Source organism: Quercus suber, unplaced genomic scaffold, assembly GCF_002906115.3.
Source record: "Quercus suber isolate HL8 unplaced genomic scaffold, Cork oak 2.0 scaffold_641, whole genome shotgun sequence".
NCBI classification, from domain to species: domain Eukaryota; kingdom Viridiplantae; phylum Streptophyta; class Magnoliopsida; order Fagales; family Fagaceae; genus Quercus; species Quercus suber.
In genome coordinates this window covers 285200-356545 of record NW_027070082.1, presented here as the reverse complement: position 1 = coordinate 356545, position 71346 = coordinate 285200, and the positions used below count along the sequence as shown (strand labels likewise).

Genomic DNA, 71346 nt, shown 5'->3' with positions numbered 1-71346 from the left:
TACCATTCCACGATTGTAAAAGCAAATAGCTACATCAATAACAATGACATTTTGAATGAATATCATTATCCTTTACCTTCGGATAATTGGCAAAGTTGGTCTTAAGGACATGTTCTACATTTGCAGGATCTGCAATGTAAGTATATGTTGTGAATGGCATTGGGACCACGGCAGTTTTTGATTCAGACAGGTACTCGACAAGCCAATCGTGCATTCTGTCAAAGTTAATTAGTTGTTCTATTGCTGCCCCCACTAGTGGCCATGTTTTGGGGCCTTTCTTGTACCTTTGGCTCAATCTATGGATAAATATCCATGTCAAAATCACGCAAGCTATCATCCACAAATCCATGCTTTATCTACCTGTGGAAGCAACAAATTAATGATAGATTCTTTTTCTTCTCCAATTTCAAATGAAAATTGAAGGCTAATAAAGAGCATCTACCTATGTTTGACAAAGAGAGCTTAGATGGGGTTGTTCTTTATAATGACTATGGTATAAGGAGTGGTTAAAATGTCGGTAAGCAGTGTGACTTATGATTAGCAATGAGATAGCTATACTTTGTCAACAATCTTTTTACACTTTAGGGTGATTGAAGATAAAAAAATATTTCACCCTCTTTGTGTTCTTGACCTAACTTGCCCCATTTGTAGTTTGTAAATATTGAAGTATGCAGTTGGAGCAAGTGAACAACACAGAAATTTCACATGAATTCAAGTAACAAAAGGGGTCCATGAGACCCATCACGTAGTCAATAAGTTAGCAATGGTTTTAAAAAAATGAAAATAAAGATTAGAGAAAGAGTGTTTCATTAAATTGAGCAGAGACTAAAACTAATTCATATAGAATTCGTTCTTGCTGATGGAAGTGCATTGATTTATTATTATGATAATCTATTAGGGTCTGAATTGTCTTCATCAATCCCAACGGCATTCCAAACCCATGCACGCGTGCGCCGAAGTACTAGGCTCATCATCCAACTTGCTTCCCATGTACTCAAGCAATCAAAAACAATATACAGATCCAATCATAAACAAAAACACAAACATATTCAATAAACAAAAACAATATATACATTCTATATATATATATATGTAATATGGAATTTAAAAAATAATTAAATAACTCATAAACTAGATATGTGAAGAATGAACGATGCACTTACACACTGTTCAAAAATAAAAATAAATATGTAACAGACATATGCCTAGCTAAGCCTAACTTAATATCCAATCCATTAGTATATAAACTCATATATTATCTCTTTCATTTTCTATATGGGACTTAAAAAAATTTACCACTTTAATACCATATTCAAGTAGACACATTAGAAGTCAATTTTTTAATCACTCCATAATATTTCTCTAACAGCCGGGCTAAACTTTTGTCTATGTGTGAATCAAATTAAAATAATTCCAAGCTATAGTCAAAGCAATAAATCATGCAAGTACACACCAATTTCGTGGAGGGAAAGCAAAAATACAAGGTAAATTTGATCAATATATTAGAATAAAATAAATATTACAACACTCAAATATATGTCCAAAACTTTAGTTCACAATAAATTGCAAAAATGCAAAAATATTATATTTATGAAATAATACAATCTTACTATAAAAAAACCAGTGGAACCAACAAGGCACCAAGGTCCAAGATCTCTCCTATAGCTATTTCAACTTTTTTTTTAGTCATAGCAATCAAAATCCTTCTTTAAAGAAAACCCTTAATTTATCTCTCTTCGAGTATGTATATAGGACAAAAGGAAAAAAGAAAAAAGAAAAAAGAAAAAAGTCTCCTTTCTCTTTCATTTTTTTCTCACACGCCACAATGTATTTGTGGAATTCCATCTAACTTTTGCACAGCTTGCATTGAAAAGTATGAAATTCAACCCATACACACTTTCATATATGTGTATAACAAATCATCTTTTAAAGGTTTTCTTAATGGGTAAGGCTTTTGTCCAATGTTTCTGTGCATTTGATGGGATACTAAGTCAAAATGACCATTTTAATTAGAACTTGTGTCAATGTCACTTCCAATACATAAAGCATTATAGGTAAGCCAAACTCTTCATACTTCATGTAGGAGGAATAAAAAATATGTCACCAATTCAATGCAGATTTAGTTCATTTATAGAGTATATGGCGTATATAAAATATATGTAAGCACACTCTCACATAGGGATCGGTGCAATTATATAGGGATGGGTAACCCTACGCCAGGGGCGGCCTAACAAACTTTGAGGCCTAAGGCGATATATTTAAATAGGGCCTTTTTGTTATTAATTAAATAATATTTAACTAGTTTTCAATATCATAATTTTTATATAACAAAAATGCATTCTTTTTATCTTGTAATATGTTTTTTTTTTTTTTGGGTTAAAGAAATGCTAAAACTATAACAAATTTTACTAAAAAAAAGTACAAATGTTGTAGCAATGAATGTAATTAATGACACTTCAAGAAGATAATAAACAAGTATTTGAATGAATGATGTTAGAGATGTTATAAATTTTACAACATGATGCTTATAAAGATTTATCACGAAGTTATTTAAAAATGCATTAATAGGTTGTTGACGTCTACAAATCATATTAATTGTCACATCAATTTGTATAAAGGTTTTAAAGTAAAATTTATAGTATTTATAGTATTTTCCTATCTAAATTATTTCTTGTAATTAATGACACATATTTGTAAGCCCTATGTATTTAAAATTGTAATATTTCTAGCATTGCTCAATTCTTTAGTACTTCTTAAAAGTAGAAGAAAAATGTAAAATTAATTTTTTTTTCCTATATCCCAAAATATATATATATATATATATCTCAATTTTTGCCCCAAAATTTAGGGGTCTTTCTCTAATAGGAGCCATAGGTGATTGCCTAAGTGGCCTAAGCCTAGGGCCGGCCCTGCTCTACGCAAGAGTAGCATGATAATGGATTCACATTAGGTGCAATACTTAGGGTATTGCCCTAGGTATTGCACTGGGTGCAATACCTCCATTTTCTTCACAATTTTTTAAACTTTTTTAACTTTTTAACTTTAACATTTTAACTCTTTTTTATAATATTTTATTTAATGGCTGAGATTGAAAGTTGCTTTTTCAACTTTCAATCTCAGCCATTGATTAAGTATTGCGCCAGGTGCAATACCCTAGGAATTGCACCTAATGTGATTCCCATGATAATATGTACCGAAAACACGATAACCTAAATTAAATTGTGGGCTGCATCTCTAGGTGTGGTACACCTCATCACTTCCACACGGTTTTTTTGACCATCCTTGTCATGGCTGCGGTTATCTTTATGGATAAGTAACAACTTTATAGCTCAAGGACCAAAATAATTGAGGAAGTTGTTTGAAAAGATCCCATAAATTTGTCAAAGTATTCGGTGGCAATCCATGTCTTAAAAAACAATAAAATGGATGATTGTTCATATGCACAAGGAAACTGTTGGCTTTGTGAGTTGTGATTGATTCTATAGCATTGTTTCCACGAAATGCTTGCATTACATGACGATAGTATACAGGAGATGTTTGGTAAATTACAATGACAAATACTCAATCAGTATAAATAAATAAAATTATTTCTTAATTAGTCCCTTTCTATTTCCAAATTAGTGTATGCATCTTTCCATAACACAGTTATAAATGGAATAGATTAGTTTAATTTTGAAATAATTTTAAAATTGGTTTAGAAGTTAGAACCATATTCAATCAATGTTATGAAATGACATTATCTTGGATTGATAAAATCTAATAAACAATGTGCAATAAGGACCGCAATTTGAGGAGTTCATACTATTTATAAACAAAGTTTGATATTATTATGAGCCATTTGATCTTGAGAATCACTTAAATCAATTTAAAATTTAATGTAAAACAAAATTCTCTCAATAAACAATCTTAGATAGTTGATGCCAATTATTATATGAAACCAGGCCAGTTTTCATTTCTTTTAGCGTTCAAAGCCACGCACATCATACACTGGATTCAGAAACATGGGTTGGCTAAAGATGCCACCCTGATTCAATTGGAACTTCCCTGAATCCAAATATTGTTGGTACTGTATTTCTCCTTGCTGGGGTCTCTCAGCATTGTCAGTCCCAGCATTGCCAATGAAGTTTTGGAAATCAAAGTTTGAATTGTATGAATTGTCACATAAAAGTTGGGAAATTGGGCCCAAGTATTCCAAATCCAATAGATGACTGAGTGAGCAGGGTCTTGGGAATTTTGACATATTTTGATCAATAGCATCATTTGGCAATGTCACATCAATTGGAGCAGGCAGTGATTCTTCCACTTTTGGGTCCAAAACTTTGGCCATATGCCTCTTCTTATAGATCCTACATAGGACCCAATCATCCAGCTGAAATGAAAAAAACAACACAAACACAAACAAAATGATCATCAATTAGCCAAAGAAACATGACCAAATTTTTTGAAAATGTAACATTAGCAACAAGAGGCTTACTCTCATGGATCCCAAAAGCTTCTTGGGTTGTTTTCGCGAATCGGTTAAGCGATATTCATGCATAATCCAATCAGTCTTTATACCCTTTGGTGGTCTACCCTTGTAGAACACAAGAGCTTTCTTCACCCCAACATACTTAGCACCACTATAGATAGCCTTATCGGTGCCTGTGGCTTTCCAATATCCAGACACAGTTGCTCTATTTGGCCTCACCCCATTTGGGTATTTCCTATCACGAGGAGTGAAGAAGTACCATTCATTCTCTCCAAATTCTGCTTTTTCTGCACAACACAGAGTACACAAAATCAATTTCAAACCTTTAAAACACTAATACATAGCTTAAAATAAGCAACTGATCAATCATATATATGTGTGAAAATCTAAAAGTTTTTTTTGTCACACAAAGTTGTGACATGTTATAAAATACTAACCGGGCAATTGCCATGGATCAAATTTGTAAATATCAACCTCAGGGATTATTGATACAGGGCATGGCTTTGATGTTGCTTGGTTCCTAAGGTAATATATGATCAATTCCTCATCGGTTGGGTGGAACCTAAAACCAGGAGGAAGGTCAGATCTAGCTCTGCCCTCCATTAATCTATTCAAAGTTTTCCCAAACTTTGGAATAGTTAGGGGGGGGGGGGTGGATTTCTTGGACTACAAGGATAAGAAGGAAGTAAGAAAAAAAAAAGATATAGAAAGAAATGTAGGAGTGTTTGAAATGTTTAACGAGAGAGGGCTAGGCCTTTTATTGTTGAGGTTTTTTTGTCGTTTTACGCTAGTCCATGACTTTGATTGGTTGTTTCTTTGACTCTCATACCTCGTATTTTTTATAAAAAAAAATTACAAGCAATACTCGCACGAGTACGCAAAGTGCTTTATTATAATCTTAGTTTTTGTCCTTGGTGTTTTGAGGCATCCCTATCCGGATAGGGGTTTATTCAATGGAATCTTATTGTGATGCTTTATTAGCTAGCATTTTATTTGAGTCTTATCTTTGATCTCTCGCACATCATGATTCATGAGACATCATGATTCATGTCATGAATCATGATGTGTGAAATATCAAAGGTATCGTAAAACTCCAAATATGAAAAAGGTAGCTTTAATAAGATGGTGCCATAGTGTGAAAACCTTTTGGAATCTGAAAAAAATATTTCTAATATTTTTTGGGTTTTTTAACCTAACTATATACTATTAATCTAACCCGTTATTTACAATGTGAAAAAAGATACAAAAATACATTGAAACCTGTGGGTTTGTTTAAGTTTTCTTGTCTTTTTTTATTTATTAATTTTTTATAGGATTAGAATTGACAAAGTATATGAAAGTTGGTGGGAAATTCAATTATTTTCCACATAAAAAAATTATGAGAAGGGTTTGGGGCATGGCTAGTTCTAATGTTTTTGCCGACGGTGGCACATATCATATGTTGTAAAATGATTAATTAAATATTGTTAACATTTTTTCTAAAAAAAAAAAATATTAACATTAATATAATCACTACAAATTGCCATGTGCGGTTTTTAAATCTTATAAAGTCCTAATTGCAAATATGGAGCTAAATATATCAAGTTATACTGAGTTATACCATGTGTTGTGCTTAGATAATTTTACATATGCAATTTGCCATAGTATAATGTAATAAGTAATAATACAATACCATTATTGGGTATCTAAAAAATGATTATGCATAATACATTTTTAAGTATCTTTCTCATTGAATGTATTTGTTTTATTCAAACAAAAGGTGATACATTTATCCAGTAGCTTATATAATAAATCTTATATTTAATACGTTGCATAGAATTGACAGACGGCATACGTATACATGACAAGTAAAAAAAGATTGCAGGTTGTTTTGTTATGCTCTAGGCTATGTTTTAACCATCAAAAATATATAAAATACAAAAAGAAGAAGACTGCATAATAGAATATAAATTTGAACAAAAGAAAGATGGGTGCAAGTAAGCCTAAATGGATTATAGGAGGATAAGTAAGATTATGGATTCCATTCTTTTTAATTTAATAATAATAAAGTTCCTTAGACCTACTTTGTAATTATCCACTAAACCAACAAATTTATTTGTAAATATATAATTACTCTTAGACTTTGGAGTTTGGAGTTTGGAGTATATAATACTCAATAGGATTAGGATGACATAATGCTAAAAGAAACTTCATCAATGAGAATAACTCAACTCATATATTGGTCCAAACAAAGTAAAGTTATTACAACATATAAATTCTCACAATTTTTACCACAATTATCTTGCATGTAAAACTGTGCTTGACTGTTTGTCACTTTTTCGTAAACTTACTACATTTTTTTACTATTCACAGTTTACCATTTAAACAACTGTGTTACAAGTTGTACCATTTTATGTGGCCTTATCATTTTTCCCAAACAAAATAAAAAAGTGACCAAAATTGATTGGGCAAAGAGAGAGTGTTGTATTAGGTACTCTAAGGTTTGAGAAAAAAGCTATGATATTTGAGTATGCAAAAGTGTCTCAATCATGGCCACTTAAAAAGATGACGCGTGTACGACCAAAAAGAGTAGGGTAGGATAAGGTTAAGGGGAAAATAAATTTATGTAGGTGTGAAATGTTCGTGCTTCTTATCTTGCCACGTCGCTAGTGTGCTCTTATTGGAGCAGATCAGCCCCATTGATTTTGACAACATTAAATAAATAAATATAAAACTAAAAATGTTTCTGGTGAGCTTGTGTTTTGGTCGTGTCCTTTGGATCAAGATCAAAGTTCCCACGTGGCTTCGTTGAATTTGACTTTAACTATGTTTAGGTTTTCAATGGTGAAGAATGACCTCAAAATAAAAATTTGGTGAAGAATAAAGAATATTCTGTGAATCTCAGCCGTTAATTCAAACTTCTCGATTCTATTTTCATTAGCATGCGTAGACAAAAAAGTTTAGCACCCAGTGTTGCTTGCACTCTTGCACAGTTTGACACAACTTGAATATATGATAAATTGATGATTGGGTTACTTTTTATCAAGTATCGGTGGGTTAGTGGTGGATCCACGCGTAAGTAATATAATCCTATCACGTGTGAGTACAAAGAATCAAGTCATAGTGCCTGTTTGGATTAACTTTTTCATTTCATCTATGATATTTCTAACAAAAAGTTTATAGCAACAAGCTAAATAAATTATTCACAAACAAAAAGTTTATAGCAACAAGCTAAATAAATTATTCACAAACAGACACTTAGACGTGTGACAAATGGCGATTGGATTAAGTATTGGTGATGGATTAATGTGTAAGTAATAAAATGCGTACAAAAGTGTGTCCATAATAGAATCATGTGTGGTAGGGTAGTGGTTAAGCTCTTGGTTTGTCTATTTGAATCTACAACTCAGCTTGTGTGTAGGTAGATCTGGTTGCCAAGATGGATGCCTTTAAGGGTGTGTTTGTTTTGATGTGAAATAGGGTAGATAGAAAATTTTAGAGAGAAAATAGAAAGGAAAACTTTTTTAGAGTGTGAGTTTGGTTGGGTGGAGAATAAAGAAAATAAATTATAAGGCCCAGGTGTTTTCTCCACAGGCCCATCAAAAAATTTTATCCCCAAAATGGAAAGAAAACTAGGAGAAGAAAACTCATAAAATAAGCTTCCAAAAATACTCTTGAAACTCACCTCCAAGTCCCCAATGCATTAGTTTTTTTTTTTTTTTCCTTTGATTTTTTTTTCTCTGTCATTACCATATTGGTTTTTTTTTCCTCTACTTTTGTTTGGAAGTGTTGGCTTCTTTTCTTTTATTTTTTTTCCTAGACGTGTAGCTTTCTTCTTCTTCTTCTTCTTCTTCTTTCTTTGTTTGTTTGTTTGTTTTTTTTTTTTTTTTTTTTTTTTTTTTTTGTGTGCTCATATGTTTATTTTCTCATTAATTTTGGTTGTTTTTTTTTTTTTTAGAAAAAAATTTTAGGTTAATTTCTTATGCTTTTTTTTTTTTTACTTTATTAAGTGTCCATCTATACACAAANTATTTAATAGAGATATGATGGTAAATTTATACAAACTTTATTTTCAACCAAACAAAACAGTTTTTCATCCCTCCACTTTTTCATCCTTTCAAGCAAACACAAATGAGGGAAACTAAAATAATTTATATCTTCTCACTTTTCTATTTTCTCTCAATTTTCTATCCTCTCACTTTCTATCCTTCTAACCAAATGGACCCTAAATTTTGGCTCAAAAATTCTAGAGAAAAGTATTTTGTCATACGACTTTACTATAATTTAACACGTGTTAAGTGGTGATTTTATTGTTTTAATATTTTCACCAAATAACAATAATGGGCTCGTGTGAAAGTCATATAACACAATCACAAGTTAGCATATATACAAATTGTGGTAAAGCGTGCAGTCTTATAAGAATTGTGGCTGGTTGGACCGAGTTTATTTTGTTTTAAGACAAATTATTTTAAATTATAATTATGTTGTAATAAATTATACCCAATCAAATAGTGAATAAAAAGCTTTAATTAATGATTAAAGTCACTAAGCACATTCAAGTGCTGCCATTAGTTTACGTAGACACAGTAAACAATTCATTGAACTTTGGAACAAGTCTTTCTCGGTTACATCCTTTATAGATTTTCTTTTTCTTTTTATAATATATATATATATATAATTGGTTGTTCTTGTTCCACGTGAGAATGATTTGGAATTTTGGTTTACAATGTAAACTATTTTCTACATTTATTTATTTTTATATTTGATAAAATAAAAATTATTAATTAAACACAAAATATTTATTGATCAAATGGGAGAGTACACAAAAATGGTGAATTTTTAAATCAAAATATGTGTTGTATCCTCAGTTATGGAATGATTATTCAGTATTCTCATCATATGGTGATATGATATTCTCCACTCCCACATGAATAGTAAGTTTCGCTAGCTTAAAAAATAATAGGATATTGCCATTAATATAAAAGTAGGGAATACTGCATTGTTATACTCCAAAAATATTATATAATTGAATTACTTTTCATTAAATACTAGTGGTGGACTCATGTGTAGCTTTTTCCTGGATACTTGAACTCCGACCCTTGCCTCTCACACCCCACAAACACTTATACAATTCAATCACATTAACAAATGTATAAATTGTTAAAATGTATACAAAAATATGTGTTCATAAAAGAAACGTGCATAGTAGCAAAGTGGTCAAGTTCCTGTTTTTTTCTTTTTAATTTAATTTAATGGGAAAGTGGTCAAGCTCTTGGTTTGTCTTTCTCCAGCTTGGCTTGTGCGTAAATCTGGATGCCAAGATGGACGCCTTAACTTTTGGCTGGACCAAGTTAATTTTGTTTTAAGAAAAATTATTTCAAAATATAATTATGTTTTAAAAAACTATACCCATAAACTTAATAAAATAAGTCAATAAAAAAGCTTAACTAATGTTGACTAAAAATTTAGCTATTTGACACAATAAAAAGTTACTTTATCTATTTTACTTACATACATGCTGCAGTAGTGGATCTATTTTAGCTTTCAACATAATAAAATAATATAAATATCGTAACAAAATAAGATATCTACTATAATAAAATAATATATCCACTACACACAACTATTACAACCACACACACAACCGGGCAGGGAATAAAATTTTTTTTTTATAGCTCTAAGCTACCGTGCACATTCATAGATAGACGTACATTGTAGCAATGAAGCTAAAAAAAAATAACTTTACCTCTATTGCTGTATAGTTATTTTTTTATTTTAGTAGAGCTAAAATAGTAATATAGCTTTTTAGTTCTACTGTTACAAGTGCTCTTAAATGTGTTTACTGTTTAGTCATTAGTGTGTATGTGTTTTTTTTTTTTTGAGAAGTAGGCTGCTAACTTTTATATGTTTAGTCAACATTAGTTAAGCTTGTTGATTGACTTATTTTATTAAGTTTATGGGTACAGTTTTTTAAAACATAATTATATTTTGAAATAAATTTTTCAAAAACAAAATTAACTTGTTCCAGCCAAAATTTAAGGCGTCCATCTTGGCATCCAGATTTACGCACAAGTCAGGCTGAAGAAAGACAAACCAAGAGCTTGACCACTTTTCCATTAAAAAAAAAAAAAAGGGAGTGGAGTTTGACCACTACCCTACTACACGTGTTTCTTTTATGAACATACTTCCCAACACATTTTGACAATTTATATATTTGAAGAGTATTCTCATCAGCTATTCTATAAAAAATGCAATTTTAACACACTAAACACTTACTTTATCATTTTAACATATCATTTTATAACATACCATTTATCAGAAGTTTTATTCTTCAATTCTATACATTAAAATAATATTTTCAACACATTAAAATAATATATCATCATCTTCAACAACATCAACAACAACAAACAACGGCACAACTAGCACTGCCACCAACAACCACTACCGCAACAACACCGATAGCCACCACCAGCAAACCTACGTCCACCAACACCACCTTATAAAAAATAAAAATAAAACACTACCAGAAAAATTGTTGCAGCCACAACCACCAGAAAAAACAAAAAAAGAAAACCACCAAAATCAACCCACAACCGCCGCACCCACCAAAGCCCATCACAACCCATGAAAATCAACCCACAACCACTTGAATCACAACCACCAAAACAGAAAAACAAAAACAAAAAACACAATCCACCACCGACCCATCGCATCCTACACACCCACCCACCACTGACCCACCTGCTGCCGCCGCCAAACCTCACACCCACAACTCAATCAACCCACCACCTTCAACCATAATCAGCCAACCACTAACAATACCCACAACCAACCACCATTAGAAATACTGCCACAACCACCAAGAGAGAGAGAGAGAGAGAGAGAGAGAGAGAGATCTACAGATTAGTGAGAGCAAACCAACGTTTTCGCCCGATCTCGGCCTCATCAGTATGAATCGAGTCGGATCTCGGTCTCTGTATGAAAGTTGTAGAGTGTGGTGGTGATGGCTGTTGCAAACGTAGAGAGGAAGAGAGTGAGAAAAAAAATGAAAGTGAGAAGGGAATAGGAGCAACAGAGAGATGGAGACCAGAGAGGAGAGAGAAAAGTGAATAAAATAAGCAAAAAAATTATAGCATTGATGTATTTGAGACGATACTGTAGCGGTGTGCCAATTTTTTTGGCATTTGACACATCTCATGAGGGTCAGTTTTTGGTGTTTGGTGTGCCAAATGCCAAATATTTGGCATTTGACACATCTGATGAGAATGCTCTAATATAATTGAATTACATCATTTATACGAGTGGTAAAATACCATTTAAGACAAGACAATACTATATTGCTATATTCCGATGGTTTTAAATGATTTTCATAATTCTCATATATAAAATTAATTTTGTAAGAGTACATGATTTGAATACCATTGACATTTATTTTAAGGTGTTGCTATACAGATGGAATATAATCACATGCAACGCAATTGGAGGAAGGATCAAGTATCACGTGTCTAACTTGTCTTGAAGAAAAAAAAGGGTCATATGTCTAAATGGTATTCTTCGCACACCATTTTGTAGCGTGTGTCCCAACTTTGAACTAAGCATGCGTTTGTCCAAGGATGTTTGCGCGTTTTGTAATTTTTTTTTGGCTGATTCCACGGTATTGTTCATGGATCAGCGAACTTGTGAAAAATGCGTGAACAGTATTTTGTATTTTAAAAAATATTTTGTTACAGTATTTTTAACAATAAATTTTCAATTTTCAGCAAAATAAGCGGTATCTAAACATACCTTAAATGTTCTTTTTTTACCCATGAGATAATTTGAAAACCTTCTACAATGATAGTGTGATTGATTGTACTTGGAATTTCCAAATTTGCATCACATCTTAGATTAATAAACTTACCGTCCAAAAATATGTGAACTTAAACTAAAGTAAAATTTCTATCTTATATTAAAAAAAAAAAAATTATTAAGATTTTTCAAAAAAGAATCGTTTTTCTTTATTATATACTTTTTCAAAAAGAGAATAGTTTTTCTTTATTATATACTTACATGAGCAATGATAAACATTGATAGTAAAAGATTTAAATACTGACTTCATAGTAAAGTAAACAATTTTGTTTCCTGTTGTCTCCAAACTTTTTAAATATATTTTTGCTTCTTAATCAATATTGATATCTAAACATTTTGAATCTCTTTTCTTGTTCTATTCTGCTATCCATTTCATGATTTGTATTAAATATTACAAATCTAAAAGAGATTTAAATCTTTTACTTTAGAGTTCATAAGGTCATTCTACCGTAGATTGTAGAGTTCCTGAAATTATGTACATCTATTTTAAAATAATTTTATTGAATTTTACCACATCATAAATGTTTTAATATATATCAAAATAGTGGTAGTTAACATTTTTTTTCTTTAAAATGGTTCAAATCTAATTTTCTCGTTTCAAACTAAATGGATAGGATTTTAGGAATTATAGTGTAGTTAGCTTGAGAATTTTAGAGGACCTCGATCTAATTTAAAGGTATTTCACATTATTTAAAATTTTAAATGACACTACATTTTATACACCATCAATTCTAGAAAATAAATCTCAACAGTAAAATAGAGAAAAATATGTTCCTTTTGTCTCTCCCTCAAACTTTTTTTGAGGGAGAGACAAAAGGAATGAATCACTTTATTTATTTATTTAATAATGTAGCAATGAATCACTTTACTTCGCATGAGAGCCTTTTTAATGATAACCATATCATATTGATTTTGTGCATTTATAATCTTTATTCTAAGATTTGTTCATGGAATCAACCTTTTTAATAATAAACTCGTTAATTGTATATATATATATATATATTTTGAGAAACCTGCTTCTATATTAAAAAACTGAAATTAGCCAAAATCGGCTAAAAGTACATCAATGACTTGTGGTGGAACATCCTCCATCCACACAGAAAAACCATCAATAAGTCTCGCATTTTTTGCTAAAAAATGAGCAACTGAGTTACCTGACCTACGAGTGTGAGAAAAGGAAACACAACTACAAAAGGGTAAATAATGCTTAATAGAAGAGATTAAATGGCCAAAAGATTAGAAAGACTCCTCTTCCTTACTTAAGGTAGAGATCACCACCTCTGAATCTCCCTCGACAATAAAAGAAGGTAGATTGAGGTCCATGGCCAATGTGATAGCTCGAACTGCTGCTAAAGCTTTGACTTCATCTAATGAGGATGGGAGCTTGATTTTCTCTGCCAAGGAAGCAATCACCTTCCCTTGAGAGTCACGGACTACAACTCCCACCCCTGCCTCCTCTGTATTAGCAAACACGGCCCCATGGAAATTAACCTTCAGAAGTTGCGGAGGAGGGGGCTCCCACTTGGGTCTTAATCTTTGGGTCGGAGACACCTTTAACTAAGCTACTGATATGTGTATTTACAATCTTTATTTTTATGTTTAGTTTTGTTTCTGGAGTGAACCTTTTAAAAAATAACTTTATCATATTGATTTTATGTATAACTTTTATTCTTGTGCTTTAGATTTCTTAGATTTCTTTCTTGAGTAACTTTACCTTAGAGTTCTCAAAATTATATTCATTCATTGTGAAAATTAGTGAATGGATTTTGTCACACAATCAAATTTAATCAATTACCAAAACAGTACTAACCAACATATTGTTTAAATACTAATGACGTACAGGCTGGTTGGACCGAGTTTATTTTGTTTTAAGACAAATTATTTTAAATTATAATTATGTTGTAATAAATTATACCCAATCAAATAGTGAATAAAAAGCTTTAATTAATGATTAAAGTCACTAAGCACATTCAAGTGCTGCCATTAGTTTACGTAGACACAGTAAACAATTCATTGAACTTTGGAACATCCTTTATAGATTTTCTTTTTCTTTTTATAATATATATATATATATATATATAATTGGTTGTTCTTGTTCCACGTGAGAATGATTTGGAATTTTGGTTTACAATGTAAACTATTTTCTACATTTATTTATTTTTATATTTGATAAAATAAAAATTATTAATTAAACACAAAATATTTATTGATCAAATGGGAGAGTACACAAAAATGGTGAATTTTTAAATCAAAATATGTGTTGTATCCTCAGTTATGGAATGATTATTCAGTATTCTCATCATATGGTGATATGATATTCTCTACTCCCACATGAATAGTAAGTTTCGCTAGTTTAAAAAATAATAGGATATTGCCATTAATATAAAGTAGGGAATACTGCATTGTTATACTCCAAAAATATTATATAATTGAATTACTTTTCATTAAATACCAGTGGTGAACTCATGTGAAGCTCTTTCCTAGATACTTGAACTCCGACCGTTACCTCTTACATCATACAAACACTTATACAATTCAATCACATTAACAAATGTATAAATTGCTAAAATGTATACAAAAATGTGTGTTCATAAAAGAAACGAAACGTGCATAATAGCAAAGTGGTCAAGTTCCTGTTTTTTTCTTTTTAATTTAATTTAATGGGAAAGTGGTCAAGCTCTTGGTTTGTCTTTCTCCAGCTTGGCTTGTGCGTAAATCTGGATGCCAAGATGGACGCCTTAACTTTTGGCTGGACCAAGTTAATTTTGTTTTAAGAAAAATTATTTCAAAATATAATTATGTTTTAAAAAACTATACCCATAAACTTAATAAAATAAGTCAATAAAAAAGCTTAACTAATGTTGACTAAAAATTTAGCTATTTGACACAATAAAAAGTTACTTTATCTATTTTACTTACATACATGCTGCAGTAGTGGATCTATTTTAGCTTTCAACATAATAAAATAATATAAATATCGTAACAAAATAAGATATCTACTATAATAAAATAATATATCCACTACACACAACTATTACAACCACACACACAACCGGGCAGGGAATAAAATTTTTTTTTTATAGCTCTAAGCTACCGTGCACATTCATAGATAGACGTACATTGTAGCAATGAAGCTAAAAAAAAATAACTTTACCTCTATTGCTGTATAGTTATTTTTTTATTTTAGTAGAGCTAAAATAGTAATATAGCTTTTTAGTTCTACTGTTACAAGTGCTCTTAAATGTGTTTACTGTTTAGTCATTAGTGTGTATGTGTTTTTTTTTTTTTGAGAAGTAGGCTGCTAACTTTTATATGTTTAGTCAACATTAGTTAAGCTTGTTGATTGACTTATTTTATTAAGTTTATGGGTACAGTTTTTTAAAACATAATTATATTTTGAAATAAATTTTTCAAAAACAAAATTAACTTGTTCCAGCCAAAATTTAAGGCGTCCATCTTGGCATCCAGATTTACGCACAAGTCAGGCTGAAGAAAGACAAACCAAGAGCTTGACCACTTTTCCATTAAAAAAAAAAAAAAGGGAGTGGAGTTTGACCACTACCCTACTACACGTGTTTCTTTTATGAACATACTTCCCAACACATTTTGACAATTTATATATTTGAAGAGTATTCTCATCAGCTATTCTATAAAAAATGCAATTTTAACACACTAAACACTTACTTTATCATTTTAACATATCATTTTATAACATACCATTTATCAGAAGTTTTATTCTTCAATTCTATACATTAAAATAATATTTTCAACACATTAAAATAATATATCATCATCTTCAACAACATCAACAACAACAAACAACGGCACAACTAGCACTGCCACCAACAACCACTACCGCAACAACACCGATAGCCACCACCAGCAAACCTACGTCCACCAACACCACCTTATAAAAAATAAAAATAAAACACTACCAGAAAAATTGTTGCAGCCACAACCACCAGAAAAAACAAAAAAAGAAAACCACCAAAATCAACCCACAACCGCCGCACCCACCAAAGCCCATCACAACCCATGAAAATCAACCCACAACCACTTGAATCACAACCACCAAAACAGAAAAACAAAAACAAAAAACACAATCCACCACCGACCCATCGCATCCTACACACCCACCCACCACTGACCCACCTGCTGCCGCCGCCAAACCTCACACCCACAACTCAATCAACCCACCACCTTCAACCATAATCAGCCAACCACTAACAATACCCACAACCAACCACCATTAGAAATACTGCCACAACCACCAAGAGAGAGAGAGAGAGAGAGAGAGAGAGAGAGATCTACAGATTAGTGAGAGCAAACCAACGTTTTCGCCCGATCTCGGCCTCGTCAGTATGAATCAAGTCGGATCTCGGTCTCTGTATGAAAGTTGCAGAGTGTGGTGGTGATGGCTATTGCAAACGGAGAGAGGAAGAGAGTGAGAAAAAAAAAAATGAAACTGAGAAGGGAATAGGAGCAACGGAGAGATGGAGACCAGAGAGGAGAGAGAAAAGTTAATAAAATAAGCAAAAAAATTATAGCATTGATGTCCGTATCGTCTCATATTTGAGACGGTACTGTAGCGGTGTGCCAAATTTTTTGACATTTGGCACATCTCATGAGGGTCAGTTTTTGGTGTTTGGTGTGCCAAATGCCAAATATTTGGCATTTGACACACCTGATGAGAATGCTCTAATATAATTGAATTACATCATTTATTCGAGTGGTAAAATACCATTTAAGACAAGACAATACTATATTGCTATATTCCGATGGTTTTAAATGATTTTCATAATTCTCATATATAAAATTAATTTTGTAAGAGTACATGATTTGAATACCATTGATATTTATTTTAAGGTGTTGCTATACAGATGGAATATAATCACATGCAACGCAATTGGAAGAAGGATCAAGTATCACGTGTCTAACTTGTCTTGAAGAAAAAAAAGGGTCATATGTCTAAATGGTATTCTTCGCACACCATTTTGTAGCGTGTGTCCCAACTTTGAACTAAGCATGCGTTTGTCCAGGGATGTTTGCACGTTTTGTAATTTTTTTGGGCTGATTCCACGGTATTGTTTATGGATCAACCAACTTGTGAAAAATGCGTGAACAGTATTTTGTCTTTTAAAAAATATTTTGTTATAGTGTTTTCAGTAATAAATTTTCAGTTTTCAGCAAAATAAATGGTATCTAAACAGACCTTAAATGTTCTTTTTTTTACCCATGAGATAATTTGAAAACCTTCTACAATGATAATGTGATTGATTGTACTTGGAATTTCCAAATTTGCATCACATCTTAGATTAATAAACTTACCGTACAAAAATATGTGAACTTAAACTAGAGTAAAATTTCTATCTTATATTAAAAAAAAAATTATTAAGATTTTTAAAAAAAGAATCGTTTTTCTTTATTATATACTTTTTCAAAAAGAGAATAGTTTTTCTTTATTATATACTTACATGAGCAATGATAAACATTGATAGTAAAAGATTTAAATACTGACTTCATAATAAAGTAAACAATTTTGTTTCCTTTTGTCTCCAAACTTTTTAAATATATTTTTGCTTCTTAATCAATATTGATATCTAAACATTTTGAATCTCTTTTCTTGTTCTACTCTGCTATCCATTTCATGATTTGTATTAAATATCACAAATCTAAAAGAGATTTAAATCTTTTACTTTAGAGTTCTTAAGGTCATTCTACCGTAGATTGTAGAGTTCCTGAAATTATGTACATCTATTTTAAAATAATTTTATTGAATTTTACCACATCATAAATGTTTTAATATATATCAAAATAGTGGTAGTTAACATTTTTTTTCTTTAAAATGGTTCAAATCTAATTTTCTCGTTTCAAACTAAATGGATAGGATTTTAGGAATTCTAGTGTAGTTAGCTTGAGAATTTTAGAGGACCTCGATCTAATTTAAAGGTATTTCACATTATTTAAAATTTTAAATGACACTACATTTTATACACCGTCAATTCTAGAAAATAAATCTCAACAGTAAAATAGAGAAAAATATGTTCCTTTTGTCTCTCCCTCAAACTTTTTTTGAGAGAGAGACAAAAGGAATGAATCACTTTATTTATTTATTTAATAATGTAGCAATGAATCACTTTACTTCGCACGAGAGCCTTTTTAATAATAACCATATCATATTGATTTTGTGCATTTATAATCTTTATTCTAAGATTTGTTCATGGAATCAACCTTTTTAATAATAAACTCGTTAATTGTGTGTATATATATATATATATATATTTTTTTTTTTTTGAGAAACCTGCTTCTATATTAAAAAACTGAAATTAGCCAAAATCGGCTAAAAGTACATCAATGACTTGTGGTGGAATATCCTCCATCCACACAGAAAAACCATCAATAAGTCTCGCATGTTTTGCTAAAAAATGAGCAACTGAGTTACCTGACCTATGGGTGTGAGAAAAGGAAACACAACTACAAAAGGGTAAATAATGCTTAATAGAAGAGATTAAATGGCCAAAAGATTAGAAAGACTCCTCTTCCTTACTTAAGGCAGAGATCACCACCTCTGAATCTCCCTCGACAATAAAAGAGGGTAGATTGAGGTCCATAGCCAATGTGATAGCTCGAACTACTGCTAAAGCTTTGACTTCATCTAATGAGGATGGGAGCTTGATTTTCTCTGCCAAGGAAGAAATCACCTTCCCTTGAGAGTCACGGACTACAATTCCCACCCCTGCCTCCTCCGTATTAGCAAACACGGCCCCATCAAACTTAACCTTCAGAAGTTGCGGAGGAGGGGGCTCCCACTTGGGTCTTAATCTTTAGGTCGGAGACACCTTTAACTGAGCTACTGATATGTGTATTTACAATCTTTATTTTTATGTTTAGTTTTGTTTCTGGAGTGAACCTTTTAAAAAATAACTTTATCATATTGATTTTATGTATAACTTTTATTCTTGTGCTTTAGATTTCTTAGATTTCTTTCTTGAGTAACTTTACCTTAGAGTTCTCAAAATTATATTCATTCATTGTGAAAATTAGTGAATGGATTTTGTCACACAATCAAATTTAATCAATTACCAAAACAGTACTAACCAACATATTGTTTAAATACTAATGACGTACTTAGTTCTAAAAAAAAAAAAAGATACTAATGACATAACAAAATATCCAATATGCACGTAATGAATAAATAAGATTTTTAGTAGGTTCCAGTTAACTCAATTAGTAAAATCTTTGGTGGTTGAATAAGAGATTTGGAGTTCAATAACCGCCTACACCAAAAACCGATTGATGTCTTGGTTTGATGATAAAAGATTATCATCAGGAGCGGATGCTATATGTTGAAACTCTCTAAAAAAAAAAATCAAAATTCAACAAAGTTACCTAATCTATATATCTATATCTATATCTATATATATATATATATATATATATTATTATTATTATTAGGCAAAACTTAGAGAAAATTCAATTAAAATTTGAAATTAGAATCCAATTTTGCGTCATGTGTCTAAATTTATGTGGAGACCACACCATAATTATCCACTTAAGTTTTTTAATCTTTGTGTCAAATGAGTTAATGAGTGCAAAATACAAAGAATCTAATATTAATAAACTATAAATTAAAAAAAAAATCAATCACATATACTCAATAAAAATCACAACACAACAAAGATCACCACATGTTTTATCTTATTAAAAAAAAAAAAAATATCATAAGTACTATTAACTTTAGGTTAGAATTTTAATATGTGACTAATTACGTTTACTTAAAAAAAATTGACTAATTATCTATATTTTTATGATAAAAAGTGTTTTAATTTTAAATGTATTTATATGTATGCATTAATGCATGTGTTAAATGTTTTTATTTAGTAATAATTTGACTAATTATTTATATTTTTATAATAAAAATTGTGTTTAATTTTAAATGCATTCATGTGTTTGCATGGGTTACATACTATATTAGTTATTATAGAGTGAGAAGTCAGTTTTAGACCCTTTGTATTCTAAATGCTCTAATACCCCTTGAAAAACTACTTTAGACCCGTTGTTAACTATGCAGAGGAATTATTTAACGATTTTTCTCATATACATTATTCACAATATAATTATAATATACCACATTTCAACATGCACCAAGTCATAAAAGTAATAACACGTGATTTAATGACGAAGCAGAAAAACAATAAGACAATCAAATACTCTCTTTGGAATCACATGTATTATATATATATATATATTTTTTTTGTGCATGATTGTGGTTTTAAAAAAATAAATATAAAAATAAAATCTTATTTTGAGGGCCAAGAGACTCCTTAAACAACCTTATTTATTAAGGGTTGTAAATATAAATCTTGTTAAAAAGTTATTTAAGGGTCTCTTTATCCTCAAAATAAGAATAAAGCACTTGTTTTGAGGGCCACAAAGGTCTTCAAAATTTCATTTTTGACGGTATATGTTCCGAAGGTTATCAAGGGTCAATTGGACTCTTAAAATAATTTTTTTCAAGGTTTTTTAATATTTTTTTTAAGGGTTTTGACTCTTGAAAAAAGTCAAACTTGTTGTAGTGACATGATGAGTGGACAGACGGCAACAATTTTTCTATGAAGCATAATGAGAAAAAATAAATAAAAAAGATGTAAGGTTTTCTCTCTAGATAGGTTGTGGCCTCCTGTTCTTACTAAAAAAAGAAAATTATTCAAAGTAGGTTTAAATAGGTGCACAAAAAGTGGCGACACAAAAAGGAATCAGAAACTGATCGGATAATAATTTTTCGTGATTTCTCTTGAGTTAACGTTAAGCAAGGGTTAGTCAAGCTTAATGGTCGCTTAAGTTAACATCAAGTGAACTTCTAAATTCACCATCTTGAGTTGCAACTTCAAATACAAACTATAACATGATCTTTTTATAAGAGCTAAATTACATCAATGAACTTGAAATTCCTCGCAAAAGAAATGTCACGGAATAAGCCAAAATCTGAAGTCATATCATAGCGGATCGAAATTTTATGTGTTCCGAAAAGAATTTAAAAAAAAAAAAAAGTATCTTGAACCCACAGTCTTTTTTACATATTCCAACACTCAATAATAAATCATAAAATGATTATTTTCCGTCAAGATTATAGCAGCTTAACAACATTGTCATGTTTTCCTACTAATAGTTTGTCTAGATATTTGGAGAAAGAGGATGGTAGAGGGTAAGGTGGGGAAGCAGAGAAGAAGGGAGGGAATAGTTATCCCTCCCCCTTGTTTGGATGAATAGATGCCCTTCTCATTTTTTTGGATGTTTTGAAAATTAATAAGGAGAGGAAAGGGGAACTCAATGATCATGTATGATCCTTCTAAATGCCCTCATACCCTTCTCCTTCTCCTTTTTAAAATACATCCAAACAAAGACTCTTCAACCCCCCCCCCCTTCCTTTTACTCCTTTTTCCTTCCCGTTCATACAAACATAGTATAAAGGAGAAACTGAGTTCAAGCTCCCTTACGCCACTTAATGTAAGCAAGGCTATATGGCCACTGAACTAGATCAAGAAACTAGATTGGTGCCAAGTTGGCTACTACGCCAGAGGCAGTTGTCGATAGTGCATGATTTAATGATCTATAGTTTTCAAGCGTATCAATAATTGACCAGTGCGGTTGTTGGTCCTCTTTTTAAAATTATGGCAAAAACCGCACCAATTTAGACATACACACACACACACACACATACATACATGCATATTTTGTCATTCTCTTATCTCTCATCAATTTTTAAATACCATTTTCTCTCCCAACTCCTTAGCTTTCTAGTCTAAATGTTATGTGTGTCACTTTGATTTGATCACTAATAGAATGGTGAAGATTGAGCCTCCATGAGAGTGAGAGATACTGTGTTGCGGGGGTTAAGTGATGGTGTCATAAACCATTACGAGTGGTGGTCATGTTGATCGAAGGGTCAAAGCATATCCATTTTCTATTTCTCCTTGGACAAAGTTTAACTACAAAACCAGTTGTAGCCTTAGGCTACAAACTGCTCTAATAAGATGACATGTGTAAAAAATAGCACGTGCATTGCACATGATTACTTAAGTAAACTTAACTCAACTAACCCTAGTTAACTACACTACCTATTAAAAATAAAAACTAAAAACCAAAAACCCTAAAAAATTCTATACGTATGATCTCTCTCTCTCAATTGTAACCCAAAAGGCCAAAACCCAGCTCCAGCCAATCACCCATAGCCTCCTATCTCCACTGCCGGCCGGCCAGCCCAAATCCTCTTGTCTCCACCGCCGGCTAACCTCAAATCCTGTACTGTCTCCACCGCCGGGTAACCACCTCAATCTTCCTCTATCTCCACCGCCGGCCCACCCACTCTCCGCCGCTTCATCGGTTAGAACTAAATTTCCTTTTGTTTTATTCATAGATAACTAAATTTACCTTTTTAATTCTATTAATTTTTTTCTGAATGAATTGTGTTTGATTATTAATGTGAGTTCTGGATTTTCTAGTTTTTTATTTTTTTATTAATGTGCGTTTTTTAGTTTGATTGTTCATTGATAACCTTGATTCCTTCAAGAACTGAAGGGGATTTTCTAGCGTTTGTTTATAAGTTACCAAATCTAGTTTAATTTACTTATTAAAAAAATGAATTTATGTGTATTTCTTCTCTAATATGTAATAGTGTTGTTATTTGCTGTCTTGTACTATGGTTTTGTTGTAGTTTTTATGATACTAAATTTAGTTGAGTTGTAGAAATTGTATTCATTTTTCTTTAGTATTGAATTTATCTTTGATTCATCTAAAAAAATTGTTCTTGTTCATATTGACTTGATTTTCAAAAGTATAAGAACTGAGAGTAAACTTTATAGGCTTCTTGATTTATACATTCTAAAACTCTAGTGTTTGTAAGTAATTCATGGAGAGTATTCTTTAATGGGTCTTGAATATTGGAATACTTTTTTTAAATATTGTTTATAATTTTTTTCCTTTTTTCTGATTTGATTTTGAATATGTATCTTGACTATAGGTGATGGATACTAGTCAAATCATTTTGTTGGAAGATGAATTGAACGATTGTATAGCTGATCAACAAGAGGAAGCTCAAATAGCTACTCATGGAAGCCCAAAAAATTCAAATACTCCAAGTAGACATAGCAAGGAAATTGTAGAAGTACCAGAAATTGTATTGGAAGATGAATTCATTGGTTGGATAGTTGATCAACAAGAGGAGACTAAAGTAGAACTTACTCTTGGAAGCCCAAACAAATCAAATACTCCAGCAATTGGCATGCAATTTGATTGTGATGAGAGTGCATATGAATTTTACAAAGAATATGCTCACTGAATTGGCTTTAGTGTACGGAAACATTTTGTAAAGCGAGGAAATGTGGGGCAAATTATAAGGAGAACATTTAGTTGCTCAAAAGAGGGTGGACAAGCTGTTGACAAACGTCGCGAAAATGCATCTTATCGTCGTCCAATTTCACGAACAGGTTGTTTAGCACAGATGACCTGTCATCTTCATAAGGATGGTATGTTACATGTTGTTTCTTTTCATGGTCAACATAATCATGAGTTTGCTCCTTCGCCAATGAAACATATGTTAAGATCGAAGAGAAAAATTTCATCTGCTCAAAAAGCCATTGCAAATGATGCAAAGAGGTCTGGAATATCAATTAAACAAACCATTGAATTATTGAGCATGCAAGCTGGGGGTCGTGAAAATCTTGGGTTTATGGATGTTGACTATAAAAATCATGTACATAATGAGAGGAGGATGGCTTTGAGGAAAGGAGATGGACCTGCTATGATGGAGTACTTTCATAAGATGCAATTGACAGATCCATCTTATTTTTATTCAATACAAGTTGATGATGATGGTCAAATCATGAACATTTTTTGGGCTGATGCGAGATCAATAGTTGATTACGGGCACTTTGGAGATGTTGTTTGTTTTGACACAACTTATTGAACAAATAGATATGATCGTCCCTTTGCTCCATTCGTTGGGGTTAATCACCACAAACAATCAATTATCTTTGGTGCAGCCTTACTTTATGATGAGACTATAGAGTCATTTAAGTGGTTGTTTGAAACTTTTTTTTTATTTTGTCATTCTCTTATCTCTCATCAATTTTAAATACCCTTTTCTCTCCCAACTCCTTAGCTTTCTAATCTAAATGTTATGTGCGTCACTTTGATTTGATCACTAATAGGATGGTGAAGATTGAGCCTCCATGAGAGTGAGAGATACTGTGTTGCGGGGGTTAAGCGATGGTGTCATAAACCATTACGAGTGGTGGTCATGTTGATCGAAGGGTCAAAGCATATCCATTTTCTATTTCTCCTTTGAGATCCCATATTTGCTTTCTCTCTCCATTGGGTTTGATTGGTAGTTTGGGCTTGAAGTGGTTGAGTGCTTAGGATCTCCAATATGCTTATGAGATCCCATATTCACTTTGTGGTCATGTAGATTTTCTTTCTCTTTGTTTTACTGGTATTCGACATCCGATTATCGTTTCAACAATTTAAACTTTACGAAAACCAATGAGGTCGACGCGGTGCAAAAACCCCTCCCAACACCGGCCACATCGAACCGCATACACCCTTAGGGCTTATAAGCCCCTTTCACTTCCACAATTTAAAAAAAAAAAAAAAAAAAAAAAAACCCTTCGGCCCAAGTCAAATCTTTTGAGATATCAGTTTGGGCCAAATTTCCATTCCAATGAATCTCTCTTTAGAAAAGCCCACAAAACGCCCCAACGATATTTTCTACACGTATTTACACCTCACTCTCTCTCTCATTCATCCATTCTCTCATATTTAGTCTTTTCTGAGTCATCGTTTTCTCTCTTCTCTGAGAATTAGGGTTTTCGATTACTCGAACCTCGAACACACACAAAAAAATTCACCTTCGATTATCTTCGGTAAGCTCCATCACCACCAATCTTCGTTAGGGTTTCGCTTTCTATATCTTCCGCTTTGGTAATTTCACACTGCAATTCATCCCTCAATTGCAAAGCACAAATTTTTAACTTTTGTTCAGCTTCGATTTTTATTTTTTTTTGCTTTCTTTCAAATCCGATTATGAAAGAATCAGAAATTTTTGTTTTATTGGGTGCAAATTTTTAATGCAGATTAATATTTATTTGGTAAATTATATCTCTGTGTGTTTGTGAAAGAATCATGTACTCCTCGAGAGGGAGCAATGCGTTTGGGCAGCAATCGTATGCGGCTCAATCGGCTGCGTATGGCGCTAGTGTAAGTTTCTTTTCTGTTAATCAAAGCGAAAAACTTTATCTTTAGCTGTGTTTTGAACAAGATTTTTTGTATGTGTAATGTGGGAAATATGGAGGGATAGGAATAATTGCATATTTAATGGTATGGCGGTATTGGTTATCGAGCTGAATTTGCTGTTTTTTGAGATCATTGTTTGAGTGGTTATGTATTATTGGAACTAGCAATACCCATTTAATTCTAGGTCTTATAGACCCTCTAAATTGTTTAGATTGTATATTTTTTTAGGAAAACTTTGTGTTTATATCTCCATTTCAATAATGATTATTACTGGGTTCAATTTTGATTGTGTAGAATCTTCATTCTATACGGGCAACCATTTTGTAATTTAGAAGTTCTTGTTTGGACTATTAAAAAAGAGTGCACTTTTACTTGCCATAATGATGGAATTACTAGTAAATGGTTATGAGTATATTGTACCTTTAAGGTAGTTCTTTAACTGCCTCAATAACAAATGCCAGTATCTCCATTTCAATAGTGGTTGTTATTTTTCAAGGAAAGTTTTTTTTTTTTGGCTGTTTGTTACCGGGTTTGATTTTGATTGTGTAGTATGCTTCACTCTATATGGGCAACCATTTTGTAATTTAGAAGTTTTTGTTCGGACTCTTAAAAAAGAGTGTACTTTTACTTGCTATAATGATGGAATTACAAGGAAATGGTTGTGAGTATGTTGTACCTTTAGAAGCCATTTTAAGGAAGTTCTTTAACTGCCTCAATAACAAATGCCGGTATCTCCATTTCAATAGTGGTTCTTATTTATCAAGGAAATATTTTTTTTCCAAATAAAAATGATGTAGTTTATTTTATTTCTGTTTGTTACTGGTTTTTATCTTGATTGTGTAGAATGCTTCACTCTATATTGGCAACCATTTTGTAATTTAGAAGTTCTTGTTTAGACTCTTTAAAAAGATTGTAAATTTACTTGCTATAATGACTTAGTTACAAGAAAATGGTTTTATGAGTATATTGTACCCTTAGAAGCCATTTTAAGGTAGTTCTTTAACTGCCTTAATAACAAATGTTGGTATATATAGAGTTATTTTTGTTGTGTCTAAACTTTGAGGTGTTGGTGTCACATGGGCATGTGTAATGTGCCTGGTCTCTGTTGATAGAGTGGCGGTCTCATTTATCATTATTTATTGCATTTTGTAGTTGGGAGCTGCTTACTCTGGCAGTACTGTTGGAGGCCCTGATGGGGGTTCTCAGCATTCATTGGCTGCTCGGCATTCATCAATGTTGGTTGGCTCTCAGGAAGCTGACGTTGGTGGGTATAGACCTCATACTTCAACTGCGGCTCACTATGGGGGACAGTATAGCTCTGTGTATGGTTCGGCTGCTTTAAGTGGTGCTCAGCAGGTGAATGGTTTACTTTTAAAATATGTGTGTGCGTGTGTGCGCACTTCTCATTACCTTGCCTCACGTCATAGCGGCTCAACAAAACCTTTTCCTAGCTGTTTTACTTGCCTGTTGCACTGAGTTTCTTATCTGTCTGCTTCCAAGGAGTTTATAATTTGTTTTATTCAACTGTCTTATGACATTGATGCCCAAGCAATGATGCTCAGATCAAAATTCAGTATGATAAAAACATTAATCTGTCCTATGACCTTGATGCCCCATGTAATTCTTATTGACTATATGCTTCCAATAAAGCATTAGTAGGGAATCTCTTTTCCTCCTGTGTTTATCTCCTGTCAAGTATGTCCCTATGCCACAGACTGTTTAAAGTCTCAGAACACTATAATTTCATATTGCACATAACATCAAGTTACATCTCATTGATTGCTTGTATCCTGACAACTTTGCAATAATCATTTGTAAGCTGTTTGGTGGTTCACTCCGTGTAGTCAAAGGTGTTTCAAGTGAGCGCTTAGGCGAGGCGAGGTGGCATAAAAGTGCCTCTAAGTCACTGAGGCAAGGCACCTTCAGTGAGGTGCTCACTTTGAACATATTTTCCACCTCGCAACATATGCACACAGGTTTTGAACACTACAACAGTTACCGGCCACCCAACACACTGAGTTTTATTTTTATTTTTTATTACATTAATCTATTTCTACATTTAAAATGCTTACCTTTTTACTTTCTTTTTTTACTCTCTTACAGTCTTACCTCTCGTTACCCCTTCTCTCTTTTCTTTCTGTTTTTGTTTGTCTTTACTCCTTTCTCATGGCAGCTCTGCTTTGTCTCTTTCTTTCCCTGATAGCTCTCCTCTGTCAGTTTTCCCCCCCTCTACTCTCTTATGGCAACTCTCCCCTGTTTCTTTTTTTTCCCTCTACTACTCTGTCTTTTTAACTTTTTATTATTTTTTTTTTTTGAGGGGGGGGGTGGTTGGGGGGATCTGTTGGAATTCAACCCAAAAACTGGTTTTCCTATCAATCAGGAACAAAGTAAGAGAGGCTTGATTATAATTTTCAGTACATTAATATATATGTATATATATTTATGCTATAAATATGTAAAAAACTAAAAATTATATTTAGAATTTAGCGCCTTGCTTCACTTGGGCTAGCGCCTTTTTGGCACCTCTCGCCTTGGGCAATACAAGGCCTTAGTGCCTTAAGGTCGTCTTTTGCCTTTGACTACATTGGATTCACTCATCCGAGTTTTGGCTTTATTAGCTGTTGAAATTTTGAGTGAATCATCTGGTGTGATGCTAATACATGCAGAATCTTTCTCTTTGTAGGTTGCAGCACTGAATGTGAAAGGTGCTGGATCGTCAGCTTTGGAAGGTCGTGGTGGCTATGCCTCGGCTATACAAGATTCACCTAAATTTGCATCGACTGACTATGTCTCCTCCTCAGGCCATGGATATAGTCACAAAGGTGATCAATTATATGCTGAGAAGGTTCCAGATTATTCTAAATTAGACAGACGACAATATGGTGAACGACAGAGTGCCTATGTTGGTAGGGACTTGCAAAGTGAACCAACAGGGCGATATGCTGATTCAGTTGGTTTTAGTCAACATCAGGTAATGCCTTTTGTCATTGTTTCAACAAATCTGTTAGTTTCTGCTTGATTTTTTCTTAGTATTTTTATTTAATGAAATATGAAATTTTTACTTATTGTTCGTGCATGTGTAAATAATGATAATGATCTTTGTTTTTGTTATCTAAATCAACAGAATGAGATGTATGATCGCATTGATCAAGCATTGCTTCGACAAGAACAATTGTTAAAAGCTCAATCACTGCAATCTGCATCTCTGGATGGGAGTGCCAGGTACTTTCAGCTTTCTGACTGATATATGGTAGCCATAAGATTTGTTCAAATGAATTTCCTCTTTGTAGCAACTATAATCACTTTATAAATTATATCCTTTTCCCAATAATGAAGGGTCAAGGTCATCCTTAAATTTGTTTAATGAAGTGGGCTTACTCTCAATGGTGATAGTCTATGCACAGCTATATAAGATAATAATATATTCCTTACAACACTGAGTAGCAACACATTTCTGGCAGACAAGCAGATTATCTTGCAGCAAGAAGTACTGCAAGTCGTCATCCCACCCAAGATCTTCTCTCTTATGGAGGAAGGATGGATGCTGATCCTCGCAGTTTATCAATGCTTAGTGCTTCTTCGTATAGTGGACAACAAGCTCCATCGATATTAGGGGCAGCTCCACGGAGAAATGCGGAAGATCTCATGTATGCACAGAGTTCTTCAAATCCTGGATATGGAGTGAGTCTGCCTCCTGGTAGGGACTATGCCACTGGAAAAGGGCTTCATGGCACATCTCTTGAATTGGATTATCCAAGCAGTGTGTCATCACGTGGTGGTCATCCAAGAATTGAGGATCACAAGGATGACAGGGCTGGTTACCTTAGAGAGTTCGAGCTAAGGGAGGAGGAGCGGCGTAGGGAGCGTTTGCGTGAGAGAGATAGAGACAGAGAAAGGGAGAAGGAACGGGAACGAGAACGGGAACGAGAACGAGAAAGAGAGCGTGAAAGGGAACGCATGTTGGAACGACGGGAGAAGGAGAGAGAACGAGAGCGCAAACGTGGACTTGAAGCCAGGCGTGATCGAACTCCAGCAAGAATCTCTAGGGACCGCCGTGGTTCCTCTTCGGTGAAGGAGGGGAAATCTTTGCGACGAGATTCCCCACATCATGATGCTTTACATAGGTGGATCTTGATGTTTTATTTTGCGTCCTGCTCAAGTTCTGAATATATAGCTGCTTGTGTATCTTGCAGCCCTTGTAACTAACTTGGTGTTCTCTTCTGCTGAAGGCATCATTCACCTGTTAAAGAAAAAAGGAGAGAATATGTCTGCAAGGTAAAAAAAAAAAAAAAAATACTAGTAAAGAGCTTAAGACATTTAATGATAATGAGAATATTCCTCTTCAAGGATCTGCTGTTTTTCCTGTGGGGATGTGGAGTTGAGGGCTTCATTGGGTTCATTCTTGTTGCTTCCTGTTATTGCTCTTAGTTGTGGCTTTACTCTTTTCATATTGCTCTCTTGTCTTTCGCTCTGGGATGCAGATTTTACTTCTGGGGAGTTTTCTCACTCTTGACCATTCCTTGTATTGCTATGAATTTGGGCCTTTTTCCTTCCATGTTTCCTCCTGTTGATCTTTTAGCTCTGGTTGGGAATGTTTAGATCTGGGTTTTTCTTTTGGCTTCTTGTTCCTTATCTACTCTCCATTCTTACAATATCTCTCCCTTCAATCTTTTGGTCATTCGTTTGGTGCATCGGATTGATTTATACGTGCTTTTATGGAGAAAGTGCTGCATACCTCTTTTCTAGGATTTGTGACCTTGGCCTTATGTTAAATCCAGTAGACTTGCATGTATGATTTATTTTATTCTTACCTGATGGTCGATGTTTATGAAGAGCCATTTCAATTTTGGAAGTTTTCCTTTTTATGGAAGAACTGATTTGAATTTTGAAACACGAAAGAAGATCATGAGATTTTTTTCCCTCCCTGTTAAGAACTATGTATTTGGTGCATGCTGCTATGTTTTTCTGAAACTGGGCATGTACATGTATTTCATTCCTTTCAGTGATGAATGCTGTCTATTTGCAGGTTCACTCATTTAGTTTGGTAGATGTTGAGAGGGATTATTTATCACTTGATAAGAGATATCCTAGACTCTTTGTGTCCCCAGAATTTTCAAAGGTTAGTCTTTATCATTTATTTTGAAGATGTCAAGTAGATAGTTGAATAATTACCTTAATGTGGTGTTTTATTTTTTTAGGCTATTGTGAACTGGCCAAAGGAGAATCTTAGACTTTCCATCAACACTCCTGTCAGGTGCCGCTCTTTTATGCTGTTACTTCAATGATTTTTGCAAAGTTTATCTTATGCTTATCCAGAATATGCTTTTGTAACTTTAATTTTTTTTGGTGCAAGTGGCAGTTTGTGATTTTAATGGTTTTTAAGTCAGAAAAATTTTATTGAAAAAGACTAGTTTATGCAAGATGAATGAAATAGCATAAAAATATGTACAAGAAAGAACAGTAGTAAAACAACCTTTTACTTGTTTTTCTAAAAGTTTGGTCCAGTTTCTGGCCAAAAAAAAAAAAACAAATATTGCATCTCAGAACAAGTATTTGAACTTTAACTAGTTTTGTGATTTCTAATATTCTATGTTTCTTCACTTCACTTCTTCTCAAAACCAAATGGATGTTTGTTGTATTACTTATTTTTTGAAAGAAGGGTAAGATAAGATTTTTATTTTTTATATACATTGTTGAGTGGAGCAGTTTTGAGCATGATTTTGTTGAAGAAGAGAAGGCAACTGAGCTGAAAGAGCCATCTGCTGAGCTTTTGGCTGAAGCACCTACAAAATTAGAACATGGAAATATAGTGTGGAATGCAAAGGTAAATCATTTTTAAATTTAAAATTATAAAACTATATCTGTTTCAATTAAAGACTGCATTTTTAAATTTAAAATTGTAAAACTATACTTGTTTCAATTAAAGATAATGCACTATGCAGTGGACAATTTATTCCATTGATGCTGTTAAGGTTCTGCCAGCTTTTGGAATCAATAATAACTGCCCACAGTAGCTTAGACCTGAGTACCTGAGATTTTAAGTTATTCTAATAATAATTATATCGTATGAGGAAGTTGTAAGCCCATAAATTGGTTGTCTTTCATATTCTTGGGCATTGTGGACTTGTTGCTACTTGCTGGTGATTAACTAATTGCGCTTTTAAATCATATGAGAACCAAGTCTTTGTTGCATTATGATGAAAATGTTAAAGCATGGTTTGCTACACAAAGGAAAAAAAATTATCATGATGTCTCTTACAAGATAGGTTGTCATGAATTCTCCCCCTTTAGCAAAGATTTTGCATGACTTATAATAGTTTGGGGCAAGGTATGCCTCATGGGGTGGTACAATTTTGGGTATAATGCTTCATGAACCGATGGTCACTAGTTCAATTCCCCTTCTGGTTCCACTTGGGGCAAAAACTCACTAATGAACTAGAAAAGAAGAAACAATTTGGGCTGAAGTAAAACATTCAAAGCCCTCATGCCTCATGTGGGATTGATAAAAAATTGGATCTTTCTTAATCAAAAAGTATTTGTTAGATCTACTAATTTTGATTAGAGTGCATGGTTTTTTGGGTCCATTTGAGCATTCATTTTGTTGAAATTTTATCAGTGGAATGCACAGTTAAGTTTACATGTTCAGGATCTCCAAAAGTGTGGGAGAGCCCATAGGAAGAGGGATGAGGGTCCCCTTATCATATGTTTTATCATGATGGATCCATTATTTATGTGCTTTGTCACCATTTTAATATTTTAAAGCTGCTGTTGGATGATGAATTGTATTAAAGTTTGTTATGATTAGTTAAGGTTTCTTTGTCTTCTTGGTTCAGATGATTTTGATGAGCGGACTTAGCAAGAATGCTCTGGAGGAGCTGTCATCCGAAAAAAGTTCTGATGATCGCATACCCCACATTTGCAATATCCTCCGGTTTGCCTTGCTTAAAAAGGACCAGTCTTTCATGACAATTGGTGGTCAATGGAATCCTGCTGATGGTGTTGACCCATCAGTTGATGATACCTCTTTAATTCAAACAGTCCATAGGTTTGTGCTGGCTGATATTTGTTGTAGAGGATGTCTAGAAATGTTCTTCAAATGACTTGAAGTTATTTTTACTTTGTAGATATGCAAAAGATGTCACTCAACTTGATTTACAGAACTGCCGTCATTGGAATCGTTTTCTTGAGGTAGAACTTTCCTTTGATGATTGTTACATTTATTAGGACCTCTTCAGTTTCTTTGAATTTTTGTTACAACAGTGAGCATACTTGTTGTGGCTTTTATAGCTTATTTCAGTAGGCCTTTTGGGTTATCTAAGGTGGCTGACTTTGGAATGAATTTCTTCAAGCTTCTGCTTTATGTTTGATTTGTTTTCTTATTGAGATCTTATTTTTATGAATTATAGGATGATTTAGTTGTCAAAACATATACTAAATCATTAAATTAGCCTACCTATATTTTCACTAACAGAGATATTTCCCCAAACATTACATTTACATCTATATTCTTGGCTACTTCCAAAAACAAATTTGTACCTACTGTACAAAACTTCCACTTTTATGGGGTCTGGAAGAGGTTTGGTAGCTTATTCCTTTTTTTTTTTTTTTTTTGGAGTCTTGGCTACTTCAATATGTAATATTTTACCGTACAGGTTCAGACTCCTTGTTTATAACTTTTTAGGTATAATCTTTGTTGACCAAAAAAAAAAAAAGTTTTATTTTTTATTTTATTTTTTGGTTATGATGCAGATGAGACAGTGCAATATGTAGCGTTTTTGAACTCTTTTGATGTTTCTAGGTTGTAGTTAGAGATTTTGTTTTTGGTTACGAGCGTGTGTTTACTTGATCCAGAAAGTTAATTTTTAATTCTACTTGGTGTTTGCAGATACACTATGACAGACTTGGCAAGGATGGACTTTTTAGCCATAAGGAGGTCACTGTACTATTTGTTCCAGATTTGTCTGAATGTCTCCCTTCTTTGGATGCATGGAAAGACCAATGGCTTGCTCACAAGAAGGCTGTTGTGGAGAGAGAGCGCCAACTTTCTTTGAAAAAAGAGGTTTGTAGCTATATTGTTTGAAGCTTTTTTTGATCAGTTTTACTCATGCTCAAGTTCGTTGCCAAAAGACATCTAATTCACACACTGGCAGAGGCAAACACAAAATATGTGCATGTAGTTATGCGCATAAGTAGATACCTGGACAGATATCTGTTCTGAGATTGAGTGCAGATCAAATTCAGTTGTTGAAAATGTTGTTACTAATGCACTTTGAGTGTGATGCTTGTTGTCAATTCCAATACACACATTTTTGAACGGAAAGAACTTGATATCTGGCTCTCATGATATAGGCATGTAATTGAAAAGTGGGTTGATCAAAATATCTTTAGATTCCGGACACAACATTGCTGAATTCATCCCATTAAAGTCTTAATACCAATTACATGGGGTTATGTATTATTTAACATTCTGGCTCTATTTAGAGCAACATTAGTGCTCAATGTTTGGCAATCATGTCTATTCTTGCCTAGGTCTTTTGGATTTGCTGCTTTCTTCTTACTAATATAATGCTGTATTCTTTTCAGAGGTCTAGAGAGAAGAAAGATGGGCTGAAAGGTAACTTGTTGTGCATGGTCTCATTTTATTTGATATCTCTTTTGTTCTTATGTTAGTCATCAGTTATCAAATTGATTTCTTTTTTTTGGGGGTGTTGTAATTTAGATAAGGAAAAGGATTCCTCAAAAGATGTCAAAAGACTAGACAAATCAGAAAAAAAGAAAGAGTCCGCATCCTCTGGACAAGCAGAAGATTCTAACAAAAAGGAGAAAAATGGAAATGGTGTGAAAGGGATTACTACAGCTGAAGAAAAGGGTGATGGGAATAACAAAATTGTTGAGAAAAAAGATGGGGCTGAAACAGGCGAGGAAATCAAGAATGTGGAGAAAAAGGAACCGGATGAATCTGCTGTTGCTCAGACAAGTGGCAGCGTGAAGCCTGGGAAGAAGAAGATCATAAAGAAGATTGTCAAGCAGAAGGTTGTTGATAAGACAGCTGGTAGTAGTGCCAGCAAACAAAATGACAAGCTGGATGAGAAGGATAATGGACAGAAGAACGCAAACTCAGAGATACCTGATCAACAGGATAAGTCAGTTACTCCTGCTAAGACATTTGTAAGAAAAAAGGTGGTAAAAAAGGTTCCAGCAGGAAAAACTGCTCAGAATGAAGGTACTGAAGATAAACCAAAGGATAATTCAGATCCAAGCAGTGCTGCAGTTGTGGAAGGTACCAGTGTAAAAACAACTGTAAAGAAAAAAATAATTAAGAGGATAGCTAAAAAAAAGGTCTCTGGTTTGGAATCCAGTGATGGGGTTCCTGGAACTAAGAAAGATGCTGATGGGGATGAAATAAAGGTAGTTCAGCCAGTGCATGAAACCAAAAACACAGAGAGGCAAGCAGCAGATGCTGAAAATCTGGTCAGTGAGGTCAAAAGATCTGAAAAGAAAACAGTTCCCAAGACCGACTCCAAAACAGTTGCGACTAAGAAGCAAGGAGATGGTGATTCAAGCAAAACAGAGATAAAGGCTGACAAGGATGATAAGGAGGAGGATGAAAGAAAAACTGGTGAGAAAAGTGGCGTAGTGTCTAAAGTGGAGACTGATGCTGACAAGAAGAAAGTTCCTCAAAATGATGGCAAGAAGGGAAAATTAAAAGATGGGGATAAATCTAAAGATGAGAGAGTGAGAAAAGAAAATGATGGAAAAGATGACTCTAGAAACAAATCAAATAAAGATTTGAAAGAAAAGAGAAAGCCTGAAGAACCTCCTCGACACCCTGGATTGATTTTACAAACCAAATGGAGCAAGGAATCCAAAGTAGGTTTTTGCCATCCTACACATCATTATGTACATAATCAAATATATTCTGTATGTTCATCCCATCTAATGTAGCTTGTTTGTACTCCTTGTCTAACTATGAATCTTCCATTACAGCTTCGTTCATTGTCACTTTCACTGGATTCACTCCTGGATTACACTGACAAGGACATGCTAGAATCAACGTTTGAGGTTTGTTCTCCTGCTTCATCCATTTCTCTTATATGCTGTCTCTCTCTCTGCGTCTGACCTTGTATAACTAGCAAGATTATAGCTTCTTGTTTCTTCCTCACTGTGTTTCATGTTTCTTGCAGTTGTCATTATTTGCTGAGTCGTTGTATGAAATGCTTCAATATCAGATGGGTAGTCGAATTTTAACATTTCTACAGGTTTGTTATGGACTATGTCAATATGCATATTACTGGCTTCCTTTACTGAGGCATCCTCATTTACATGCTTATTTTTTGGGTGTGCATGTGTGCAGAAACTACGTGTAAAATTTGTGACAAAAAGAAATCAACGTAAGAGGCAACGGGATGAAATTCAAGAAAAGGAAAAGGATAACAAATCACCGGTGAAGCGAGCAAAGACCAGTGATCTCCCTGTGAAAGAGCAAGATATTAAGTCTGAAACGTTGAACACAGCTCAACCAGATGATGACAAAACCAAGGTCAAGGAGGAGGATAAATCTGTTGATCATGTTAATGAGGTGAAGATGGAAGATGAAACGGATGTGGTGAAGATGGAAAATGAAAAGGATGTGGTGAAGATGGAAGATGAAACAGATGATGAAGATCCAGAGGAAGATCCTGAAGAGGACGAAGAAATGGAGGAGTCAGGTACGCAACATGACTTACCTATTGTGAATAAAGAAGAGAAGACTGATGTGAATGCTGCACCTGAAAAGGTGGAAGGAAATGATAAAGATAAAGCAGAGGACTCTTTGAAGGAGAAAGAGAAACCAAAAGCTGCTGAGACAGAGCTCAAGTCTGATGGGAATGAAAAGACAGACTCAAAGGCTGATGATACCAGTAAGAAAGAAACTTCCGCTGATACTGTTAAGAAAGAAACTTCTGCCGTGACGGAGGTTGCTATCGATAAAGAATTATTACAGGTATGTTTTTGGGAACTCTTTGCCCCCTTTTGTTATTTCCCAATTTCTGTTATAGCATGTTTGTTGCATGCACTTGTTATTATATTAATGTTAGTTTTCAAATTTGAAACAGGCTTTTAGGTTTTTTGACCGAAATCGAGCTGGCTACATTAGGGTAAATATTTTATTTGTACTCTCTCTCTCTCATATTCATGATATCATGATGATTAGTGTGGTAAGGAGCAACTGTTGTCTTTCAGGTTGAAGATATGAGGTTGATCATCCACAACTTGGGGAATTTCCTCTCACACAGGGATGTGAAGGTGAAAAAAATCTGTTATTCAATTATTCTTCCATATATGATTCTTTTTGGGTTTTGTCCATATTTTTTATTTTTAATTCCTTGCTCGATATTTTTGTGTTGATTGTCTGGTAGCTAATGTATCTCATGCATCAGGAACTTGTGCAAAGTGCATTGTTAGAGAGCAACACCGGTAGGGATGACCGCATTCTTTACAATAAGCTGGTGCGAATGTCTGGTATTTGAGATTGGAGAAGGGTCTTCATGTTTTCTTGAAAATGGATTTCAGTATGACATTGCCTTATTATGGCCCTTGAAAGGGGACAGATTCTTACAGGGTTTTGGTTTGCAATTGGATAGTTGTCCTCTGTTTGATTTCTTTTAATGCCTGTCAAAAAATAAAAATGAAACATTTGTTTATACTGCTTTTTTTTACTAATAAAAATGAGAAAATTGCGCACGATTGGTATCATTGCAAAACAGTGTTATTAGTATTCAAGCCAGCAACAGTCCAACCCAGTTGCCTCCAATCTCCCAAACATGAGTGCATACTCTTAGTGAGGGCAACACAGTGGGATGTGATCTGATTATGGATGCCTTGTTCCTGTCTCGTCCGCCTTCACCTTCACGATGGGGCTGTCAGGGCTTGGGGTGGAGGCATTTTGCAACCCTCTCAATTTGGGGAATTCGATGTTAATAGGATGGACATGGGAGAAGAAATAAAGGGGTTATATAAATAAGTGATTTAAATATGTATTAAATAAAAGAGATATACAAACTCTTGTCCTGTCCCTTCTTTGGGGCAGGGTGGGCCAAGATGGGGCATTTTTACGGTCTTTATGTATGTATGGGTTGGTCTAATTACACAATAAATGTTAAGTTCTACCATTTTATGGATCCGATTCTATTGGTCTTGACTAAAAAATTAGCTAATTAAACTTGACTGAAAAATTAGATGGTTAATCTTAATTTTTGGGACTTTTATAATTACTTAAGAACATTGACTAACTTAGGCATACTAAGTTAATAACCTTCATGACTTAGTTAACTAAGCTTTTGTAATTAATGAAATCCTTCTTCTAGAAAGGCAAATTTGCGGTTATTTCAATAGAAAATAATATTTTTGGAAAATGGCATGGACTTTGGAAAGCCTTTTGGATAAAAGGATTTGTATTTTAGTGTGTGACGCTGATTTTGAAAATGAGTGGAAATTTTATTTTGTTGTTTTATGGAAAATTATTAATATTTCCTTTGATTTCACATAATTATATGAACAAACTTTCATTCACAAAAACAAATTTCAAAAAGGAAATTTTAAAAAAATAAATAAATAAAATTTAATGGTAGTGTTAAATGGGAAAATAACCCTAACTTTGAAATCTATGCACAAAATTAGGTGCAAAAGGGACTGGTTCTAGGAAATAAATGTCATTTAGAAAAAATGACCATGGAGAGTGGGAACAAAGAGATCTGAATGAGTATGAGCAAAGAGAAAATTAAATAATACACACACAAGACGATGCAGACAAACTCGTTATCTTCCTTGTCCTATCCCCTCTTTGGGTTGGAAATTCCACATAATAGAGAACATGGATAAGGTGGGTCGAGTAGGTGGGACATTTTTGTCATCCTTAGAAAGTAAAATATATTTTTCTTGATATATATAACCGATACATGATATATTTTCCACTAATTTTCTCAACTTGTTTGGTTATAATAGATGTTAAGTTGTAATCATATGGATCTCAATATGATGGTCTTGTCTAAAAGAAGAAATTAGCCAATTAATCTTAATTGCCCAGAATTTTATGGTTACTTGAAGCATGGATTAGATTTGGCACAATGACCTTATTGACCAAGCAAACTACACTTTCTTTTCTTCTTTTTCTTTGTTTTATTATTTATTATTTTTATTTTTATTTTTTGAGCAAAAGCAAACTACACTTTCGAAATTTTTCTCCTTGAAAAGCAAATTTCTGTTTATTTCGACATTTTTTTTTTTGGAAAATAGCATGAACTTTGGAAAGCATATTTGGGAAAACGAACTTATTTTTCAATGTTTGGGTCTAATTTTGAAAGTGAGTCGGAAACTAATTATAGTTTGCTGGAAAATTATTAATATTTCTTTTAGTTATATGAACAAACTTTCATTCAGAAAAATTAATTTCATAGAGGGAAAGCTTATTTTGCTTTATGAGTTTCTTTTTTGCTGATCATAGAAAATTTTCTCTATTATCTTGTGTTTTTTGTTGTGCCAAACACCATAAAATGCCCAATACACTAAAAGGGTGAGGTGGTCTAACTCGATGCATTTAAACAGATCAAAGTGTAAAGAAAAAGAAAAACGAATAGAACTTGTATTAGTTAATAGGCCAATATCTTTGTATAATCTGATTTGAAGCAATTAAATAGATCAGTGGTACCAGAAAGAAAACTGAAAGGAACTTGTGTGTAGCTAATAGCTTTGTTAACAACATGTCAACAACAACAACAACCAAAAAAAGAAAAAGAAAAAGCAGAAGCTAGCTAAGTAGCTTTTTAGCTTGAGCCTTGAGGTAATAAACTCGAAGCTATTAAACAAATCAAAGTGGCAGGGAAAAGAAAAACGAATCGAACTAATTCGTATTAGCTAGCAAGGCTAATAGCTTTGTTAACAGATCAGTGGCAGGAAAAAGAAAAAGAAAGTAGAACTTGTGTGTTGCTATGGATTTTGTTAACAATGAAAAGATAATAGGTTTGTCAAAAAAAGCCTATCTCAAGTAGAGTCCTTAATGCTTGTTTCTTAACCACCTTTCCATACACTCCTCTTCCCAGCTTCAAAGCCCTCTCCTTGTCCAAGACCCCCGAACTTTTATTCAATCCTTCAATCAACACCTTCAATAACCTCTCATCACTTCCCACTACTTCAACTAAACTATCCACCACCGCGTCCACAGCTGGAATCCGCTGTCCCCATCTCCTCATTGACTTCTGTGAACCATAAGCCTCAGAATATGCAGGCCAATAGGATGCCCTCAAATAGCCTTTCTGCTTACCCCTCACTACACATCTCCTCATACATTCCTCTGATCTGTACACTGCACCACCCATATCTATCCCTCTTTCAAGGCCAATTTCAATCTCTCTAATCTCTTGCTTTTCACTCATTTCCCCCTCAAACTTGCACCTCTTACAATTACATTGAAACCCCCATGAGTTTGACATTTCTCTGCGCTTAACCAATGGCAAAAGCACATCATGATAAGCAAATGTAATCTCTTCACCTGCCTTAACATCCCTTGAAACATGAACCATCACATAATCCCCTACATGCAAACGCCTTGCATTAGGACTACAAGAATGGTTAATGAATGAAGCTAATACCCACAATCCAACACCATAATAATCACTGTTTCTCCCCAAAACTTTGGCTGAAACTGCATCTTCAACCAGAGAATTCACATCCAAGATGTTTAGAATACTAGCCATATCAAGCTTCTTATCCAAGTCTCTACTTTCCTCCTCAGCCTCAGGCCTAAAAAGACTTATATCTGGAACCTCTAACAAGTCCTCATCTTCGCCAATTGACAATGTACTAATCAAATAACAAGTTCTAGGACATTTTGCAATTGAACTTGTAACTTTATCAATGAAATTCTTCCACATAACCAATTGGGCATTCTCACCTGAATCTTCACTAGGCAATATACCTCTCTCTGTAGCAATTGCTTTGGTGACCAACACCAAAGTCCCAGCATCAATGTTCTTTGTTGCAAATAGGCCACGCCCACTAATCCCAGATTTCCTTATCTGCACAGCACCAATGTACTCGGCTAGTTCTGGGGACTTTCCTCGATACTTGTTTACAATCCAATCTGAGAGATCAAAGCCTCCGGTCCTTGATAAAAACTCGAGCTTTTTGCATTTCTCCAGATACCCATTAAGGCTTTCAGCATTCTCATTAGCCTGAGGATCCAAAAGAGCAGTCTTGAAACAGTCCAAAGCCATAGGGTACCTATTGAGATTTAGCAAAATCTTACCTTTGCATAGCAGGGTCTTGAAATGGGTACTCTCAATTTTCAAAGATTGTTCACAATCCTTCAATGCTTCATCAAATTCTCTCAGTCTGGACCGTGCCTCGGCTCGATTTGAGAGGCCTAAGCAGAGAGATTTGTGGAGCTTGGAAAGGTTTTCTGGGTCTAAGTGATGTTGGGTGTTTGAGATTTGGTCTTGGCAAAGATTGATGAAGTGAGAGTAGGCAAGTATGGATTCTTCCCATTCTTCTCTGAGGAGGTGCTCCTTGGCTTTGGATCTGAGCTGTTGCATTTGCTCTTCGGCCATTTCGAGTTCTGTCATTGTTTTTTTGATGGTAGTGGGTGGTGGACTGAAACTGCTTTTGCGTCTTTGACTGGTCAGTGGTGAAGTATATTGAGGGATTTGATTTTGAGGATTTTGTAACGGTCAAATTGCTTATTCTAAGTTTTATCTTTTGTCTCACATTTTGTTCAGTAACGGCAACGGCTATGTCGGGGTTCTTAATTTATTACTATTATTATTATTTTTTTATGTCTCTTAAATTATTAATTTAGTGTTCTCTTCAAAAAAAAAATTATTAATTTAGTGTTGAGTAAAACAGAGGAATGCTATTTTTTTTTTTACACGAATGAAGGCTATTTTATAGGATTAGTTTTATAATGAAGATTTAATTTAATTTATTTTATTTTTAATCGGAGAAGAGTAAAATCTTTAATTATAAATATAAAAATATATGTTTAAATTTTAAAATCTCAATCCACCAAACTGATTTGTTAAAAAATGACAAGATATCATGTACACATTTTGATTAGTAAAAAATTAAATGGGTTATTTTTCATTTTACAAACAAATGGATAACATCTTAATATTATTTGTTGAGTAGTGTTTGTTATACATATGGTTACACATCTATTTTTTGAATTAAAATTGTGAGTTGAAAATACGATTTCAAAGTGAAATCATGTTTTCAACTTAATATTTTAGTTCAAATAAATTTTCAACTTATTATTTTAGTTCAAAAAATGTGTAGTAATTTTTATCAATGTTTGTTTAGCCCAATTTCTTACTGATATTGACAAGGAAATGTCAACTCACGAGACAACACATGATTCATAATTAAGAGGCTCTTCATTTACCTTTCAATTATATAAAAACCAGTATATATTTGAAATTTAAACTCTATAAATCTAAGGCATGTAAAATGCCACATATTTAATATTTTCACACCAAACACGTCCAATTTTTGAAGATATTAAATATGTGACATTTTACATGTTTGGTCACTGGCATTTTACCTTAAAAATGAGCATTATTAAAAAGATTAAACTAAATCCGGGAAACAATAAAAAAGATGAACTTATCAAATTTAGATACGCCGTCTCTCACTCAGTCCCCATCAAATCACAAATTCACAATTTTCAAAGATACCACCAAATTTTCTCTCAAACAAAGACACTATGAAGATCACAACCAAAAAGATAACGCCTTTTTGAACGGTTTGCTTGTTCCCATAATAATATAGGGCCTCATTTGAACACGGTAAAGCATGAACCATTGCTAAACTGGGATAATCTGGTGCAATACAAAAAGTTAAAAAAAAAAAAAAAAAATTGTATCAGCTAATTGATTCAATTGCTCTTGGGTATTGCACTGAATCTCAATCCACCTAACTGTGAGTTCTTCACAAGACATCATGTTGAGGTTTTTCAACTTTCAATTAAGATGAACAAATGACATTGATTGCCATCGGGAAATTATGAAGATCTGCTGACTTACTGCCATACATCTGCACTTATGCATCATTTTGTTGACATTTTAGACCGGGCCAATGATTAAAAAAAAAAAAAAAAAATCACATTATCTAATCCTTCTGAGACTATCTGAGGCCCTGTTAGAATCATAAATTTTGCAGAAAGCTCACATTCTTCAAAGCATAAAAGGAACGCTTAAAAGAAATTCAATGGATTCCATATGTTACTAAGCTCTTTGGTAGCTGTTATGTTATTCATCAAAAGATGCAGCAGTTTCAAATTTCAACAGAGAAGGGCCTCAGGGCCATCTTAAAATTCAGAGCTCGCACTTAAGACTTATACACCTATTAATAATCCAAATCATAATAAACTTACTAATTAATGGATCAAAGCCAAAGGAACCTGTTAAGAATAACTCAAATAGGATTTTTTTATTTCAAATTCCTGCAATTTTGAATGCCTATTCTCCAGAACTCCAGCTCTGTGTGCATCCATATTCCACACACCAAAATACTGTTTTCTGCAGAGAATTGAAGATGATCTTAAGAATAACCCAAAATTGCTCTCCACAGATCCATTGGAAACCATCCGAAAAGACACTGCAACTTGCATCAGAAAACAGGATGATGTTCAATGAGCGTCCCAACTAGAACTCAGGATAATTGTGACACTCCTGCCACAAAGATTGCCATCTTCACAGGGCTATGTACAGATTGCAAAAACTCTGAAATTTTAGCACTCTCTTCCTGAAGACATTCCTAAAACATTAGGAAATGCATATATGAGGTTCAATTACAGTAGCTCATGAATGAAGAGAACAGAAAAGTATATAACAAGATTGTGCTTTCAGAAACTTATCCAGTGACCTTTCCACTCTGTTAATAGTTTAACTCTAAAGGAAATCTCACCAGCTCTACTTGCTTAATGACAAGTCATTATTTCTTCATGAAGTACATTCCATCTCTCAGTTCCAACTTTTCTTCAGAAACTAGACCAGATAAGAAAATTCCACACACCAAAATACTGTTTTCTGCAGAGAATTGAAGATGATCTTAAGAATAACCCAAAATTGCTCTCCACAGATCCATTGGAAACCATCCGAAAAGACACTGCAACTTGCATCAGAAAACAGGATGATGTTCAATGAGCGTCCCAACTAGAACTCAGGATAATTGTGACACTCCTGCCACAAAGATTGCCATCTTCACAGGGCTATGTACAGATTGCAAAAACTCTGAAATTTTAGCACTCTCTTCCTGAAGACATTCCTAAAACATTAGGAAATGCATATATGAGGTTCAATTACAGTAGCTCATGAAATGAAGAGAACAGAAAAGTATATAACAAGATTGTGCTTTCAGAAACTTATCCAGTGACCTTTCCACTCTATTAATAGTTTAACTCTAAAGGAAATCTAACCAGCTCTACTTGCTTAATGACAAGTCATTATTTCTTCATGAAGTACATTCCATCTCTCAGTTCCAACTTTTCTTCAGAAACTAGACCAGATAAGAAGCTCTGAAGTTGTTGGAGTGATTTATCGTAAGGGGGGTCAGCTATGCAAAACATCTAGAGCAATGTGTTAAAAAGTAATTTAGTTTAGCAATCATGAAATTTGTAGCTAAATCAAAATTGAAGAAGCCTGTTAGAACAATTCTTACCTTGAGAGTATTATGAATTCGATCTAATGCCATGCTTCCAAAGTTTGTGAGCATCCCCATGATAAATTTCTAGAAGCAAGTGTGATTTAGAGTTATTCATGGAACAAGATGACAATTAATAAATTTCATGCAGATGCATAAGTACTTGTAAATCTTCCTTTTAATTCTGATACTTAAACCAAATGATTGCCCAGGGCTAGCCAAATCTAACATGGTTATCAGAGTAGGCCATTGCTTTCTTTCTTCCCTCTTGGGAAGGCTAGTTCAATAATTACTACTTGACAAAGCTATGATCAACAACAGAAAATTATCTGCTGGAACCTAAAAGGTTGTTTGATGATCCAATTCTGGAGTATTATCTAAGGCTAGCTTTTTGCTGAGTGAAGAGAGAAATTTCTGTTCTTCCCCATCTCTTTTTCTGGGTATATCTACTTCTACTTAACCTTGGTGAGTTAAGAGTAACTTTTAGTTATAGCCTTTAGTCCAAAATGAAACACCAGACCCACCCAACCCTATAAATAAAAGAAATTATCCTTCAAAGCAGGGTCTTGAGTCTGACTATTTGGAATTTGTACAAGGAAACTCAGAAAAAGAAACAACGGAACAGTTTCAAACAACCATTCATGCAAATACGTCAAATAATGCTCAAATTCACATCACATACCTCATAAATAGTCATTTCCTTGCGTATTTGATCCTCAACAGAGGCCACAGATCTCTCTCCCTCGTCATCACCAACTAAAATCTCCTCACAACTCCCACTATTTCCACCATTCTTATTAGTTTCAACCATACCTTCCATCAGGGTAAATACATGGTCATTAGAGTCTGCCCCAAGTGATTCTGCAAGGATTCCCTGATTACAAAAGGAGGTTAATAAAATTAGTTTTCATCTTGACCCCAGCCCTTGAAGATTGTAATATATTTGAAAATTTATGGATTACCAAATTTCTACCTAATTGAGCAGATTTAAACAGTACTTGGAAGGAAAAAAACAAAAAGGTTGACTTCACAAAAAAAGCAACAAAGCCTACAATTCAAAATAACCACAAAGTCAATAAAAGAAGATTGTTGCCATTGCCAGTATAATGTGGAAAGTTCTGAGGTAAAGGAAATTGAACCAAGCAAGTAAGCCTTATTTTTTTTCAGCTATTAAAAATCTATTGAGTGTCCAACACTAATCGATCATTTACTAGAATGAATCATTGAATTGGTCATGTATGTTCAGCAGCAATCCAGGAGTTTTCATTAGATCTATCAAGTGTCCAACACTAATTGAGTAAGTGACTGTTATCAGATACCTTGCTTATCCAAAAATTTATCCTTCGATTGAGTACATCTACAGGCAAGCCAATAGCAGCTGCAAGATTTTTAGAGGTCCAACTGAAAGTAGAAAATACAAATGCGGTTACAATATTGACGAATAGCATATAATGCATTCAGATAATTCCCATGGTTACCTCGTTTGATCCTGAAATTGCATAATAATTGCTGCATGTACAGGTGCTACTGTGAACTGCACTGCCCTATCTTCAAATTGCAACTCCAACTGCACATCCATGATAAATAAAAAAAGTGAATGATTAACCGATTCAGGACAGATATAAAGGAAAACTGGACAAATTTTGCTTTGTTTAAACATGGGAGTAATCCAAATATCAGTGTGTGTATCAGATTGCATTTTTTTATAATTTTGAACCATACCTTGACTGTACCAAGATTTTTCTTCCATAGAAGCTTACGAGGGGTTTTAATTTCATTAAACCTCTTTGCATAATCAGAGAGCAGGTTGTCAACAGGCTCAGACACATTAAGGGTCTCATCCTGAAAATTTTCTTCAAGGTTAATAGAGCAAAAATAATTTGTCACCAAGGAAAAATGAAATTGTCATTTGAAAAGAAGAAATTTTAACCAAAGTATATATATTGTTAGCAAGGGACAGATATAGGTCTATAGTGTTGGTGTAAACAGATACTTCATGCAGAGACAGCAGAGAGTGTGTGTGATAGCAGAAATGAGAAATCATGTAAGTATGCCCAATTATCTTTAGATAGCACGTCAAGTAATATTGCCAGAAAACCTTTTTTTTAATAAGTAAAGAAAAAATTTATTGAAATAAAACTACTTAATGCACATGTACAATGAACACAAAGGAGTCTAAAGAATTAGAAAAAAATTATTCTGTAAAGAAACAGCAACGGCTAAAAAAAAAATCAGCAATGGACTGAACGGAGTTACTATTAGTAAAACCCCATGCAGGAGACCGTCAACAAAGATCACGTAAATTATCATGCCTTTTCCAACTACCAGAATTTAAAATGATTGATATCAATGATAGCAGTGGTGACCTCTATACCTGGATTGGAGGCCAGAAATTAGAAGATATGATTGTAGCATCAAGAATATCCATTGACACTGCAGACGCCCCCGGCTCAGCCCCTAAGAATTTATTCACCAAAGGTTACTTGAAATTTTTTCATAAATGAATAGATCATAAGAAACTAAGATGGCCTATTGGCAATCATGGCACAAGTAGTCCCAAAAACTACTAAAGAAAGATATAAATCATAATACTACACTTATTCAAGCAAAATGCCATCCATCATAGTTTGTAGATTTATTTGAATGATTTGGATATGGAAAGTATTCTTGCCATGGAATGTGAAGATGGGTGCAGCACCATCAAATTTGATGAGGTGTCACCTAATCATAGTTTATCTCATTCCTAATTTCAAAATGCTACCTGTCAGAGGGGTCTGAGCAATGGTCGCTTTTATATTGGAGTTTGTCCTCTTTGAATCAATCAGGTCATTGAGCATTATTTCACATTTTTGCATGCTGTTCTCTCCAAAATGTATCTGCAGGATGACAGTACCAACATGAAAATGAAGGCGAAAAATTCTAATGCAACAAAGAGAATGCCAAATGTCAACTACAACCAGGAGAGCTAATTAAACAGATCAAAGACTCCAATATACAAACCACCTGCCTTGAGGAGTTCTAAAGTACGTATCTCTGAGTCAATGTCATAATCAGATTTGTTGAGAAGCTTTTCAGCCAGCATAACACGATATTCATTGACTAGTTGGTCCTTTGAACCAATTATGCCAACAATCATTCCAAGTATGTCAACCTTCCTCCGGTTCCTACTACCTTTCGATGGGTCAGCTTCTACAGGATCAGGCTCCCAGCTGACAGGCAGAATTCATGGAGACATATATCAGTCAACTGACAAGGAAAGCTTAAAGGTACAACTAAGTTACATATCATCCATTGCCATGATAGCATAAACATACCAGGCAGCATTGATCCATGCTTGCTTGTCATCGGTGATGAAATCATCATCAACACCAGTATTCTCTTGACTTTCTTCATCTCTATTTAATTCTTCAAGAAGGCTATCCCCAGCATTTCCAGATACATTAGGATTTCCACCAGTCCCATCAGTTAACATTGTCACAATGCATTTTATGGTATCTTTCCTTCCCCTTAAATAGTCTCTTATTGGTTCACCAACTGCTTCAAGGAAAACACCTGCTGGGTCTATTGTCCGTAGTGCTTTAATAGTTGAAACATATTGATGCAGTATGTCATTGGTTGAGGCACCAGCAGTGAGCAAGCGATATTGCAGTGCTGAGATAAATGATTCAACCAACTTAGAATGTTGTCCCGTATATTCAAGACATTGTTTTAAATCTTCAATAGCTGGAGAGCTGCAAAATTTATTAGAAAAAAAAATTAGGAAAAGAAAAATGGAAAACAGAATGAGGACAACCACAGGAGAATCTTTCAGGCATTCAAGCAGTGATTGTATTAAACATTAACATGCATTTCACCTTCCAGTTAATATCAAGATCTCATCACATCAAATTATGTTGCAATTATAGCCACTGTAAGAATCTTAATTCTCTTCTCATTTTTAAGAAACAAAAATAAAGCAAGACCAGTGCACAATTTGACAACTTGACCAATAAACAATTACATTTACTTGACTTCTACAATAGGAAACCAAGGAAAATACCAGATTAAGAATGTAAAAGGAATCACCTGTCAGGATAATCCACGATTATCTCAAATAGTTTGGCTATCCTTAAGTCTTGCAATGTCTCATAAGCAAAATACTCTAGCCGCAACTGCCATCTAACAAGTCCTTGAGAGGGAGTATCAATTCCAGGATAGCATGACGAAGGATGTGAAGCCAAAGGTGATTTGAGACCAGATGAAGGACTATCATAACTAACAGAGTCACCAAGATAAGCAAGAAGTGCACGGAAGAACTGGAGAGGCACAGCCTGGGAGACATAACTCCAAGTATATGGAGTCATTTATTAGTAGCATAAAAATATATACCTAAGCTAGAAACTAGCATGGAGGACAGTAGAAAAATAAGAAGAAGAAATACAAAACATGGCAAGAAAAACAATATCAATTTTACAGCATCTTACAGATTGCATTCACTCTATGCAGGAAGAACTTTTGGACAATTACAGTAGCTCCTTAAATCAAATCAAATTACTGTTTATGACCAAAGAACTAATACAATTTTGTATATACCCATATTATAACTAACAAATAATTTATATCAAAAACCCAATTACATATAAACCAAATAATTATATGCCTGGCTGAAACAACTATAAGATCTTCAACAATTGTTCAACAACCTTCCACATATATAGACAAGAAAATATCTGTCATATGGTATAGACCAGTACCATTTAATCCATTAACTCAAAACGAGTACCAGGTTTATTGAATCAAAAGTGCAATGCAAATGAAAACATCTTGGATAGATAACAAGTTAAGACATTAGGGATTTTAGAAAATGATAATTAAAAAAATAAGGCAACACAAACAAGAAAAAATACCTGTATCCACCCTTTAATGGACTCCAAAACAGAACTTCTGTAATCATCACCAGCCAAATCATGTACTTTAGCCTGCCACACATACAGGAAAATTTTGATGGGACCCAAAGACAAATTACATACAAAGAAAATGTGAGATGTGATTCTCACATATAGTATTGGAAAAGAGGATGTCCAATACAACAATACAATATTGGAAATGAAAAGAAAAAGGCCAATGTAGAGGTGAAAAGAAATAAGCTGGACAGGTATTGCAAAAATGGAACAAATGCTCACCTTTAGAAGCAGAAATATGGCAGAAGAATAGGCATCTTCAGTCATAGATGTAAATCCAAGACTTCTAAGATCTCGAACAACCTTCCCAATGTTCTTTACCAACTTATTGTTCTCCAAGAACCTACCCTGGTGAGAACATTCATCAATATCCATTTCACCTGTCCTATAAGAGATTTTTCTTTTTTCATCTAAATCCATTTCATCTTTGTCTTGAGATTCATCATCATTGAACTCTCCACCCATTATTGTACTCAATTCCTCCAACCTTCCCTTAAAATACCAGTGGAGTATCTCTAAGAACATTTGGGAGGTAAAAAGAAGGAAGAAATTAAAGTAAAATCAGGAAATTGTTAAACACTCACACAAAGCTAATTTTTAGACAACATAAAACGAAAGATATCCAGTGTAGATAATCAGGTAAAAAAATAAAAGTGGATTGTTTTAATCCTAAAGCACACCTAATTACAGTTGAGTGACTTGACCTTCTACTGACTAGTGTAGTGGAGAACTGGGCGATGGCAAACAAATAGAACATTCAGGCAGAAGATCAATCCAACACATGGTGCATCAAGACAGCAATGATTGCTGTCCCATCTATATCTAGTTACTCGATGAGTTCAAATACTCCTTGGTATAGAAATAAGTAGGTTTCCTGAGAACCCTACATGGTAGATACTTCTTACAGCCTCCCATTTCAATCAATTGTTGAGGAATACATTCATCTATGATTCTTGGGAGCACAGGGGAGCGCCAGAATATAACAAAATAATTTAGATTGACAATTATAAATCAAAATTTGAGCTTGTTTTCTTTTATACTGAGCCACCAAATAGAATGTATTCACTTGCTATAGATACTGACATGCAGATCCAAGCAATACCTGAACCCAACCCAAATAAATTTTTGATGCATCAAATGTGAATTTATAATATCCATCACCCAAACTTTCAATCTTCATAACACACAGAACGAGCCAAAATGAAAAGATACTTAGACGAAGGATGCTAACTACCAAATAGCATTCATTGAAGTCTAGTTTTTAGCCAACACAAAATCAGCAAAAGCACTATGATCAAGAATACTAGTAATCAATCAAGATATATCATTAAGCATATACCAGGAAAATGCCGAGGAAGACTAGCCATAAGCACTGAAGACACAAGTAATTGGTATCTAGAAAAGAGGTGGCTTCTCTCCGCATCCGAAGGATGCCTTCCCTCAGACATCTGATCCTTGTAGGACTGCAAAGCATGAGACAACATCAACAAGCACTTCTCCTGGTATTGCTTTTCCAAAGATATCTCTTCTAGAGCTTTGCACAACACTTCCTGAACCTCACTCTCGCATATCTGCACTTCACAATTAAGCCAATGAGTTGTAGCTTAAATGGCATCTCCTCTCTCTATTACCGTCGTAAATGTAATGTACAAGGTGAGATCGCCAGTTCATGATCCACCATATGCATTGTGTGTATAATTCCAAAAAAAAAAAAAAGAAAGAAAAGTGCATAGTCACCAATTTTCCAATTCAATACCTTATATTTATCAAGAATTTTAATTGATCTCTCTCTCTCTCTCTCTCTCTCACACACACACACACACACACACGCACACACACACACACACAACTATAAGATGTTTAAATTTCAAGTTTGGATAACATAGGGAATCTCTCTAAAGAAGAGCCTTTGACTCGCTTCTAGCTAGTAAAACCTACAATTAGTAGACCCCACCCATTAGAACCAATTGCCAGGTAATTCAGAGGCAACCATGACAAACTAAGCACTTTATGCACGTGCCCAGGAGCACCATATTTTAGAATTTTCAAGAGTCTTGTAACCCAGTAGCATTATCTAGTCTCCTACTTAAGGAGACCTACGATTCTCCCCACCTGTTGAAACAATTGAATTATTAAAAAAAAAAAAACTTTCTTTATTTTAAAAATATCCACAAAACATGAGTATGAATCAAATAGTAAATAGCATCCAATATACGAAACTTTGTGTGCATGTTAAGAATGAAAACATATAATCCAAAGGTGAAAACTTTGAAACATTAATCCAATAATAAGCTATTGAGCGTTTGTAACATTGCCATATATATATATATATATAGAGAGAGAGAGAGAGAGAGAGAGAGAGAGAGATTGATGCTATACATACAGGGGGTTGGTTTTTGGAGAGAAGTGCAAAATTGGTGTAAGCATCAAAATGGCGCCAAAATTTCGAAGCTCCATTTTGCTCAAAAATTTCCTGCACACACAGATAACGAAACCCTAAATGGAGCACAAATTTTCAAAACAAATAGTGCCCTAACTTTGAAAATTGAGAGCATTATGACAATCTTGCATAGATAGATACACATGTATATATACCTCTAGTGACTTGAGAAAGTGGTCGCGAACGAGAGAGTGGAGGCCGTGGTGGCAGAGGGAATGGACGTGAGCGATGAATTCGGGGCCGACGGAGAGGTCACCGGCGCCGGTGAGAAGGGTCGCGGTGGTGGCGCAGAAGCCAGTGTAGCTATCGTGGATTTGTCGGATGGAATCGTCGGTGAGAGAGTCGAGAATCGCTAGGTTGCAGACTACGGCGGAGGAGGAGGAGGGTCCCTCCGTCGCCATCAAGTTTTGATTTTTCTGTGTGTGTGGGGTTTTGCCGCCACTGTGAGATTGAAATGGTGTTGGGGGAGTGGAGTTCACAGTAGTTTCTCTTTTGCTTTTGCCATTGCTCTTCTTTTTTTGAAAAAAAAAAAAAACCAAAAAAAAAAATTGTTTTAAAAATCAGAACGGCCAACGAAAATTGAGTCCAGTTCCCGATTTTAACAGGTGAAACAATACTGGAACCCTATTGCTATTACTTGAATCCACAACTACTAAATTCGCATGTATAATAAGTTATAAGAACTTTTTACATTTTTATCACCAAACATAGTTCGCACGCGCCTTATTCATTTAATACTTATAAACTATATAGGACTTTAAATACTTGCTTTTTTTTTTTTAATTGTACTTGTAATTTTATCCAATTTCAAATAAATCAATAAAAATGATTGATAATTCGATATTGCAAATATAAATGCACATGACTTACAAAAATTAAATTTTTTATGGATACAAAAATTTATTTGAATATTCATTGGTTAGATTGTTAAAGTCCAATAATCACTTCAATATTATGTTAGTTTGTAAACATTTTATAATAGAAGTCATAACAACTTTAGTATTTTTTTATTAAAAAATAATAATCCAAGCACAATATTGCCAATTATGATTAGCGGAATTGGAGCGCACATTAAGATTGAATATGTGGCTTCTCAACAACTTGATCTTAAGTGGATTTATATTGATGTTGTTTTATAATTGAGCTAGTAAGTTATGTTTGGTGTCCGTTTGGTGCCAACTTATTTAACTTTTTGCTAATTATTATTTTTTTACTAAAAATTGACTATATATATATATATATTTGCATTTTAAAAATTTTTCATTAACAAAATAAGCTAAAACTAAACAATAGCTATTGCAAGATTATATGGTGTTCAAGTTTCGTACGAGCTTGTCTCGAGTTGACCTAAAATGCAAAAGACAACCCTAAAAGGAAAAGCTAACATTAACAAACATAAACAAGCTATTCATCAATTCAAATAAAAAGTGTTCTAATTGGCAAAGAGCCGAAGGCTCATCACTCTCTCTTTTTTCCCTTCAATACTATTTGGGCCTCTTAGAGGCCTTTCAAAAACCCATTTTTGAGGTCCAAAACCCAAGAAATAAACAATAAACGGCACGTCGTTTATCCATCGAAAACACAGGGGAAAAAAAAAAAAACAAAACGATTAAATAAATAAAGCTTCATTTGCAGAGAAGAACAGACATGAGAGTGAGAGTGAGAGATGAAACCAAGCGGAGAAGAAGAGCGAGGTCAGCTCCGGGCCCACAAAAATATCCACGTGAAGCTAATGCTGACGTCACTCTCGGCCATGGCTGCCGAGACCTCGACCTTCCCAATCGACCTCACCAAGACCAGGCTTCAGCTCGAGTCGAGGTCGAGGTCGAGGACCAACGCGTTCCGAGTCGCCTCGGAGATCGTTCGGGAGCAAGGTCCGCTAGGGCTCTACAAGGGCTTGTCCCCAGCGATTCTCAGACACCTCCTCTACACTCCCATTCGGATCGTAGCTTACGAGAATCTCAGGAATGCGGTGGTCTCCGCTGACGGGGGTGGTGGTGGTGGTGGTTCGCTTTCTCTCTCTGCCAAGGCTCTCGCCGGCGGTTTCTCCGGAGTCATCGCTCAGGTAAAAGCCTCAGCTTTTTTATTTTATTATTTATTTATCCAAAATTATGGTTGAATTTTTATTTTATAGTTTAGACTGTACACATATTATATTAGTAAAGAACTTGCACACTAAATATATAATAATAATAATAATAATAATAATAATAATAAAGATTTATTTTTTGTAGTTAAGAATAAGATATAATATTATAAACCTATGGTGATCGAGACAGTACCAACATGAAAAAAAAAAAAAAAAAAAAAAAAAAAAAAAAAAAAAAAAACAAAACAAAAAAACTCAAATGTATACATATATTAACACTCAAAGCTGCAAGTGATTAGTGGTTAGAGAAATGTGTGTAATGGGAATGGGACGCCCTTTGAAGGTGCTAATTAAGAAGTTACAGGAATAGATTTTTTGTTAAGAAGAAAATTGAAGAAAACTCAGTTCAAGTCTCCTAAGTTACTCTCCATAGTGAACATTTCCATTTACTAATATTGTTATGTAAGAGATGAGGAACTAAGAATAAGTCATAGGAACACCAAATAATTGCTACAATTGACCCACTGCTATTCAACAGACAATATTTGTTAAAATCCTACAGGGTTGCTTATTATAAATGTATGCCTTAATGAACATTTACCATGATTACAGACAATCAACCCTGCATTGTATATATTGATCGAGTTGGTATTTAGGGTCCTCTGTTAGTGTTAGACAGTTGTTTTTTTTTTTTTTTTGGTGCTTCTTCAGTTAAGCATTACATCTTCTCTGAAAACCAGAAAATTATTCCCGGCATCATTTTAGTATATAGCTGATAGTCATGGAGTTCCTACTTATGGATAAGAAAGAATCATCCTGCATTCCTTCTAGTTTGACGAGTAAATCTTAAGCTATTCATTGGTTCCATAGAGGATATCAACTGGCTAAAGGAAGCACGGACATGGGTACAACAAGGTGACAAGAGCAATTTCTGAAAAATTATAGTACGACACCGGTATGACATGGGTACGGCACTCTACATGGCACTCTACATGAAGTGTCTGTGCTTCCCAAAAGCCTTGGCCTGATTAAGGGGGCAGTATATGATCTTCGATCTCATTTTCCTCTTACAGAATATAATACTTCTTTATACTTATATATATATATATATATATATTATGCTTCTTCACCCCTCCATAGGAATCTACTTTTGTTGAGGCACTGGCAAAGAATATAGATTATTGGTTTCGTCATTATTGAGCCTGCTTATATCTTCTGCTTCATCTGGTCACCGGAACTTTGGGATTTTAGGCACCTTTAAAAGTTTAGTGATATTTTTAGTAGCCAAATGATATTAATTCCTGCAACAGATATTAATTTAACAATAAAAATATTTTGATTTATTTGTTAATGCATGACATCTTGGTTTGATGAGTAATGTCAGTTCTCTATTTGCCATTAGTAGTGCAGGTAGTGGCAAGCCCTGCTGATCTTGTTAAGGTGAGGATGCAAGCAGATGGCCGTTTGGTGAGCCAAGGTCTCCAACCTAGATATTCAGGCCCTCTTGATGCTTTAAACAAGATTGTGCGCACAGAAGGTTTTGGAGGACTTTGGAAAGGAGTTTTCCCAAATGTACAAAGAGCATTTTTGGTGAATATGGGAGAATTAGCGTGCTATGATCATGCAAAACGTTTTGTTATTCAAAATCAAATAGCTAATGACAATATCTATGCCCACACCTTGGCCTCTATTATGTCAGGTCTTTCAGCAACTACTTTGAGTTGTCCAGCTGATGTGGTAAAGACAAGAATGATGAACCAGGCAGCGGGAAAAGAAGGGAAGATTATTTACAACAGTTCTTATGATTGTCTAGTGAAGACTGTTAGAATTGAAGGATTAAGAGCACTATGGAAGGGGTTCTTTCCAACATGGGCAAGGCTTGGTCCATGGCAATTTGTGTTTTGGGTCTCTTATGAGAAACTCCGACAAATTGCAGGGCTCTCTTCCTTCTGATAAATTATTTGATCAGCGCTCACCTTGCAACTGTTAAGATCTCCTAAATTAGAGCCATTGATAAGCACCTTTTCAAGCTTCACAGATGGCAAATCAATTACCCTCTTGCATGCAATGATTCATATATCTGTTGCATTGGATTGTTATTGGCGTGAGTAAAAGAGTGGCACACATTATATAAGTGCCATAGAAAGGCCTAGTCTTTTGCCCATTTTAAACTATTCTGAGTTTTGATTCTCAGCATGTAATAAACATTCAGCTGGTGACAACTGATATTAAGTGACATTCATGTATTGAAGATCAGATTTGCATGCAGACACCACCTTTTAGTGGCAGGTCCATTTACTGAATTGTATTTGGAAATTTTGCTTGGAATGCTCAAAGGCATTTTACAATCCTAAATGTCTTTATAGAGTTTTATTTATTAACTAGAAATGTATTTACTCTACACAAATGTCTTTTAGATGGCGTTTGATTTGGAAATCTAATATATTCTCTTGTATTTAGGTTCCAGAGGATGTTATACAATTCTTGGGAATACAAAGATGCTCGCAATTGATTTTATAAAGAATATGATAAGATTTTTTAAGTATATAAGATTCTCATTGTCTTATTCCCAAGAATTTTGAAGGGATTTTTGTTCTCAAACTACTCATTTAGAATATAAACTTGAAATATCTCAAGAAAAATTAATAATACTATTTATCTCAAGAAACAAAAAACAAAACAAAACAAAAGCTAAGACATAGCATAAACACTTTGTATTGTATTTAGGTGAGGCAGAGGGAGTAGTCAGGTGTGGAAGGGAGCATAAACATGAACATGATACTATCAATATAGCACAAATAGAATTTTCGAAAACTCTGGAATGTGGACACAAGACAAGTATTCCATACGCATTCAAAGGAATTCAAAAGTCTGCTTATTATAAAGTTTTATGGGCATCTAGATTTCCTTTAATTATTTGCAACCAAAGAATGTTTAGAAACTCAAAAGATGACATAGAACCAATTTCATGTCTGCGTCAACTCTCAAATGGCAATCAAAATGTTTAGCCTGTGTTCGGTGATTCTACTAGAGCCCTGATTGAGAATCGATGATTGATTAATAATAGAAGCCTTGCCTTGCCTTATGCCTGCATTTTTTTTTCCAAAGATACATTAGAATTTGAAACTATTACATATACTCAATTATATTTCTTTCTATCATCGGATCAAAACATTAATAGATTTCTTTTATGTGTAGATGGAATTCAAATCCATTATTTGGCAACAAGAGATTTTATTAGTTAAATTAATTGAAACTACTACTTTGTCATATGCTAATTATTATTGCACATGCTGAGTTATACATTAACGTATACACTCCAACTAAAACCGTGTTTTAAAAACACGATTTCAATTTCAAATGTGAAATTATGAAATTGTGTTTTGAAAATGTGATATCACAATTATAATTGAAATCGTGTTTTCAAAACATACTTTTAGCCGTATATCCCATACGCAATATCTAACTATTACCACTCTTTGCCGACAACTCTTGGTTGTTTCTACAGATGGCAATCCATTCATAAGTGGCAAACATATTAGATTTTTCCTTACTGTAAATTAAGGCAATTTATGTTTCAGATGATCAGCTACCTTCCACAATTCAATTTCTCCTTGAAGTTGCTTGTTAATTCCTGGTTCCCACAGATGTTTAAGACTCTATTGTCTGATTGGAACTGGACCAGACTCTGAGCCCATTTGCTTGCCCCAGCTACTTTAAAGTGGGCTGGTTTTCAGCTTCAAGGCGATTAGGTTAGCCAGCTGGTTGATAGTTGGGGGTTGAGCTCCCTTGATTGCATCCATATAATGATAGGCTGATAGAAAACTTTATGCCTGTTTAATATTCTAGTTATGGAACAACCATTGTTACTTCTCTTTCCCATCTGATATCATTGTGCACTACTAGTATATGTTAGAGATTGATGAAGGTAACTTAACTTCCCCACCAAATTTGTTTGCAGTTTAGTATTTAGTAAATGTAATCCATAAATGGTTTCTAACTATACCAATTTATTGTGCAAATCTGGATGCTCACAAGTCAACCCTAAAACTCATGGAACCATCATAATATATGTGATTGCCATTTTTCCTCTTATTATGAAATATTATAAGTAAGCTACTCTTTAGAATTACCATATTATTACAACTTTATTTTAAAAAATAGTATCACAACTCAAAAAAAAACACAGGTTACGTCTACCTCAAAAAGATTAGCCAATTACATTTAAGGCTTTAATCACTTATATCATTTTCCTAATAAATGCCAGATATGAAACTTGGCACATACAACACAACACACTAATAAAACCCAATCCAATCAAATTTCTATCAGCCTATCATTACATGGACCCTTAAGTCTAGCTAACCAATGAACTGGCCTAATTTGTTTCTGAAGTTCTTGCGGCTTTGTTTATCAAAAGCTCTAAATATGCATATAAAATATAATAGCCATTCCACCTTGTTATACCTGACACAAGAAAGATTCCTACATATCTCAGACTCACTGAATGACATGTACAATTGGACCCTACGAAATTACAGATCACTTATAAATGTAGCCACGTACGACACTTTCTCCAAAAAAAGATTTACCAGCTTTCAAATGAATCCCCTAATCTCTCCAAAACAACTCTGAGTCTTGAGTAGACCAAACGAAGAAAAAGTTCTGTGTGTTGTTACAAAATAGTGAAAATACTGTTTTTTTTTTTTTTAATTTAATTTTTTTATAATCAAATAGTGAAAATAGTGAAACACTTGTTTCCCATCGAACAAACATAAGTGGATGCTTTTCACAAAGTACTCTAGCTTTTTTATATATTTTGGAGGATATGTCATAAAAGTACTGTATTAAAGGCTTATCATAGTTGGTTGCTAAATTGCTAATACGTAACAGACTAACAGGATATGTCAAAACCAAAATAATAAAGGACAATGCCGAAAGGTAAAACAGTTGTGCATAAATTTCATTGGGGTCCCAACTCCCAAGGAATAATGAAGTGATTAAAAAATAACAAATGTACACTTAAGATTTATTTAGATACCATTTATTTTGTTTTAAATTAAAAATTAAAAATATTGTAGTAAAATAATTTTTAAATGTGTGAATAATGCTATAAGACCAATTTTTAATAAAAATTTTGTTAAAAAAAATTTATAAGTCCCGTGAATAATACACGAAACCTACTGAAAAACTACAACAGCCACAGAATGACAAAAACGTGCTTAAAAAATATAAAAAAAGGAAAACGCCAAAAAACGCTGAGGCTGATAAACATCAGCTATACCCAAACGTACTTAGTTGGTAGAGCTGAGAATACGTCTCCAACCACAATTCAATATGGATGTGACAGTATCTGCTCGAAATAACTCTCCAATTTAACGTAGAGGTACTCTCTTCTTGCTGCAACACTTTGCTTATAACGTCATTTGCCAGCTTATTTTCCAATAATAACTAAGATACTACAACCCAAAAAAAAAAAAAAAAAACTCAGGATATTGAGAAATAGAAAGTTGAAATCCTTCCTGTTTGTTTCACATAATGGAACGGTACTACTCCACAAAATAACCAATGAAATAGGGCTTTACTTTGCTAGCTTCAAGATATATGCATACAAGTAGCTTTCCCAAACTGTATGAGAAAAGAATTATCTCTATTTGAATTTAATCATTTTCAATATTAAAATTAAATATTATAAATCTAAAAGTATATCTATGTCACATTATTTAAAACTTCAAGAAATAAAACTGTGAAATGGACACGATCCTTCAATGAAGTGGATAATGTTCTACGAGGATGATATAGTTTTTTTTTTTGATATGTAAGTTTTGCTTTGAAAATGACAGAAAATTGATATATACAAACTAGTGACATCCGCTTTACAAGATGTAATCTCTGACCAATTATGCTATAGTCCTTGAACTTGAGGATAATATATCCGTAGAAAACCTATTTCCTCTTAAATAAAATGGTACTTATAAATGGATACATATTGGTATTTAGATCATAAGAGCATATTATGTAAATGAAAACAGGGAAATAAGATTCAGAAGTTGACTTGCAAAAAACCCTTAACGAAGTCATGCTCTCATGCTAATCCGTTTAAGGTGGGTTTGGGGACTTATATATATGCTTCATAAATTTCATCTACCCCTCTCTTCTTAATAGTTAACTAATTAATTATGGAGAAAATTAAAAAAGCAACAACCTGTTCCAAGACACAGTTACTTCTAATAAAAACATTGCCTTGCCACCACCTTCCTTACGCGTCCTGATATGAATGGCAACCTCCCATATATATATATATATATATATATGTTCCAAAAAAAAAATAGCTACATATTTTAGGTTTTTTTTTTTTTTTTTTTTTTTTTTGGGGGGGGGGGGGTTCATGAGAATAGCCCTCTTTTTATTTTTGCAAGTGAAACACATAAATGATATCAAATTTAGATTTTAATTAGCAGGCTTTAATTAGCTCAACATTTTTTAACAAAATCAATGAGCAATGGTATGCATGTTAAGGAATTACATAAACAAAATTTTAGGGATAATATGACAATGAGCAATGGTATGCATGCTAAGGAATTACTGGGTTGTATTTATAGTACATATTATGTATTAATAATGGAAGTACATTACAAAATTGTATAACAAATGCTTGCATGTGCATGCAGGGGCGGAGCAATAGCAAGGCCTCCCCCACCCCCCAAATTTTAAAAATTCTTTTATATTATGTATAAGTATTAAAAAATTTAAATATTTTGCTACAAAAATAGAATTTCCCCCAGATATTTAAGTTAGTTCAACGATACTCTTAAAAACTAATAAAATTTGTCAATCGGTCTAGTAGTTATAGAAACAAGATAGTTTTTGTTTTCTCAAATTCATTTTTTGTACATGTTTAATATCAAACTAGACAATTTTCTTATATTAATTGGAGTTTAAAAGATGATAAATTCCTCTAAAAAATTATCTTGCGAATATACATATGTTAAAATTGTTAATTATATATATACTATATACTTATAAATTATGATCTACTCTATTATCAAAATATTAATGTTTATCAGGAGCGGCTTGATGCATTTAGGGGCCTTAGAAAAAAATTGATTATCTTATTTTATATGCAAAATTACTAATAATTATAATTAGCATGAACCATGTAGAATTTTTTTTTGAAAGTTTATAAACACAAAAAAATTGACTAAACTTTTTATATTTGTTGATGTGGTAGATTGATAGTAGTAAGTAAAAGAGTAATATTAGTAGTAGACCTAAATAAGAACTAGTAAAAATTTGCTAACTTAACTATTGTGAAAAATGTAGCACTTTTTTTTTTTTTAAGAAGTGCTACAATCACAATATTTTTTCACAACAAATATTAAGTATCTGTTTGGCAAAAATTATTTTTGCCAACTTATTTTACTATTCAGCTTATTTTTGCTACTATTTATGGGTCTCACTATAGTATTTCAGCTAATTTTTACTTTTATCTACTGTATTTTCAGTAAAAAATTTTCAGTTTCAGCAAAATAAGCGAATTACAAACAGACCCTAAGTGTTAGGTTGCTTCTTGTTCTCTATTTGAACCCATCACTAAAATTATTTTTTTGCTATCAATAATAGTCTGTAACAACTTACTATTTAAGATTTGTTGTAAAAGTGTTGTGAAAAATATTGTGGACGTAGAATTTTTTTTTTTCATTTTATAAAAAAATTACTTTATTTATTAGTTAATATTTCGGCTTAATTAAGATAAAATTTAGAGGCTTTTTTTTTACTTGGGTTTTAGGCAACTGCAACAATGGTTTATACCATTGAGCCAGCACTGATGTTTACATATGTGTATGATGATTTATCTTCATTCGTGAATACTATATATTATTATCAAAGTTTGACCCCAAATAAAAAATTCTAACTCAGGTCCTGCGTAATTGTATAAACCATAAAGTTTTAGAATACAACGCATCTGACTCAAAAATAGAAAAGAAAAGAATACAGAGCATCGTGACCTCATGGTAATTAAATGCCTGAATTTAATTTCAGTTTTTAAGACGTATAACTAAGCAAGCTGGGAATTTGTACGACACTAGTTACTGTGAGGCACAAGGATGTATTATCTACTGTCTCCTATTTCCTTTTCTTTTTATGATGCAACTGTTTTTTTATTTTATTTCAGACAATTGTAAATGTGAGCTTGGTTTTTCCCTTTTGATAACAGGAGGAAAAAGTAACTTTGGCCAGAACTCCCTAAATTTTTGCCTCCAATGTCATCGTTAACCCATTTAATAGCTTGCCAAAGGGGATCTCACTGAGTGACCAGAGAACAATAAATAAACTTAATTTTAACAAATAAAAACAAATTAAAGTCCCTCGTGAAGCAAACGTGGGCGATACAATACCACAAACCGAAGGTTCCCTACTCACTAGTCAGTATTCTCTCTGAGGGTCTGTTTGGTGGGTTAGTTTGAGTAATATTGTTTGGGTGTTTTTAATATACATGTGAGTGAAAAAGTGTGTAATGTTATTTAAAATGTGTAGTTTGTGTTTGAGAAGGGCTGCCAAACAGGCCACAGTGTCTAAAAAATCCCTCTTGAAAAATTTATGATTAACAGTAGTACTATTTGCTTTAATTAAAGAAAAGATTAAAAAAAAGGGTTTCAATGCATTATTCATGTAGAGTAGATTTTGGGACCAAGTTCCCAACTGCCAAATGGGGTAATATGAATCACATATATATATATATATTTATATTATATATATATATATATTTTTTTTTTTTATACAAGAACATATATTTATATATCTGTATTCATTATTTTATGTTTTGATGTCTAAAAGTTTTTTTTTTTTTCCTTTTTCTTTTTTGAGTATTTGATGTCTTAAATTAAAAGTTAAAACATTGTTGGGTTTGAAAATAATTTAACAACCATCGCGCACTCTTGGTGTGATAGTCACTTCACAAATATGTTCTTGTGAGATAGAAGGTAGACAAAGGCCTGAGTTTAAGTTTTTAGGAGAAAGTTTCATATACATATACACAAATTGATTACGCTAGAGTAGAATTTATGCCTTGGATCAAAAAGAAAATCACTAAACAGTTTATATTAGTATGAGTTTAATTAAACATAATAGGATTGAAAATTACTCATCTTTTTATTTGAAAGATAAATATTAATTAAATGATGTCTTGTTAAAATTTTTAAGTAGACAAACAAAATTGATTGAAAAGCAAGTAATAATTTTTAAAGTACGCAGACATATCTAACCTTAATAGTTTATTATAAAATATATATTAAATAAGATTATATCCTTAAATAATTTTAAAAAATAATTTGATAGCTAGTTACAACAATCAGTGGAAGAGAAAGAATTTAAACTCAGTTTCTCCTTATAAAGTAGATTAAGTTATACTACTAGGAGAATTCACAGCTGGGTTTGTAAAACAAAACCTATTGACAGAGTTTTCAAATATTGGAATCTACTCTTTATAATCACTTAAATTATTTATGTGGAAATATATATATATATATATTTTTTTTTTGGTGATGAGGAGATAATGTATTTGTGAGATGGAAATGGTCCAAGACTTTCTTTATTTTATAAATAATTATTCAAGTATTGCAAAAACTATGAAAACATCATTACTATGGGGAGAGAAAACCCTATAGAGATATCCACGATTATATCCCAAGATATTCTTTCTAAAAAATTATGGATCATGCTAACGAGTGTCGTTAGAGCATTGGTTAACAATCCATTTTAGGAAAGTTTTAACACAATTTTTATGAGAAATTAAAAAAAAAAATTATCAAAACATTAATTGCTTTTCTTTCATTTCCCATAAAATTTTTATTTAAATAGATTATTAATTAATACACTAAGGGCACGTTTGGTAGAGTGTAATAGGCACTGTAATGTAATAGTTATTCCTATGGTTTAGCTATTCAATAGTTTGGTTATGTTTTTATTATAGGGAATAGTCATTCCTTATGAATAACAATTCTTTAAAATGAGGAATAACTATTCCTCTCTAAAAAGGTTGTAATAGCTATTCCTTAGTAGATGTAATAATTTCTAACATTAATATATTTCCAAATAAATAAACTTTCCACATCCACCTAACAATTATGGAAATAAAAATCATCAAAAAATAAATCATCTCTCTAAAATTTAAAATATATTATTTTCTAGGAAATATATTTGTATGAATGAGATATTTCCTAAAATAGATCATAAGTTTTATTATAATGTCACAACTCACAACCAAACTAATGAATAGGTTTAGTTATTCCATTACAACACATTTTATTCCTGGTAATAAAGATTACCATTCCTGTTGTAATCCACATTCAGTGTACCAAACGTACCCTAAGGCATTCATTAGTATTTCCCAAAAATTATATATATCCCAAGATATTGGAAAGCCCTGCACATGAAATTTAATTCATTCTTTAAATGGAGTACAATTACTCCACACGTTTGGCCTCACCAGTAATTATTGATACATTGGGGCTGAATAAAGAATTTTTTTTTTAATTTTAATTTTAGTTTTAATTTTAAAGAGAGTTTTAATTTATGATGTTCACTAGCTACTGATGATAGCTTTTTATTATCAGACTAAAACATCAATCGGTTTTTTGTGTAAGCGGAGATTAAACTCCAAATTTCTTATTCATTCACCAGAGAATTTACCAATTGAGTTAATTAGAATCCATCTAAATAAAGCATTTTGATTATTTATTAAGTCTTTCATTTTGAGTTAGCTTCTTATTTTCACTTTATGAGATCCTGACCAAACTCTTTCTTTCTTTATATTCATTTTTGTTAATTTGTTATTAGTGTTTTTCTTTTTAAGACAAAAAGTAAGAATCTTTTGTGATAATCATACTTTATTGCCTAATTTTTTTTTTTTTATATTTTATATTTTTATAATTCAATAACTAGGAGCAAGAATTTGAATCCTGAAAATCTGGATTCTTGGAGGTGTCAGTTAAAATGATAAGTAGTACGAATTAGTATAACCGGTCTTACACAAATAATTTGAACCTTAAATGTCCATGTTGCTAAATAATAATAAGATTAACTAGTGCTTTTACAATTGATTTTCACACTATGGATCACTAATTATTATTATATTTTTATTTGTTTATGATGTTCTATGATTATCAATTTATCAGCTCTAAGACCACTGAAAGTATTTAACAAACATGTAAAATGCCAATTTATATAAAATTTTTTATTTCTTTTTAATTTTAAAATTTTCCCTCAAAAAAAGAACTATATATATTATATCTATTTTTCTCAAAAGTATTAAAAAAAAAAAAAAACCTATTTACAACTACAACCTGTTTTTTTTTTTTTTTTTTTTGTTGATAAACTCAGTTTTTTTTTTTTTTTTCGGTGAAACAGTGAATCCTTGCACTAAAACAGTTGGCATTTTGGTACAATTGGTACTATGGTTCATCAATCTTGATCATGATGATGTTAACTTCAAGTACGTGCAACTTTTACTAAGGTTTCATCATTCTGTTATTTTACATTGATTTTTTTTAAACAACAAATTTACTACTAGAAAAAAATATATATACAAATATTCAAAAGAATAAATTCCAAAAATTTTGCTCATGATTGCCAATAAAATTTAAACTTCACCTAATTTTTAACCTCTTTTTGTTAATAAATATGTTTCCTATATTTTCTCTCCTCTCTTGTAGGTAATTATCTGCATACATGTTTACAAAGTATGTATTCACTTCTTTTTTCTTTTTCTTTTTTAATTTGAAATAAAAATTTTACTTCTAGTTTAATCTAATTGTATATGTGTGTGAAAATCAATTTTAAAGACTTGAACCCCAGCTCTTACTCTCCTACTTCACAAAAACTTGTACTTGTGAAATGATCATCACACTAAGAGTGTGTGCCTGGTGTGGTTACTTTCATGTTATAAACAAATCTAGAACTTCTCCTATTGTTAATCGTTTTTTTTTTTTTTTTTAAGAAATAGTGTATGAATATATGAATATATGTTGATTTATAAACAGCGAAGAATCCACACAGTTGTTGGACCAAATTTGTCGAGAAATAAAGGAATCCATTGAAGGATTTTGTCAAGGGCATTAATGAGAACATCGACATCCTAGGGATCTGCTGAAATTGAAGGATTTTGTCGAGGGAAACCTATGGCTATTGGCTATATATGATTCTTTGATAATAATAATAAAAACTAGTAAAATTCAGGCAACCATATTCATGTCCTTGTTTCCCGATAGATCAACAAAAAAATTTGCTTTCAAAGTCCTTCTCCAATCTATGTCAATGTGAAGCACCTTTCAGTCTTAAAAACATTTATTTATCCTATATGTTCATCCAGTTACCGTATCCAACTATGAAGAATCACCTGAATTAGACACCGTCACGTTTATACTCAATTATTCTAGGTTTTGAGAGCATGCATAGTTTCAAAGGAAGTTCACACTTTACTTGACAAGCACTATATTTATTAATTAAAAGTGAAAAAAATAATAAAAGAGGATCAAAAAAGTAATATTAAATTATTAATGAGTGCCCTCACCCTGAGTATGAATCAAGGAATAATAAATATTAGATTATAAGGAATAATGCATACTTTTCAAAAGAAAAATATAGACAGTAAATCATTGATAAACACATAAATTTATTGCATTTTGTGTGCTCACTTTATTTTTCAAAACCTGTATAAAAAAACATTGTTTAATAAAGTAGTAAATACTATATATCATAATTTGTGGTCTTGTCCTTATGGTACTTGTAGAAAGTTACACAAGCCATTTTGGATATATAACATCAAGAGATTCAAAAGAAAAATAAAGGAAAATGTTTTTTGTTGAGTTTTGTACACCTTGGTGTGATTTATACATTATGATCATTTTGGCCTTAAAATTTTGGTTTCATTAGTATAATTATTATCAGAACCATTTTGGAGGCAGTTATGGCATACTGGCTTCATTTGACAAATGCAGTGCTTAAAATCACCAACCACCCAAACTTCTAGGTGGTTTTTTAACTGTAATGATATAAATACATTTCCTTTATATTGAATTTAGAGCATTTATCATTGTCAAATTAAATATGAATTGCAGCACTTTCAGCTCATATTTAACCTCAACTTCTCAACTCTTAATTAATTTGTATAGGGACCACAGCTGTCACTCAAGATAAATGCATCTCATCATAGCATACTATTTTTTTTATAAGCCTCATCGTATCATACTATTAACATAAATTTGTACACACATATATGTTCTTTTTTTCACCTAAAAAGAAAAAAATTAATCATTATATTTCTTTTTATAAACAAAACATCTTGAAGCCATACTGTCAATAGATATTATATTTCGGAAAATGTTAACAGATGTCTTAAAGACATTGGTTTAGAAAATATTTGTAGAATTTTTTTTATGAAAAAATAAAAAATAATTGATTTTTCGTCTTTTATATTTTTCAGGGTAAATTACCTCTCTAAATTTTGGAGTTTTTGGATTTTATATTCTAAAATTTCAGAATTTGGATTTTACACCTTAACATTTCAAAATTTGAATTTTGCTCTCTAAATTTTATGAGTTTTTGGATTTTATTCTCTAAAGTTTGAGGATGTTTGGATTTTACATTCTCAAATTTTAGAGAGTAAATTTCAAATTCTGAAACTTTAGCATGTAAAATCTAAACATCCTAAACATTAGGGATATAAATATAATTTGTAATTTATTATATTTCTCATGAAAGTAGTATCAAAATTTTTCTAAAATAATCTATTAACAAATATTTTAAACACACCTGTTAACCGGCCCTCAAATTTTTGCTGATAAATTGTAATGCAGAGTAGCATGCATGCACCATGGTGGACTCAACTTTTGCTGCAGACGGAGGCATTATAAATGACAGTAAATAGAAATCAGAAACGCCCTCATGAAATAATCATAAACAATCGATCTGTCAATTTTCTCTGTCAAAAAAAGTAACGTCTAGTAAGAATTTCAGGTGTTTACTTATTATAAGCCGAGAAGAAAATGCAGGACAACAATATTTCAGCGTCGGTGGGCATGCATTTGCTCATTTCATTAATTGTAACGTGCTTCACGTTTTTATTATTTTTACTGAATGAAAAGGGTAAAGGCTGACCAACCGTACGTGGTGAATTATATTTATTTATTTACGTGTGATCACCATAGCTATTTACATAATAGGAATCAATGCTTTTAGTTAATTTACTAAAATTAACTAAGGGAAAAGTTAACGGAGGGTCTAAGAGTATAAAATTAGAAAATTTAGAAAAAAAAAATTATGCAAAAAGAAAAAATGAAATAATATTTTTAACAGTTTTTTATATTTCATGTTAAAGTGGTATTAAAATATTTCTAAAATTATTTATTAATAATTGTCTGGATTTGTTAATAACAGGACCCACTAACTAAATATAAGATTAGAGTGGACATATTGAAGAAATGATTAATCTTCCTATTAATATTGTAGGGACTGAGTTTGAGCACTTCTACTATTGAGTAAGTGGATTCAAGCCCAGCTAGCCCAATACAATGAATTTGTAAAGAGTGAGTTCAAGAACTAGGCCCCAGCAGGCGGGCAGTGGGAGGTGAAGCGTTCGCCACCATTCGCCACCGTCAAACGTCAGCGGATCAAGATCGTCCTCCAAGATCTGTCCTCGGCACCGATCTGAGGAGCTTGACAGCGGTCTCTTCTGGGGGAATCATCCCGCCTTGCCTCATCTATATCTTCCCCTTATATAGTCACTTTCTCTAACCTCTTTCTTCCACTTGTTGATCATCCATGCCCCCTCCTCCTGACTGTCCGTCCTATTAGCCGCTTTACCAACCCTTCTGTGAGTTGCGGTGACCAAGACAGCCTTATTCAGAGGTCACATCACTATTAATGTGGCCAGGGGGTTAGGTGAACGCACTTAATGTGGAGGTGACAATTCATCCTAAACTTGCTCTTCCACCGAGCTACCATGGCTAAAGTGTTGGGCTCGGTTGGCCGAGGACAGGGTCGACCTCGACAGGATTCCTAGCGATTTAGGCTTTCATACTTTTCCCTCGGGCCTTCCTTCCTCCTCGGCATGGGCCTTGGGCTAGATATAAAATGGACCGGGGTTGCCAAGTTCTTAGGCCCCACAAATATATTTGGGAAAACAATTTTCCCCCAATTTTTGCCTTTTATGTGTAGATGTTTGTTTACATATGTGTATTTATTTTTTAGGGTCATCTTAGTGTTGGCTAATTTCATGTCAAAAGTTTTAATGCAATCATAATAATTTCTATGTATTCATTGTAATTGGGTTGAGTGTAAAACTAAAAGATGTCAAGAGTTGTTTAATATGTTGTACAAAGAATTTTGCTTGACATTGACTTAACAATCAAGTCGATAAAAAAAGTTGGATTAACGTTCCCCAAATAGTTGGGTCAATTGAGATCATCAATGTGGCCTTCTAGAGGAGTTCGACTGACCTTTGCCTAACAATTAGATCGACCAAACTTTTGTAGAAAGCCACCAACCTAGGCTTTTACAAAGGCTTTTTGTAGCAACTTAATCCTCAAACCCTACACGTATTTAAACAAGGTTTTGTAACCCTAATTTAGATAAGAGGAAGACAACCACAAAGCTAAGAGAGACTAGATATGAACATTCCTAGAGTCTTTCTACCTTTTCTATCAAATATCCATTAAGAGGTTTTTTTTTTTTATTCCATACACCAAGATCCAAAAAAATATTGGACATTTGTTGAAATTACAAAACTTTCATCTCAATGCAACTATGGAATTAAGATCTTCAAGAGGTTATTGGAATCGGTTCGAGGTTTTAGTCATGATTGCGGGTATGTCATCCGTGAAGCATTCATGTGGGTGAGTTGGGTCCAGGGAACTGGGTCAGCCCACCTAAAAGAAAGCCCAACACGAGGCCCGAGGCCCAGTAAATGATGCAAGCCCGATACGCCCACAAGGGATAACCTCTGAAGCCATCACATCAAGCCCGACCACTAGCTGGGTACCAGAAATTGATGTGACCGTATTCGAGGGGTCCTCTAGAGGTCAGTGCCCCAAACCAATCACAAAGGGAGTCTGTAGGAAATCCCCCAAAGGTCGGCCATCAAGAATGGAAATTTTGAAAAGGAATCCACTCCCGAGCACTGTCCGGCATCTAGAACAAGTTTCAAGGGAATCCTCTAGAGTCATGAGGATCCCTTGGGATTTTGAGGGACATAGGAACATGTGAGTGAGTGGGGGAAGAAATGATGGCCACCCCACTCACGAAGAGCTATAAAAGGGGGTCAAGGCAATGGTAAAGGGGGGTTGGATTTTAGAAAGAGGGAGAAGAGAGAGGCCAAAACAGAGAGAGGAAGAGTGAGGTGACGTACTGGGAAATTCTAGGGAATAAATTGTGAGCACCTTATTGCGTCAGCTGCAATTTTGGGCACGCACAATTCATATAATTGAAAAGTTCATATATTTTAGAGTAGTAGAAGGTTTTGTTATAAGTTGGTGTACAGGTTGTAAAGTATATGTAAATGTTTTACTTAAACTGTAATAACTTCTCTTGTTATAATGAATTGTTCTATTTGGGAAGGTTTCCCCTAGTAGTTTTTACTTTGGAACAGTTGTTTGTTAGTTTTTTTCTAAGTTATCATATCGTGTGTTCTTTATTTCCATTGCTATTTCTTTTGTACAATATTGGTGTTGTTTGCACTAATTAAAGCCTCAAACATAAATTGATTATTAATTACTTGGCTTAATATTGGTCAATTCACATATTAGGGTGTTGTTTGCACTAATTAAAGCCTCAAACATAAATTGATTATTAATTACTTGGCTTAATATTGGTCAATTCACATATTAGGGTTCTAAACGAACTTTCACTATTGAGTAATGGTAATTTTATATACCTTAAATGATTTTATAATTTATCATGTATGCATTTGGAACTCAACCTTTTAGAATTTCTTTGTGTCTTAAAACACATGAAGGTTTGCAAATAATGACATGCATGAATGAAGCAAAATAAACCCATGCACGCGCGTGCACACACACACACATATATATATATACATATTTTCAAATATCATTAAGTGAGCTAAAAAAAAAAATGAGACTGACTTAGGGATAACTAGCAATATTCATATGTGATGAATTAAAAATTTAATTTAAATTAAAAAAAATTCACTTAATGGAAAAAAAAAAAAAAAAAAAAAAAAAAAAAAAAACCTCAAGTTACTTAAAGTATGTCTTGTAATTTGAGTGTTTATCAATATATTAAAAAAAGTTATGTTAAATTTTTCAAAAAAAATATTAAATTTTTTTTTGAATTTATTTAAACTCTTGGTAATAAAATTTTCATATAAAGAATATTTCAAACTTCTTAAAACTTTAGGATTAAAATTTTGTTATCATCATTGTCATTAGACATTACTATCATTGTTATGACAAATAAAATACTAAAGGTCAAACAAAGACAATTCTCTCTAATTTCTTATTTTTTAAAAGATTTATTCATTTAAAATAATGGAAATTTAAACTGATGAGATCAAAGTTTACTTTGTCTTAAATTCCCATGAAAAAATAATTTTATGATT

General features: G+C 33.2%; 8 protein-coding genes and 1 long non-coding RNA gene across 14 annotated transcripts in view; 4 read left to right on the top strand and 5 right to left on the bottom strand.

Annotated features, from left to right (window-relative positions):
• The window catches only part of LOC112005550 (cytochrome P450 704B1), a 3278-nt gene extending 2929 nt beyond the window's left edge, over positions 1 to 349 (bottom strand). The window contains exon 1 of the mRNA XM_024037826.2: positions 77 to 349. Within this exon, the coding sequence (XP_023893594.1) occupies positions 77 to 349 (273 nt within the window). The remainder of the gene's footprint in view (positions 1 to 76) is intronic.
• LOC112005551 (2-hydroxy-palmitic acid dioxygenase MPO1) overlaps positions 1 to 456 on the top strand; it is a 7336-nt gene extending 6880 nt beyond the window's left edge. The window contains exon 5 of the mRNA XM_065765576.1: positions 127 to 456. The gene's annotated coding sequence lies outside the window, so the exon portion shown is untranslated. The remainder of the gene's footprint in view (positions 1 to 126) is intronic.
• Positions 457 to 3804: 3348 nt separating this feature from the next.
• LOC112005565 (NAC domain-containing protein 1) lies at positions 3805 to 5108 on the bottom strand. The gene is made up of 3 exons (XM_024037842.2): positions 4906 to 5108; positions 4475 to 4755; positions 3805 to 4369 (listed from the first exon to the last, which is right to left on the bottom strand). Exons 1-3 carry the CDS (start codon positions 5069 to 5071, stop codon positions 3959 to 3961), a joined length of 858 nt encoding a protein of 285 aa, XP_023893610.1. The 5' UTR covers positions 5072 to 5108; the 3' UTR covers positions 3805 to 3958.
• Positions 5109 to 23798: 18690 nt separating this feature from the next.
• On the top strand, positions 23799 to 24263 carry LOC112005555 (protein FAR1-RELATED SEQUENCE 5-like). The gene has a single exon (XM_024037833.1). The coding sequence runs from the start codon at positions 23799 to 23801 to the stop codon at positions 24261 to 24263; it is 465 nt and encodes a 154-aa protein (XP_023893601.1).
• An 824-nt stretch (positions 24264 to 25087) lies between these two features.
• Positions 25088 to 37312, top strand: LOC112005584 (protein SHORT ROOT IN SALT MEDIUM 1). Of its 3 annotated transcripts, none has more exons than XM_024037875.2 (21): positions 25088 to 25218; positions 25429 to 25552; positions 26741 to 26944; positions 28272 to 28559; positions 28713 to 28810; positions 29050 to 29712; positions 29818 to 29863; positions 30615 to 30707; positions 30787 to 30842; positions 31295 to 31412; positions 32422 to 32633; positions 32713 to 32776; positions 33474 to 33647; positions 34172 to 34202; positions 34308 to 35458; positions 35576 to 35650; positions 35773 to 35847; positions 35943 to 36572; positions 36685 to 36726; positions 36812 to 36874; positions 37009 to 37312. In XM_024037875.2, the coding sequence occupies exons 2-21, from the start codon at positions 25478 to 25480 to the stop codon at positions 37096 to 37098; spliced, it is 4248 nt and encodes a 1415-aa protein (XP_023893643.2). In that variant the 5' UTR covers positions 25088 to 25218; positions 25429 to 25477; the 3' UTR covers positions 37099 to 37312. The 3 variants fall into 3 exon arrangements, with proteins under 3 accessions (XP_023893643.2, XP_023893645.2, XP_023893644.2); XM_024037877.2 differs by having other exon boundaries at positions 25090 to 25218; positions 25474 to 25552; XM_024037876.2 differs by having other exon boundaries at positions 25092 to 25276.
• Positions 37313 to 39207: 1895 nt separating this feature from the next.
• Positions 39208 to 41262, bottom strand: LOC112005587 (methyltransferase FGSG_00040). The gene has a single exon (XM_024037882.2). The coding sequence runs from the start codon at positions 41185 to 41187 to the stop codon at positions 39592 to 39594; it is 1596 nt and encodes a 531-aa protein (XP_023893650.2). The 5' UTR covers positions 41188 to 41262; the 3' UTR covers positions 39208 to 39591.
• A 1544-nt stretch (positions 41263 to 42806) lies between these two features.
• On the bottom strand, positions 42807 to 43624 carry LOC136064174 (uncharacterized). The gene is made up of 2 exons (XR_010625851.1): positions 43526 to 43624; positions 42807 to 43375 (listed from the first exon to the last, which is right to left on the bottom strand). It is a non-coding gene; the product is annotated as an uncharacterized LOC136064174 (long non-coding RNA).
• A 1-nt stretch (position 43625) lies between these two features.
• Positions 43626 to 52154, bottom strand: LOC112005549 (anaphase-promoting complex subunit 2). Of its 4 annotated transcripts, none has more exons than XM_065765582.1 (17): positions 51796 to 52154; positions 51584 to 51673; positions 50540 to 50771; positions 49423 to 49715; positions 49147 to 49218; positions 48326 to 48570; positions 47575 to 47991; positions 47268 to 47469; positions 47022 to 47136; positions 46635 to 46717; positions 45983 to 46102; positions 45739 to 45827; positions 45580 to 45661; positions 44943 to 45134; positions 44279 to 44347; positions 44037 to 44186; positions 43626 to 43873 (listed from the first exon to the last, which is right to left on the bottom strand). In XM_065765582.1, the coding sequence occupies exons 1-16, from the start codon at positions 52039 to 52041 to the stop codon at positions 44064 to 44066; spliced, it is 2670 nt and encodes an 889-aa protein (XP_065621654.1). In that variant the 5' UTR covers positions 52042 to 52154; the 3' UTR covers positions 43626 to 43873; positions 44037 to 44063. The 4 variants fall into 4 exon arrangements, 3 of the variants coding, with proteins under 3 accessions (XP_065621654.1, XP_065621655.1, XP_065621653.1); XM_065765581.1 differs by having other exon boundaries at positions 43771 to 43885; XR_010625850.1 differs by having other exon boundaries at positions 43793 to 43885; positions 43995 to 44186.
• A 914-nt stretch (positions 52155 to 53068) lies between these two features.
• LOC112005574 (mitochondrial uncoupling protein 3) lies at positions 53069 to 56027 on the top strand. Its single transcript, XM_024037862.2, has 2 exons — positions 53069 to 53705; positions 55140 to 56027. Exons 1-2 carry the CDS (start codon positions 53307 to 53309, stop codon positions 55680 to 55682), a joined length of 942 nt encoding a protein of 313 aa, XP_023893630.1. The 5' UTR covers positions 53069 to 53306; the 3' UTR covers positions 55683 to 56027.
• Positions 56028 to 71346: the final 15319 nt, after the last annotated feature.

Excerpts from the sequence above, each read along its gene's own strand:
- LOC112005565 (XM_024037842.2), bottom strand. The coding sequence starts at position 5,071 with ATGGAGGGCAGAGCTAGATCTGACCTTCCTCCTGGTTTTAGGTTCCAC. Across the intron at positions 4,756-4,905 it reads TGATCCATGGCAATTGCCCG|AAAAAGCAGAATTTGGAGAG; the intron begins GTTAGTATTTTA and ends TGTGTTGTGCAG. Across the intron at positions 4,370-4,474 it reads AGCTTTTGGGATCCATGAGA|CTGGATGATTGGGTCCTATG; the intron begins GTAAGCCTCTTG and ends TTTTCATTTCAG.
- LOC112005555 (XM_024037833.1), top strand. The coding sequence starts at position 23,799 with ATGACCTGTCATCTTCATAAGGATGGTATGTTACATGTTGTTTCTTTT.
- LOC112005584 (XM_024037875.2), top strand. The coding sequence starts at position 25,478 with ATGTACTCCTCGAGAGGGAGCAATGCGTTTGGGCAGCAATCGTATGCG. Across the intron at positions 29,864-30,614 it reads GGAGAGAATATGTCTGCAAG|GTTCACTCATTTAGTTTGGT; the intron begins GTAAAAAAAAAA and ends GTCTATTTGCAG. Across the intron at positions 30,843-31,294 it reads TCCATCAACACTCCTGTCAG|TTTTGAGCATGATTTTGTTG; the intron begins GTGCCGCTCTTT and ends TGAGTGGAGCAG.
- LOC112005587 (XM_024037882.2), bottom strand. The coding sequence starts at position 41,187 with ATGACAGAACTCGAAATGGCCGAAGAGCAAATGCAACAGCTCAGATCC.
- LOC112005549 (XM_065765582.1), bottom strand. The coding sequence starts at position 52,041 with ATGGCGACGGAGGGACCCTCCTCCTCCTCCGCCGTAGTCTGCAACCTA. Across the intron at positions 45,135-45,579 it reads TAAATTTTTGGATAAGCAAG|GGAATCCTTGCAGAATCACT; the intron begins GTATCTGATAAC and ends TTTTGTAATCAG. Across the intron at positions 44,187-44,278 it reads GAATTCATAATACTCTCAAG|ATGTTTTGCATAGCTGACCC; the intron begins GTAAGAATTGTT and ends ACATTGCTCTAG.
- LOC112005574 (XM_024037862.2), top strand. The coding sequence starts at position 53,307 with ATGAAACCAAGCGGAGAAGAAGAGCGAGGTCAGCTCCGGGCCCACAAA. Across the intron at positions 53,706-55,139 it reads TCTCCGGAGTCATCGCTCAG|GTAGTGGCAAGCCCTGCTGA; the intron begins GTAAAAGCCTCA and ends TTAGTAGTGCAG.